Below are 70965 nucleotides of genomic sequence, written 5' to 3' on the forward strand. Positions count from 1 at the left end.
TCGTAGACTTCAACTTCAACGTCGGAATCGGTAATGGGATGGATGGGAGCTGTCGTAGTCCGTACCTGCAAGTGAGAGATACGTACTACACGGGAGCTAGAACGACATGTAGTACGTGAGTAGCCGAGTAGGAGTGCTCGACGGTATGTGAGGAATAATAATACGGAAGATGAAACAAACTAATTAACTTGGGGAGGATTAATGCATGTGAAATAAACGACAGGAAGATCGAGCAGAGTGAAATGAAGGGTGGCTTATCTGATTTGATTCTATCTTTAACGACGTCAGATGTCACAGCCTTGCAATTGGGCACAGACCACATGCACATTCTGGTGAGGGATGAACGTACGTGAAGGGTTCTGACTCGATCATATACGATAGAGTAGTTGATCGAGAAGATCGAAGGTAGGGCTAAAGGGCTAACCTTTTCTTTCTTGATAGTGATCTTGATCGATAAGCTAACATTATCCATATAGCTAGACGGCCGTACAGCCATACATTGTTGTTGTTGTTGTTGAGGGTGGTGTCGTATCACGTAGGAGAATCATGATTGTATACACATAGCAATCCTCGCAGTACGTCGTTCAAATATGTCGTCTATATGTTATATATATGTATATTTGTTTTGGCTTTGGCTTTGGCTGCTGCTTGATTAGCAAGTCAGACAGCTACGCATGTTTCTCGAGTGGCAGCTATCGTTCTTCTTTCTTAAGGAACTAATAAAGAGATACTCAAGGCTGCGCCAGGCCGCCAGCTCTATCTAGTTTGATTTTCTAAGGTGCATGAAGGTATGATTTGCGGTTGATGGCAACACAAAAACTCAATGGGGATAATCTGTTGTTCGTATGCATGTACTGTGGGTAAAATTCGGGATTGGTAAAATGTTAAGGACAGTCGTCCATACGCATGCATGTTCAAAATTTGCTCATAGAGATCGAGTTAATATACGTGTAGAGAAAATTCATGAAGGCCAGGTTTTCGAAGTTTCAAACTATTAGTCGAATAAGATGGGAAGGTACACTAAGATTTTGTTGGACATGTATTGCTTCATGCTAATTAAGAAAGGGGATTGAAATTTACACTCTCCTATTTACATTAATTCATACTTCTTCTTTCCTCTTATAGTAATTTTAATTTTGTTTTTACTCATATGTGTTTTTTCTTTTTATGAAATTTTTAACTATAAAAGGAAAATGGAAGTGTAGAGTGTAAAATGAGGAGTGTAAATTTCACTCTTTTTAAGAAAATGTCACACAAAGGAAGATGAAGAAGTGTGTACAACATTATATATATAAATAAGTTTAAGTAACCGGATAATTTACTGCTAGTTATCAGGTTATAATTTACTGCTAATTTACTCGAGCGGTAAGTAGCTACTACCAACTACAAAGACCTCTTTGAGAAAATGATAAACTTATTACCGCTCGAGCTAGGTTATTATCTCAACGTACAGTTTGTCATGCTCGGTGTCCTATCATTTTCAATGTACGTTTCTCATTGGGATAAGTTTAAATGGTGCAGCAGGTAGTGCAGAAATAGCATGTTAGCATCAGAACATGTTCAGTGTCAGGTCTCCTTCCGATTCCAGCAGCTTAACACGAGATCAATGAAAAAGAAATATGAAAAGTTGTAATGTATAATCATATAGTAATTTACTGATTTTATTTCTCTCATTCCTGTAAACTCGATCATTATAAGTGACCCTAGTGCCACTTCAGCAATGAGTCCACTGGAAATCATTTCATCAAGTGAATTACCAAAGCATTTACCAAAACATATATACATTCTAGATCATGGTCTCCAAGTGTTCCCGGAAAACCTCTAACATGCCGGTAAAAGTGACAACACCCACCAAGTTATAGTCATCCTCAATAACCCAGACATAGTTCACTCTATGAGCAATAGCCTGAATCATCACAGCCACCAACGAACTCTTTGGATGACAAACTATGGCCTCAGACCTTCTCACCATTCTAGCCGAGTAGCTATTTGACCTACTAAATCTTCCTGCAGACCTGAGTTTGCTACTACTTGAAGATACAGAGGACTCCTCATCTGATGAAGAAGAAGAAGAAGACGACGACATTGAGTTTGCAGAGGCATTAATTACTGATGAGTAATTTTCCAAAGCTCTTTTTAACTTCCTCTCCTTCAATCTCTCCGTGACAATCTTGATCAAGTGCTCTGGTGGTCCTCCACAGTCAATGTAGGACATGAGCTCTCCGCAAGACAGAGTGGCGATGGCTGCAGCCACCGACTCGTCACAGCAGGCCAGAGTGAAAGGCGAGATCTCACCGATCAACACATCATCACTGTCCACAACAGCCACTGAGGTTTGCTGCTCGAGTGACTGAGTTATCAGCTGGACGGCGGAGCTTGCCGGGGAGTGGTAGTTGATGGCCAAGATGTCTATAGTGTTGATGATGCCGAGAGAGTCGATTGAGAGAGCAGGCATGGGAGAGAAGACCCCGATCGAGCTCAGAAGGAATCGGATTACGTCTTCCTGTGTTAGCCAGCAGAATTCTTGACCGTTGTGATTGGTTGTTGTGGCCATTTGGTTTGTAGATTTTGGGAACTGTTTTCTTCTTAAAGTGCTGCTTTGCCTGGTCTGAATTGGTACTACCAGGTTCTGGTTTCCTTGGAGAATTAGATCAATGGCCTGCAATAAGCTGTGAAACAAGGTAAACAGAGTCAGTAATTTAGTTTTGGCCGGGTAATTGGTTGACCTGTGATCTGATTTGGGAATTAATTAAACAAAGTCATAAGATTGGCAGGTGGGAAAAATTCAAGAATTATGACATAGGCACATAGCTGGAATTAATTTTACGATATTGGTTTTAATTTTCAGGTAACAGAGGATGCAAATTATGCTTTGTAAACTTGAAATTACCATCAAACCTTGGATAATAAAACCCATAAATTTGAAAGAAGCATGAAAGTTTTGAATTATATGTTGGATTTAGACAAGTACCTGCAAGATGGCTCGACGTGCATAACAGTTCCCGGAATCTTTGTCAAGATTTCAGAGACGGGTGCCTTCAGCGCAGCAGATGGAGACGACAGGTTCTCATCCTTAGAAAGATAGCAAATGACGTCGACCATGCAAACCTTCCCAACACAGCGGCACTGGTCGCCGGCGAGACTCTTGGAGTGGTGGTTGCAATCCCAGACGCTGATGAAGTTATCTTCCGAGGTCCTCAAGGCTTCAACGGCATCAGCGACGGTGGCGGAGATGGAGAGAGACCTCAAAGCCGGCTTGCCCAGACAGAGGTCAGATACCTCGTGCCTTAAAAAGCTCACTGCCATGCAAGAACCGGAAGACAATGAAGAAAAGAAAAAGGACGATGATGAAGAAGAGGCAGAGAAGTTGTTGTGGTGGTGGTGGTGATGTTGTGGAGCACAGAGTAGGGTATTTATAAGAGAAGGGTACGTATGTATGGGGTGGCGAGAGATAGTTTTGGGAAGCTTTTTGAGGTAAGGAAAATTCTAGTATACGCTAGATGCCGAGATGGTAACAAAAAGTGTGGGGTCAATTGTGATATATTATGAATAAGAGAATCAAAACCACATAATTTGATTTCAGATTTTTCAAATTTACAGTTTGCATGATCATCTCAAAACAAAGACAAAAATTTGCAAAACTAGATCATCGATAAGTAGATGTGCATGTGTTTCATCCGTGAGTAGGGTCCTCTCTATATAGAAATACAGATACATAATCTGATGCAATCAGAAATTCATCAACAACAAATAATGTAAACTTAATTACGTATGATATATAGTTATTAACTAAAAAATTTGTTCTCAACAAACGCTAGATGTTTAGTCTAACTACAAAAATACAAAACAACCTTAACTCGAAAATAATTATTTCCGATCTTTCACCACTAGATATACAGTTTGTTTGTTTAATAAACTTCATTCTACATCTATAAAACAACTAGCTACGCACATTTTCTTAATTGTTAGTAACAAAAATGAGATAGGACTCGGTGTCTTCCGACTTCTACTTTCAAAGAGTGTTGTGGTCTAGTTTAGAGTTTTTGAGTTATCTAACTTAATCGTATAATCTAAACCGGTATACAAGATAAAATTTAAATTACACATAATTCATCCAAACATATATAAATTCTACAGTTAGGAGGGAAGAACATTACACAGTAGTATGTAAATAGCCGGATCAAAATCCTACGTACGGACAATCAATTTTACTAAACTTCTAACCTAAAATCTAATCCTAGCTACCACTAATATCATCATCTATCATGAGTAATCATATATAAGCTAGAACTTCTTAGAATAAACAATATATTATCAATCACAGCTAACAGAAATTATATACGTAACGAAATTGTAAATTGTAAATAGTCCACTTCATGCAACATCGATCTATTTGTTAACAAATAAGAGTGATTCATAACAAAATTAATATATTACGCAACGAGGGAACACTAAACAGTATTGTTTATATGAACTAACACAAGTATCACCAGCTAGCAGATATTTTTGTTCTTCGATCGATCTGTGTTCGCCAATTCTCCAGTTCATCATATACACGGTTTCAGCACACGTTAGATTCCTCAGACCCTTTGAAAACTTTGAATAATTACTTTTTCTTTTCTTAAATATATATATATATATATATATATATCTTTGACTATATTAAAAGAAACGTGGGCTCATTTTTTTCCAGGTAAGCAAATTGACATATAAAGCATCAGTGGAAAGGACACGTTTATGACACTTTTGTTCTTTATTGAAAATTTCTCTGGACACGAGCTCGGGACATTTGTAAAATAATTGTTGTTTGATTAGCCGGTCGTTAATTATTTTTTCATTAAGATCGGTAAGGGTTTAGTGATAGATCATGAACTGTTAAGTCATGTATAAGTTGCAGTAAATTGCTGGGTGATGGGTACAATTAGGGCAACCATGGCCGCTAATGCTTTGAATCATTTTCCAAGTGGTATTGATGGGTGCACTTAACGTGATCATAGCCACTAATATATGCTTCCAATAATTTCAGTTTTTGAATTTTGAATTTATACACTTATCCAAAAAAAAAACAAAATATCCGTAGATAAAAATTATAAGACATCTAGTGCCGCGTCTGGACCGACTTTTATTAAGTCACTCACACAAGTCATGTAAATGATTGTTTAACTTATTTTTATGGTCTCTTTGTCACGTATTGAAGCAGGCAGTTTAACGAAAATGATTTACTTTGATTCATTTCTGAACCAAGATTTTAGTGAAACAAAAAAGTATAATACCACATGAGGCTACCAAAAAAAGAAAAAAAAAGAAAAGAAATATATCTTTCCGATCCGATATTGGAAATTCGTTTGCTTTGAAATAGAGTGGAAAAGGCTGGGATAGTCGTACGTATAACGTATTAATCTTGTCTAAATATATCATCTATAAAAGACAGAGCTAGTGAAACGAATTTGTTCACGGGCGTCAATATTCAATATTGTTATGCTATAGCATCATTAATCGCAACATCTCCCTGGCTAAATTAATTAGCTAGCTGAACCTGCAGTTCTTCACTGCAAGAGGCAAATTAAAGCGAGTCACACATGCAAGATGAACGTTTAAATCGATGGATCTCTCGCAAATACATGTTTGTTTGTTCTTTCTTTTTGTTGGTTAATAACTTAATATAAAGAGAAAACTTTACTCACTTCTCAAATCTCAAAGCCATGCCAGTCATATATATTTGGTAGCTCACCATGGTACGTAGTTAGTAGCACGACAGTGAAAGGCTTCTAACAATCAATCAGTCAAGTATCGACTGTATCGTATCAATTACTTACACGTTTAATACGTAATTGTTATTTCGATAATTTGCTATATATATGGGACTTGGTTTTTCATCTATGGTTTTATGTAGTTAATTTAGATGTCCTCACCTTCAATCCTTCATTATTACTATATGATCCACTGCATGTGGGTAGTACAATGGCTCCACAAGTACGTACAGAACTGATAATATCACTAGAAATCAAGGCCGATCCAAATCATATCGATCGTACATGATTTAGCGACCCCTCAAGTTTCATTTCGTCCATTTGCAGCTTCGATCTGCATCTACTGCTTGAATGTCACTTACTGATTGAAAACGACTGGGAATGCCGGTGCTCCATCACTGCTCGTACGTACTCTGCGTTGTTCACTTATCTATATCAGGCTAACGAGTTTCATTTTGCTTACATCCAAATTAAGTTTTCACGAGTCAGTGTAAAGATTGCAATGCCCTAACAACTAGCTAGGTTTTGATTCTTCTTGATTCTTTGGCACTGGCCGTCAAAAACCGGAAGAGCGGCGGCTCACCGTCCTTGCCGCTCCAACCACGCCGTAATCCGCCATGGTCATCACCAGAAACTTAATCTTAGTACCCAATAAACAACCTTGGGAGGGAAATATCGTCTGTGTCATTCGAACCATTTTAATCCTTGGCACATTTCGATCTACTACCTGTAATCCTGTATGATTGACCGGCATGGTCACTTGGATGCTTCGTAATTTAGTATGATCAATGGAGTAGCTTATATTAGATCTGTTATATAAAACAAGAGTTGATGATAGCATATCACTTATAAATCAAAGTCCTTTTTGAATACGTATTTATATCTTTTCAGTTTTCACATGCAATATACAATGCAGACATTATAGATTGTCGAGCAAGTGGAAAAGAAGATGCATGCTAGCTGCTCTATAAGACCTGATACAGTTTAATGTGTCTATACTTAACTACTATGTTCGATCGCGATTGTCTGGCATGGAGCTAATAAGTTAATTAGCTAATTGATGACCTATTCCATGAAGTGCGTTGCGACTTGTTAATTAATCTATTTCGTTTGAATGATTTGATGCTTAATTATGAGTACGTACTTGGCTACAACTTTGTTGCTACAAATTAGAAAAGAAACACCAGCAGCCAGATCATTTTATTGAAAAATCTTTTGGCATATGCCGCCAATTAATATTATTTCACTTTCTTTTCATTAGTACATGGGCATACATATATATGTACAAATTGTGTAGGTCCAATAATATGAAAAGAACATGTCTACATATAACTTATCACCTCACGACTCACGGTTCACATGATGTTTACAACGCAAAATTGAAGATTCTTTGAATATGTGTATGAATGAATGGTATACATATATACCAGTACCACACATAACTATATAACTATAGAGAATTAGAATGATGATCGAAGAACAAACTTATAGTAGATTAATAAACGTTTGATGAAATCTTATTTTGAATCAACAAAAATCACAAGACACCTCATATTGTGTCTCCTACTGCTACGAGCTAGTTCCACATATTGAAGATTTTTATATAATGGCATATTATTTTGTATATTCCATGCAATGGCATAGTTTCATTTTCAAAGTAGGCGACTGATAATCACTGGCAGCGATCAAACACCCGGCCACTTGTTTAATTTTGTCATCTTGTTTGAAGTAATTCTGAATTGTATAATGTTTAGCAGAGTAAACTTGTTTTCCAAGTTGGTTTGTATTTTTCCATGAATCTAGCTAGATCGAGATGCATGCATATTGATGAAGAAAAAAACAAGGGCCGCCGGACCACTACTTCTGAATATATATCGACCACAATTGACGAGCATCATATATATATGCAGCTGCTAAAATTGTTATGGGTCATCATCTATCATCAAGAAGTAGAAAATGACAAAATTTACCTATTCAAAAACCAGCTGCAACCTTCAAGAAGTAGAAAATGACATAAATTACTTATTTAAAAACGAGCTGCCGACTAATTAACAAAGGTCCACAGGCAGGAAAACATTCAAAGTTCTCAACGAAGAAGGAAAAAATATGAAACTGCAAACAAAACTTCTGCGAAGTTCTGCCTAACAAAACAAGCATTATATACCAATTAAGAGCTTAAAACAAAAACCGACCGATTGACGTCCCAGTTCTGCTGCAACTGAAGGAAAAACAGAAAGAAAAGGAAGATAAATAGCAAAGTAGTACTAATACAGTAATACATGAATGCAAAACATCATGAACACGCGCGCTCTGTTAATTAGTTAAGTGATTATTCAAAACCCAATTTTAGAGATAGCAACACTTCGTTTTGAATATGATCATACTTGTTACTTTCACTCGCTGCTGGCATGTAGTGGGTTATCGATCGAGTTAGTGCTTGACAGTGTGTAAAATATATAGCTAGATTCTTGATATAAAACGACAGATCGAATTAGATCCAGCCAGGAGATCAAGTAGCTAGCTGCAGGAAGCAGGATCATAGACATAGGCTGAGAAGAGAAGTGGCTTATCTCTAATATCATCGAATAATCTATATTTCAGACTCAGATCTGACCTATTTCGACGTCAGATCACATGGATGAACATGATTCTGATAATAATAGAGTTAAAATTTGTAAGAAGGTACGTACGGCTTTCTTGATAATGATACATGTTCGTTCATCTTCAGGCAGGCAATCATGATTCAAATATTTCGTCTCTCTTTGTTTTCTCTGCTTCTTTTAATTGCTCTTTTTCTAATGGTTGTTCTTTTCGGAGTCATGAAGCGTCATTAGCCAGCCCTACATATGTTGTATGTTTTAGGATCTTGAATCTTCATGAGAGTTGCGTAAGTATGTTTTTCTCTCTTACAAAATATTCCGTCGGACTCATCATAATTAGAAACTCTGAGAAGACTTGAACATATCGGGCGGCTTAAGCTAGTACTGTTTCTGAACAGATCGACCTCTATTTCAGAAACAGTACTCCACAAGACTGGGATTGGAGATCGACGTCCTAGCTCTGCGTCTGTTAAAAGTGAGAGAATAAATGTCCCTTTGATAATATGGAGTCTGAAGAGGGCGATGACATTTTAGATGCTTTGTCCAAATTTAAATGACGAAATGATTGCTCACCTAACGTGTGTTGATTTAGCGGACCAGAATGATTGAGAAGCAAACGTTCCCTCACCTCATCCCCTAGTCTATTGTTTCCATGTTACATGTGTATAGTTAAATATTGCATGGGTCATTTTTCTTTTTTTGGCCTTGTGTTATAACCCTAAAAAGGAAAAGAAGGAAGAAGTCTCTCGTTGCATTCGTATTTAACTATTATACCGCCTGGCGCTGGTTACTGTTGGCATTCGAAACAGTGCGCAGGCGCTTAGTAATGGGCCTGGTGTTGGGCTTGTGTTTGGGGTCTGCTGCGTGGCTTTGTTTTTTTGCTCCACGATTAAATGAGAGGTCCATGAGATTTCTGAAAATCCAGAGGGGTCATTTGGTGTTGATGATGATACGATAGGTGCTGAAATGTCACACTCAGATTATGCTGGTTTTTATTATTATTATTTTTTAATTGAATGATAAAAGTTGAGTAATAGAATTGAAGGGTATCTGATTTCTGACTTTAGTATTTATTAAAATTACAGTTAACATGAGTTTTTTGCTGTCTATTTTACAGCTGATAGTGGAAATGTGCGCTCCTTTTCACGTGGCCAAGCACTTTATCAAAGAAGTAAACAATGTTTGTTCACGTTGTATGTCATTATATTTTTTATAAGAAGACATTTGTGTATTGGATCTAATTTCAGTTTTTATTGTTGTTACAGGTGTTGTTATAGAGTATAATGATGTTGGTGAGGATGAATTTCAGTGTATTTATTGTTATGCGAATTTTTGGTTGGGCAAAGCAAATAAACGAGATAGAAGAAATGCTTTTATTATTTATACAGGATGTTGTCAAAATGGACAGGTGAAACTTGAACAGTCAAAACCAACTCCTACTTTCCTTGAAGAATTGTTGAATCCAAATAATGGTCGAGAAAGTGCATTGTTCCGAAAAAATATCAAAGTTTATAACTCAATGTTTGCATATACATCAATGGGTGCAAAAATTGATCATAGTGTGAATATTGATGGATCTGCTCCTTATGTTTTTAAAATATATGGACAAATATATCATCGAATGGGTTCAATATTGCCACCAGATGGTGAATGTCCTAAATATGCACAACTATATATTTATGATACATAAAACGAAGTTTCTAATTGCATAAAGGCTATCGATCCTTCTCATACCAATACAGAAGTCAAATCTAATGTTGTTTCTGGTCTTATAGAAATGTTTAACTAAATAAGTAGCCTGACTAAAACATTTCGTGTTGTTAGAGATAAATATGAAAATAGTTCTTTGCCTTCATTTAACATGACTATGCTTGCTCCTCGATTGTCAGATAGTCAACAATATGAACGTCCAACGAGTGATGAAATAGGTGGTTTAATTGTTTGTGATATAAGAGAATTCAATTCAAATAGAGATGTCATTATTCAATCCAGCGATGGATTTTTACACCGAATTTCTAAGATACATCCGAAGTACAAGTCATTATAGTATCCTATATTATTTTCATACGGTGAAGATGGGTATCATATTAATTTATTATTAGAATCTACCATTACTAATGAGGAAGATAAGAGAGACAAGATATCAATGCGAAGTTTTGTGGCATATCATCTTTATGATAGAAATGGAAATATGAGTACATTACTAAAAGGTGGAAGACTGTTTCAACAATATTTAGTAGGTGCTTATGCTACTGTTGCTACTGTTGATGAACACCGATTGAATTATATTCAACAAAATAAAGATAAAATCATAACTGTAAGGTGTGATCAACTTTTTACCACTATTTCAACTGAAGTAGATAATAATAGTGATGTGGGGCGAATTATCCTTCCGAGTTCTCATACTGGTAGTCCTAGAGACATGATTAACAATTATCATGATGCAATGGCGATTTGTCGTCAATATGACAATCCAGATCTATTCATAACTTTACTTGCAATCCTAAATGGCCTGAAATTCTAAGATATTTTGAAAAAAAATCAAGGGTATAGACAAGAGGATAGACCTGATATAGTTTCACGAATTTTTCAAGTTAAACTAAAAGACATGATTGCATACATTAAATCTGGTGAGCCTTTTGGACAAGTTCGAGCACATGTGCATACAGTTGAATTTCAAAAAACAGGATTACCTCATTCTCACATGCTATTTTGGTTAAGGAAAGATTTTAAATGTTACACATCTAATGATATAGATTCTATTATTTCCGCCGAACTGTCAGATAAGAATGTCAATCCAATACTTTTTGATATAGTCAGTCAATCTATTATTCATGGGCCATATGGACAAGCAAATTTAAAATCTCCTTGCATTCGTGATAAAAAGTTTACTAAATTTTTCCCTAGACCATATAACAATAATACTACATTTGATGGAATTATTGCTCCTGTATATAGACGTCGAGATGATTGTACAAGATTCGTGACAAAACATGGAATTCAAATAGGAAATGAGTTTGTTGTACCTTACAGTTCTAATTTGTTGTTAAGGTACAATGCCCATATTAATGTTGAATTATGTTCACAATCCATGTTAATTAAATATTTGTTTAAATACATTAATAAAGGTCCAGACAGAGCTCAAATTTTAATATATGAAAAGAAAAATGATGAAATTCAAAATTATCTTAATTGCCGTTATCTTAACACCCCATGAATCTGTGTGGAGATTATTTGAGTATTCAATTCATTCCAGGTCTCCTGCAGTTCAACATTTGGTTGTTCATTTACCTTCAGAACAAAATATTACTTTTAAAGAAACAGATTCAATTGACTCATTGATAAATTATCGAGCAATGCAACACACTACACTTATTGGTTGGTTTGTAGCGAATAAAAAATATGTCGAAGCAAAACAATTGACTTACCTTGAATTTCCTACAAAATTTGTTTGGAACCAAATGATAAAGAATGGACGCGGAGGAAACGTTATGAAACTATTGGTAGAATGGTTTATGTTAGTCCTATGCAAACTGAGAGATATTATCTAAGGATGTTATTAAATATTCAGAAAAGTTGTTATGACTATAAATCAATAAAAACTGTTAATGGCATAACATATTCTTCTTATTATCAAGAAGTATGTCAAGCTTTAGGATTATTAGGCGATGATAAAGAGTGGATTGATGCATTGACGACCGTCTCATATGTTGCAACTGGATTTCAAATGCGGCAATTGTTTGCTACTATACTTATATTTTGTAATGTTGCTGATCCTAAAAAATTATTTGATATGTATTGGTCAAGCATGTGTGAAGATATTTTACATAAGAGTCGGTTGGAATTAAAAAATCCAAATCTAAATATACCAGAGCCTGAGTTAAAAAATAAATTATTATTCGAACTAGAAAAAATACTCAACATGTCATCTAATCTTTGAGAAATTATCAATTGCCAATGCCAAATTGAAATGAAATATCATATTTTGATAATAGGTTATTGAGAGAAGAGCTTAACTATGAAATATCATGTTATTAAAAGATCAACATGTAAATGTTGTCTCTCAATTGAATACCTGCCAACGAAGGGTATATGACCATGTTATAAGTGTAATTGAAGAAAGAAAACCTGCAACTATTTTCGTTTATGAAAGTGGAGGAACAAGAGAAACACTTTTATGGGCTACAATTATTAGTAAATTAAGATCAGAAGGAAAAATCGTGTTGCCTGTAGCTTCATCTGGTATTGCTTCATTATTACTTCTAAATGATAGAACTGCCAATTCAAGGTTCAAAATTCCACTTGATATAGAAGAACAACAAATGTTATCCATTGATAAAGGAACTAACCTCGCTAATTTTTTGATAAAAACAGAATTGATTATCTAGGATAAAGCACTCATGTGTAACAAATATTGTTTTGAGTCGTTAGATAACTCTCTTCGTGATGTACTCTCTGATTCTAATAACAGACAAATTAATGTGCCATTTGGTGGAAAACCAATTTTACTAGGCGGAGATTTTAGACAAATATTACATGTTGTTCTTGGAAAAGGTAAAGAGGCAATCATTGGAGTTTCATTAAATTGTTCCAATTTATGGCCATTATTTAAGGTCTTTCATTTGACAGAAAATATGAGATTGATGAAAAATGGTTTAATTGATAATGAAAGAAAAGATATTTTAGATTTCGCAGAATGGATATTACAAATCGGAGAAGGTTGCATGCAATCAGTGTTTGAAACAAATGATGTAGATACATCTTGGATTGAAATACCAGAAGATTTATTAATCAAATCTTACACAGACCTAGTGGAAGCATTATTTCTATCTACTTATCCTAATTTTGATACTAATTACAATAATATTAACTATTTAAGGGAGCGCGCTATATTAACTCCACGAAATACAACTGTACACGATATAAATAACTATGCGATAAATTTATTACCAGGTGATAAAACTACTTATCTTAGTTCTGACTCTAAATCAACTTGAATTTAGTGGATTACCAACACATCAACTGATTTTAAAAGTCAATATGCCAATAATGTTGTTAAGAAATATAGATCAAGCATGTGGTTTATGCAATGGCACTAGATTAATAATAACAAGATTATTCGAAAAACTAATAGAAGCATAAATATTAACGGGAAGTAATATTGGACATAAAGTTTTCATACCAAGAATTATTTTGACAGCCACTGAAAACAAATGGCCATTCACATTTAGATGATGACAATTTTTAGTTAGACCATGTTATGCAATGACTATTATTAAAAGTCAAGGACAGTCACTCAATCAAGTTGGCGTATATCTTCCTGAACCAGTTTTCAGTCATGGACAACTCTATGTTGTTTTATCAACATTTATATCAAAAAATCATCTGAAAATTATAATAAATAATAGTGAAGACATACCTAATAAGTATACAAAAAATATTGTTTTTAAAGATGTATTCCAAAACTTATAACGTAAGATCCATATAGTGTTCAAATTGAACTTCAGTTACTCGATTTGATATTCAATACTTGACTTCATACATTCACTTCATAATATCGAATTTTCAATCTAAAATGGCGATGGTATGCCAAATAAACACATTCGAAATATAATATTTAAAGATATTTCTAATACAATCTTTTATTTCATAAATAGTGAACTAAATGAATAAAATATTCATTTCATAGCTGTTTTTCTGGGGAAAACAAAATGTTTACGTGGAAAGTAAAGTGTGACCTCATAAGGGTAAAGAAAAAAAAATACTAACATTATTATTTGCAGAGAAAAAATTGAAATTCCCGTTATGTCCTCATGTCATTATTTAGGGTCTCACACCCTCTTACAAAACACCACTTTCACTCCACCATCCTTTATCAATACAAACGAGGAGCTCCTTCTTTTTCTTCGAATTCCAACTCGAAAATTGCTGGGTATGATTCTTAACCGATTCTTACTTATAAAGCATAATAACTGTTTGGGTACACGCAATTTTTTGGTAGGGTAGATGGGTTTGGGATATTCAGTTTTGTTTTTTTTTTTTGCTGGGTTTTTTTAGATGAATCGTTTCGTGATTGAACTTTAACTGAGTTTCTTATTCGACCGGTTCCTACTTTTGTTTCAATCTCTACCAAAAACTTCTATTTTAGTTGGGCATGTTTCAATCGAGGTCGAATTTCAACTTTGGAGAGATGTTTTTTGGTTTATGTATGTCTAAGTAGTTTTGATAGTTTATGCATGTTCTATTGTTCTATATTTGATGCTTCCATGCTTGGCATCCTTATCTTTCTACGTTTGTTTTTTTTTGTATGCGATTTTATGGATTATTCGTTTATTGGTATTGTTTTATTCTGAACCTATTCCTCTGTTACTGCATAATATAATATCAAAATTGATTTGGTTATAGTATGAAAATCAAACTGACATAATAACTTATTTGTTTTCTAGCACTTACGTTCAAGAAAAAAAGAGCATCACTTTTATCTCTGGTATAGAAGCATTCCGCTATCACAGAAGAATCAAAATCCGTGTCTCAAGAATATGGAGACCAAAAAAATTCCCAAGTGAGGCATATGATGGACTGCATTATGTCTTAATTGATGAGAATGTAACTATATACATTGTTGTGTACATTGTCACACTTACGCATCTGATATTAGTATTTGTTTACTGAAGTCACAAATGGCTACGTATTGAATGTAGGGAGACAATATCCATGCTATCATCGAAGAGAATAACTATAACCACACACACAAAATCCAAGAAGGATGTGTGTATGACATTTACAAGTTTCGTGCCGTCAATCATGTGAATGGATATAAAATAATGGATCGTAATGTAGAGTTGCGCTTTAACAAATCAATCAACTTTCAAAAATTTAATGAAACTCCCTGCTTGATTCCAAGATATGCCTTTCAATTTTTGCAATTCAACGAATTAGAGGCACAGATGGCAAAGCAAACCGAGATACAGAAGAAAAATGAGCATATAGTTTTGAGAGGTATGTTATAAACCATTAAAAAAACTTACACTTGCATATTCCATATCAATCTCATTATGTAACTGAAATTAACTACATATTCTCATTCTTCTATATAAGATATGTATGGTTGTATCAAAGACGTGAAATCAGAGTACAAGTATGTACAGTCAAGAAATCAATGGGAATCTATATGTGTGATTATTCTTGAGAACCTCAGGTATCATATTTAGACAGAAATAAATTTTTCCATTTGAAATCCATTTATTTTGTTTGTCAAGAATAAATATTTAAATGTTGACATTGCGGATACAAAAGAGAATCTGTGAACATCACATTGTGGGGAGAGATTGCAAGGAGTGTTGATCAAAAAAACATTGACAATCTGCCGCCACCAGTGTTTGCTGTATTCACCGGTTTGAGAATGGCTTTATATCAAGGTATGCGTTAGCAACGGTTAGCTATTTTTTACTCAATAAACATATTGTTGTTTAACAAGCAGGAAAGATCACTCCAACAGGCATAACACACACATGCATCATTTTAAACCCAGAGATCCAAGAAGCAACAGAATATCAAGCAGAGTAAGTTTTCTAATTTATATAACACTGAGACCCACATTTACCAGTTTGTAAATAAATACTGACAATAAAAAAAGTATTAAACGTTAAATCAGACAAATCAGGGGATTGGAAAACAATTTCTGATTTGAATATGTTAGACCCGGACTGTCATAAGGTATGACATTCTTCATTCAATAAATTTGATTTGAAATTCAAACAGTAACATGCAACTCCATGCTATTATATTCAACTACACCCTAATAAGACATTGTTATCACAGAATAAGACAGTAATCTGTCATGCTTCAATTGTAAGATTCCCAACACATGAAGGTTGGTGGTATCAAAAGTGTTCAAATTCTAGATGCTTCAGAGAACTCAAGGAAAGTGATGATCGTAATGTTTTCATTTGTGGACAACATGGAGTGCAAACACCTGTTTCATGGTAAAATTTCAACACCATGGAACAAATTGAAACACTAATTGGTTACTAAGTGTTCACAACCTAAATTGAAAACCGATTTTCACGTATTCTCACGTCTACATATTTTCATCGTTGTTAATTCTTTGTATTTTGAAATAGGTATCGAGTATATATCACCATAAAAGACTATGAAGATGTGACGACTCTTAAATTGACGGGAAAACTAGGTGATACCTTCTTTGGATCCACATGTGAGACCCTGCTCAACAAAAGACAATACAAGGATAAAGAAGATCTACCTAAGGAGATAAGCAATAAAATTGGTAAGTCTCATTTGTTTGAAATAAGAATTCAGCCAGATCAAAAGATCGTCAAAAACATCATCCAGCTCCACAAAATGCAGAATCAGAAAAGGAACAAGACAAAATAAGTGATGTTGATCCAGAACCAATCTTAGCTACACCAGCAAATACCACAGTAAAGAAGAGAGGAGCAAACACAATTGGGAAGCCATGTTCATCTCATAACAAGAAAAAAAATTCAAAATGTAACTGTCATAAGAAATGTCCAGTTCAATTAGTAATTCTTATACAATAAGAAATATAAAAATACATAATCAGTTACTTAAACCCATTATGGACATGAATTTGTTTATGCATAATAAAATGTTAAACAACAAAATGTTTGTTAATCCACACACAAATTTATCTATATTTTGACGATATGTTTAATTAGGTTATGAAATTTACATTTACCTACCTACATACGTTTGTTTAACTATAGAGTTAATCAGTGTTGCATTTCCGCATAACCATTGATTTTCATTGATATTCATATAATTTTCATTCTACCTTTTTTAACAAGGAGAACAAAGGAACAGAATCGTCTTCCGAAAGGAAGGACCATGATGATCAAAAAGAAAAAATAGATTGAATCACAGTGATTAATCTGTTTATGTTAATATTACTTTTGATGGACTAACCTAATCCATGTAGGTAGTAGATATAAACATGGTTGGAGTGGTATAATTTTTTAGTAAACTCCATGATGAACTGTGTATTTATAGGAGGCCTGATTGTACAACGTGTACAAAAACAGTTGTAACAAGTAATTTTTGGAACAGGCCCTAGACCAAATGATCGTGTTTTCATTTTGAATCTTGGAAACAACAGTGTTCTTCCAAATGTAGTGATCATGTAAGCTACTTTCTGAATCTTGGAAAAATGATGGTTTTCCATATGTAATGACTATGTTTTTTTTACAAAACATAATGTAACATATATGTACTATCTTTTGCATTAATATTTTTCATATATTAATTACAATACAATACATACATATATATATGTACATTGTTTATACCTTGCAAAACATAGAAATTTGTTTCCTTCATATATTGCAAAAAAAAATATATTAGCATTCCAAAAGCCATGTATTTCACTACCTTCATATATTGCGCTTTATTTTTCATTCACTTTTTACCCGCGGCAACGCACGGGCTTCCGGCCTAGTATATATATAACAGCTTGGTGAGTTGTCTGTCAAGCACAGAAACTTCATCTCACGATATTCAAATTAATTTAGTATGTTTGTTAATTAGGAGTTAGTTTAAAATCAAAGATGTATGTACTTCAGTTAATATTTCGTTGCTAAAATAGAACCAAAATTGTTTTCACCTCAATAATTAAGAAAATAGACTTACTCAACCTTGGTCTATGATAACTGTAGTCGGTTGTAGATAAAACAACCTCTCAACCCCGTAAACCAGCAGACCATCCACCATGACCGAGACAGCTGAGGCCCTCCTAAGGTCATCCACCATGAGCAGGGTGGGCCGGGCTCAACCTCGGTGGCAATAGGGGCCGGGACCAAACACAAAAAGAGAAGGAGAGGTCTGTGCGTGAAACAACAGTAAAGACGTTTGTCCCACATCGACTAGCAGATAGAAAGAGAACCCACACTGGGCCATAAATACGGTCCAGCCACCAAATTGTCAGGTAACATTAATTACGATAGTAATTACACTTCAATTACAAAAACTGACTTTACCATCGAATGAGGATAGACAAGAAGCCCCCGGTTATCCTTTTACTCGTAGGTTTCCGCAAATGAGGACTTAATACCAGCTAGATACGCCTTCAGGTTCTGCATCCCCCCTCCGGGATTATACATAAACAATAACACTACCCTATTTTAGATGATTTCGATAACACTACCCTTTGTGAGATATATGGAAAAAAAAATCCGAGTTATAGCATTTACATATATGATCACACTTCCATTTGAACAAATTAACCTTTTGACTCGACGCCAAAATAAACTTTTTCATGCCCTTAAATACACACATAGCTGGTCGTTAATTATCTAACATAATTAGTAACCAGGAATACCACACCAATCTAAAATTTCCTTAACTCTTTAATTAGTCATTGAATACGAGTCCAGATATCTAAAGCCCAGTAGGTCAGTTCAAGGCCTTCGTAATTTCCTCTGAGAGAATTCGGGCATGGCCCAGTGTACTTTTTATTAGAGCAGTTTTTGGGCCTGGCTTATATTCTCATGATTAGTTCAGTCTTCTTTTAAATCTGTGTGTTAAATTAGCGTTGTCGATATGTAAAACAACACACTAAAGCGTCACCAAAAACCAACATCGATCATAAGATTTAAGTCTAGCAACGCAAACAGACGTTAGGTTTAGGTTGTGTTTATATCAAATTAAATCATTTAATACCGACCCAATTAATTTGCCAAAAAAATACCTGATATAACTAATGCATGTGTTATATATTGAAGCTTTCAAGTTTCTAATAACTAGCTAGGAAGATTAAGACGAAATGGCTCATGCAAGAACCAATAAAGAGAAGTAGTTCCTAGCTAACTGTTGTTCTTAATATATCAAGAATCTTGCCTGGCTATTCTGCAACCTTGTAATTTTCAGTCATTATTTGCAGAAGAGGATACGTACGTACGACGTAATGCACGACGTACGTTTGAGATTCAAGTACGTATTCGATCAATTTGTACTGTTTGGCAGGGAAGAAGAATGTCCAAAACCAGAGGCTGTAGCCCATCTGTTTTAATCTGTGGTGGCTCCTCCGGAGAAGTGTCATTTTTTCCTGGATAATGTTTGTCAAGTGTCAAATCTAAAGGAAATTAAATATCCATAAGTGTTTTTATCCTAAACTCCAAAGTAATTTTCTTGGATTTTTCTGTAGTGCCTTGTGAAGAAAGAAAAGCCCCTCCAGAAATATATAATTAAATGTGGTACCTAGCTAGGAATTTACAGCTTTACATAAAAGCTGCTAGCTACTGTATAAAACGAAGAGCGTCGCGAATTCGCAAGCGAGCAAGGAATGACTTTAAAGTAGTGTTCAAGCTGGAGATATTTTAGTCAGGCAGGCCATCGATCATGAGTTGTTGTGGGTCATCCATCGCACCAAACCTGAAACGATATCATTGTCTGGTCCTTTTAATTTGTCATGCATCTCCTTTTCATTTGATTTTCATGTCAGGGTAAATCACAATTTATATGATTATTCTGAGAGTCTTGAACTAAATCGAGGATTGCTTTGTTTCGTCCTCGTTGTGTATTCACATCTTTATCGTCTCATTTTTAGATATTTATAAATAAATTATTCAATAATTTAAATTTGGGTCGATACATGTGTTTGACCTTTATAAACACCTATAACATTAAATAATAGGTACGTCATAATTGAACTTCATATCAAGTTAGTAAATTTCACTGTACAATTTAACAAGTCGATCGTGTTGTGTTAATCTTCTGTCAAAAATATACTTGTATATTAGGTATCAAGGACTGAAAAATTAAATTTATTGCCAAAATATCGACGATATTTTTGTTTTCTCCAAATGTCGAAACTTAATTGGGGCACCAGCAACATATAGTGCGACATATTCCAAATATCGGGATATTTTACGAAATCTTCAAAATTCTCCCGAAATTTTCGGTATCTTGTCTCGAAGTGGGCCCACATTCCAAACATTTTGAATAAAACATAAAGAGTTAGGGTTGGGATTCGAACTCTCGTCCCCTAGGATAAAGGGGAACGCTCTAACCATCATTGTCATGATTCATTTCTGTTAGATTTCTACATTAAAGCATATTAATACAAGTAGTAATTATAACTATTTTGCGATCAAATTTTTCAAAACTTTGATTATGATACTTTCTTAAAATTTCTACTAAAATATTTATTTTTTAAAAGTTTGATATTTTCACAATCATCAAGATTTTAGTATTTATTAAGTAGTATAGCTTAGAGACTTGACAGAGTAGAGATGGAGGATAGCCCACAGATCATAACTCTAAAGTCTAAACTACTCTCGTTGTTGCAGGTGATCTGACTCTTATCCCTGTCACTGTTACCATATCTGGATAAGTCCAATGCTCCCACCCACCAAACCATGAATATATATTTGAATTTCTTCCTTAACATCAACTTATTTATCTTAGTAACATCAACTTATGTATATCCAATCTGATAAATCAACTCTAGAAGAAAGAGATGCTGATGGTTTGTTAGTAGTTCCTTGAAAATTTATCAATCAACATTGTGAATTTAATCAAATGTACATTAAGTGCGGTTATTGAGATCTATAAATTTGCTCACTAGACCTCACTCTATTATGAATTATTAAATGACATATATATCCTCATACACAATGACTATTAAGAACAATAATTATACAAAAGAAAATATTATATTTATTCTCTCTATACTTTCCAGTTCAATAATAATATTGATCATGTGATGTAAAATTTTGTATTATCATACATGTTGAACGCATATACTTGCAAGGTGCATAAATATTTTTGTAAAACCCAATATATATATATATATATCTATTGATTATAGAAATATAGATTTATTAAAATAATTTATTATGAGGTATAAAATAGAGATCAAATTATTTAAAATAAAAAAACAAGAGAAAAAATAACACATACAAAAGAGGAAAAACAAAAGTTAAAAAGAATATATAGAATAGTTCATGATAAAACATTTCTTGCATAAAAAAAATAATCAAAAAATAAAGATAGGGATAATGAATGTTCAAAAACGAAAAGGTAAAAAAAAAAGAAAAAAGAATGAGAGGTCTATTGAGTGAATAAGAGGTAAAGTAAATAATTAATTAAAATATATGTCAATAAATAACTAAGGTTGTGTTTGGAATTTGAAATGAGATCTAGTGAGAAAATGCTTATATTGAAAAGTAAAAGGGAGGTGTAGAGAGAATGAGAGGTATATTGAGCAAATTTGGAGGTCCCAATAGCCGCATTCATGTACATTTTACAAATCCTTTTTACAAATTCATATACATGACCATACTCTGTTAATTAGCTTTAGCAAGAATATGTTTCGAAGCTAGTTCAACGATTTATCTTCAAAGAATGATGTTAGTGAATCATCTATTTATACATCTCCTGCATCAGAGTGATTCCACCATATGTAGCAAACTTAATCTATTAGGGTAAGATGCATATAGGAACGATTCACTACTAAACATTATTCTTCAAAATGTCATCGACAAAAACATTATTCTTCATAATTAGCAAGAAAATTGTGCAAAATATTACAAGTAGAGACTTAGCACATGGTCCAAAACATTACTAAACTGCATGGCATGGTCCAAAAAATTCCGTTTTAGGTTATCCCATTTACAGATTTGCATGACACAAGTCTACGATAATAACGTCAGGCAAGTAGTATAGTCCTCCCCTGGTATTAAATCTCTTAAATCTAAACCACATGGTTCTAAGTGTTGAACACAAAATCAGCTGCTGGTTTTCATTTTTGTTTTTTTTTATTACCTCTTCGATTTAGGAATTACTTTACTTTGAGCACCAAATTTTTCATTTACTTCAAAAACTAAAAATAAATTAGATTTTATATCGATCATAACATATATTTCTTGCTTTTTCTATTTCTTGTTTCACAAGTTTATCAATGAATTTTAAATTATCGATAAGGTTCTCATTCGACGTATTAAAAAGGAATAAGGGAAACACTTGTGAATTCGTGCATATCAATTAAGAAGATAACAAAAATAACGCACACACATAAATATTATCTATCAACAATCAGATATAAATGTATATACATTAACTGAAAATAATTATTTCGATCTAAAATGAAATAGTGAGCATACTCAAAGCTCAAATAGACAAGCTAAATGAAACTCCTTCCAAACAAAATGAGACAATGAAATGAATTTCTAATTATACGCTTACTTGCTACATGTAGCAAAATTGTTATCATTGCACAAAAGACGATGATCCTGCATTGTTAAGGAGAACCCTAACTAGAATTCTTAACCCCTAAATGAGTCCAAAGAACAGGAAAAGGATAAGCATACCTCGAAGTACGAGAATCTTATCCATCAACACTAAGATCCACGCCCACAATATAATAGGGGCCAGGTGACCCATTGCCACATCATAAAACCACTTCATATTAATAATGTGACCTTATAAATACAGATAGAGACCCCCCAGTCACCATTCCCTGCACTATTTCTTGCAAAACAAAAAAAGGAAAAGTAGTAAGCAAAAGATCAAAGAAGAAAACAGAGCATATCTTCAACTGCTAGCTATTTTGTTCATCTTCTTCTCAAAAAAAATGTTGGCCATTTTCCACAAGGCTTTTGCTCACCCACCGGAGGAGCTCAACAGCCCTGCTTCTCACCATGGTTCCAAGAAGCCTAAGCTGCCAGAAGAAACCCTCGAGGAGTTTCTCTCCCACCATCCTCACAACAACTTCTCAATGGGGTTTGGAGATGCTGCCGTTCTTGCTTATGTCAAACCAGACCAACCCTATTCCCTAAAACAGAGGTACTCATCAACTCAATCATTTCCTTGCTTTCATTTATATTCCAGATCTCAAGTAATTTGATTTTCACTTCAGGCTGTTCTGTGGTTTCGATGATATATACTGTCTGTTTCTGGGGAGCTTGAACAATCTGTGTATGCTGAATAAGCAGTATGGTCTGACAAAGAATACCAATGAGGCCATGTTTGTGATTGAAGCTTATCGGACCCTCCGAGACAGGGGTCCGTACCCGGCTGACCAAGTTGTTAAGGATCTCGATGGAAGCTTTGCCTTTGTTGTCTATGACAGCAAGGTTGGCAGTGTCTTCACTGCACTGGTAAGAAACTGGCATCATCCAGTTGCTTCATTCTAGAGTTATTTCAACTTGTTCTTTAGAGCACCGAATTAAGTTATCCCCAACTTATGTTTACCGAACAAAGCACAGAAATATTATGTTTACCGACAACTTAAATTTATATCTTGGAAACTAGGATTTAGGATGAAAAATTCACCATATAATATCTATTAGTTATCTAATATCTAAGATTGCCGGTCTAAGATCTTGCCAAACTTACTATTAGTTACAATAGAACAACATATCATGACAAATATAGTATATGAAGAAACAACATATTAGATTAGGTGATCACCAAAATGCACAACCATTCAAAGCACTAAATTGGGTTCCAAATATGGAGATTACAAGCTTCAAAAATCTTGTGTTTTTGACTGCAGGGTTCTGATGGGGGAGTACAATTGTATTGGGGTATTGCAGCTGATGGTTCTGTGGTGATTTCTGATGAATTACATGTCATAAAAGAAGGATGTGCTAAATCATATGCTCCGTTCCCAAAAGGTATCCTAAATAAGTTAATAACTTTGCTCAAGTGTAGCTAGTGATTAAATCATATCAAAGGCTAATGGGTGTGATCATATTGCTGTTGCAGGTTGCTTCTTTCATAGTGAGGGAGGATTGATGAGCTTTGAGCATCCGATGAATAAGATGAAGGCAATGCCCAGAATTGATAGTGAAGGTGCCATGTGTGGAGCTAACTTCAACGTGGACAAATTCACTAGGATCAACAGTATTCCACGAGTCGGCAGCGAAGCAAACTGGAGTGCTGAGTGGACATCACACTAAGACGACAAGTGACATTGTGCCTACAGCGTGTCACTGTGACACCGCCTGAACTAATTACTTGCCTGAACTTTTCTCTTAGTCCGTTCTGCTTAATTTTCAGTTTGTAACATTTGGACAAGTATAAATAATGAAATGATTTTCAACATCCGAATGTTACATGGTTGTGCGTTTTATACTCGTTTCTTTTTTTCGGTAATGGTTTTATACTCATCTAAAATGTGCACAAAACAATTCAGCAAATCTAGTATTTATATATGTTGTTTTAAAACTATCAAGAGAAACAACCAATTCACCCCCAAACAAAAAAAAGAACGCAAACCAATGGCAAATGCCTCCTAGAGTGCAGCAAAGCAAACACCCAACCCCATCCATCTTTGCAAAGTAGAAGGACCCATTTAACATTTCAGTATTCATCCTAGTATTCTCACTAGACAAAGCAATTTTAAAAAGTATAGCAAATGAAAAGCAAATAATAAAATCAATCTTGCATATATAAGCTTAATCCAAGGATATAGATAATATTCGAAACAGCATAGGCAGTAAATGAAAATCTGCCATTTCAATACGCATACAACAGGACGTACATCGTAAGTCTGTTTTCTTATAGAAGAATAGGAGATTAACATTTCATTCCTTCCACAGATCAGCAAACTCATCCTGCTCCAGTGGATTTTCAAGCTCATGCATCTTTCTCCTTGTCTTTGCTTTGACTTTCTTAACAAAAGTCCCAGCCTTCTTCTTTTTCTGCATTGATCGAATCTGGAAGCAGAGAAAATATTGCATCAATAGAAGTGAACTACTGAAATAGAGTGCGAACAAAAAAGTCAATAAAAACAATTTTTCTTGAAACTATGTCCTTAAAATAAGATCTCATGCTATATTGGCTTCCTGAATTGTAACACACCAGTTAATATGATTCTCAATTTTAAGATTGATAATCATTTGCAGATACAAACCATCTCTTATTAGCTCTTAGTCATCACCTATACTTGAAAACTGAACTATTAGATAACAGAACCAGGACTCAAACTATAGAAGGGAAGATATTTTGACCTGATTTGGTGAAATGTAAAATGGATTCTCATATAGTGTTGGGCCTCCAAAGCTGCCAGCAAATATCTTGATTGGATTCAAACAAAATCGAGGACCAACCTACATACAACGCATCTGAGTTACATTGTCACCAAAGACACCCTGACAACAAGCATAATTTAGAAAAGTGTAGCAATACAAACCTCGATCAAAGTCATTTTATCCAGCCCCCCTCGAGCTATTTTATCTGATTCATTATGAGGAACCGATATCTGCAATTTAAGATGGCAAACAGGTCAAGGCTAATGGTGGTGCTATTGTGAGCAACAATTTAGTTAAAAGATAACAATAACTACATTAGGATAGTCACAAGCATAATGTGGTATTAGGCAAAGTCCAGAAATTAATCAAAAATCTGCACTACCACACTGTTTGCAACCATAAATGTCTGACATGTATAATCTCTTTCAGACTCTGATCTATTATTGACATGCCTTTTTGAAAACCAGGTGCATTCACGTATAATTTTAAAGACATGTCATAATTTCATTAGGATACACGTGCCATCACCAGTCAAACTTTGGGTTCATTGGTCAACCAACAAAAACATTGTAGTGCCACTATCTGCTAAATTATCCTAGTGTTACATTCAATCCTTTCTTCTTAAATTGGTAACTTAGCATTTCAAACTATTTCAGATTGCTACTGGATAACAGTTACGTAGCTAACAATGCAGGAAGAAACCAATTTTGATAAATGACTTTCTGAACTGAAAGATAATAGTTCATACCCACTCTTCATATACTCACAAATTGAGTTCTTATTGATAAAACATCTAAAGTGGAGAATAACAATATTTTCGTGTTGCAAACATGTAGAAAGATGTCACACATAAAAGGCATTAAATCTAGACAGCAACACTGGCACACAACTATCAAAAGCCTTCAAAATCAATACTGAATGTAACAGTAGAATTCAAACGACAATCAAAAGCCTTACCTGATAGTTTCGGAACCATATGTGGTCATCAACGATAGAGAAAACAAAGACATGATCATGATAGGGCTTAGATTTCCTGTGCTCCTTCGGGGTGCCAAATATCTAAGAAACAATAATAACAGAATGTATAAGATCGACCATGACACATCTCAAAAATATCCTAAGCATGATACAAAATTATCATTACCAAGCAGTACAATCAAGATAAGGTTCACTGTTATACCTGCGTAATCATCTCTTTCAAAAGTTTCCAGTGAGGATCCTTATCAAAATTGGATGAAAAAGTTAATAAAGGACGCGACCCTTTTAGATGATTTCCAGTAAGCTTCAACTCCTCCATTGTGTGCACTGAAAATGCACAAAACAATTTCATTTATCAGAAAATTTCCAAGAAAAGCATCTAACCTGAGATAAGTCAATCTTTCAGAAAATATATACACAATGCAAAAAAAGAAATATTACCAGCATTCACTAGGAATTTCACAGAAGGTCCACTGGGAGATTTCGCCATCCACATATAAAGATCCTTTCCTTTCCTACACTGTAATTCAGAGAACCCCAATAAAAATACAAACATTGATAACTCAACATAACCAATAATCTTGTTATTCCAACAACCTATCAGTTCAACAGCTAAAGGGTCAACCTAACATTGAGCAAGTATCGAATAACAAGCACTCACAAGTTCCCCAGAAGTAAATAACATCAATTTACCTCGAAAAACAGACAGGAAGAGCAACTCTTGAGCTCAACCAGCTCATTAAGGGTAGCACCTTTGCTGGACTTAGACTCGACCTTGTTGTCCTTCTTACAATGAGGCAACAGGTCCACCACATTCAACATCAAATGTCGATACCTACAAATTTTCAACCACAAGAACATAATTAGACATCACCAATTATACACATATATGCAATTCAAACGCCTAAATACATCATTTATCAAAAGAACACATCTATAAAACATGAGGCCATTCTCACCTGTAATTAATCCGGCGGGAACAAGTAACCAAGACCTTCTCTTTGTTCCTGAAGACAGGTGAGGACTCAGTGGGTGTGGCTTGATCATCGTTCTTCTTGTCCTTCCAACCCAGAAGGGTTCGTTTGGGTCTCTCAGGAGCGACCACCTCCTTCTTCTGCGGCGCAGCCTCTGTCTCGCTGTGCTTTCTCTTCTTCGCCATTACTCACTTTGCTTCTGTTGGAAACCAAAGACCTCAGTTTGATCACAGAACCAGTTATATAGCAAACATTTTTGGGAATCGAAAACCTAGTTAGGGTTTTGGGGGAACGAAGTACTGACCTGAGAGAGAGTAGGGGCTTTGTCGTGGGAAGAAGGCGCGAGTGATAACTGAGGGTTTAGGGTTTACAATAGATGAGTTTCAATTCTTCTTTTGACCCGGCCCGTTCATTATTTGGCCACTTTCCTTATTTAGGTCATTTGACTTACCTACTTTTAAATGGTCTTCTCAATGTTCTCAAAGATGAACAAAAATGCCACTTTCACGGGATGTTGCGAAAGTTCATGGAACACCGGAATCGTTATGATATCCTATGCAGAAGACTAGAAGGAGTTCCGTTATGAATCTCTTAGAAAACGTTGCGATAGATTCATAACATTGTCCTTTTAATTTTAAGTGGAATGGATGTCCCTCTTGGTCTTGTTTTGTAGTTCATGTTTGTTTTTACATCTTTCGAAGAAAAAAACAATATACTATGAAAGACACGAACTATGTTATCCATGCAATTTTACAAGGGTGCTCAACCGCATACCAAACATTGATAAATGATAGAGTTAGTTCATTGATGGAGAACCTTGCTTTCTCACATCGTAAACCTAACTGTCTCTGTTGAAACACAATGCAGGTCAATGGACCAAATGCACCAAGCTTCAAGCAGTTGCCACAAAAATAACACCACCTACTTCCTGATCGCATACCTCCAACCATACCTTTAGTGATATGAAATTCAACCGGCAAGTAGAATGAATTAAAGCAGAAAATCATAAACTCCCAGTGCTGCCACTTTCCTTGAATCCTTGCGTAAGCCAATTCTGTTTTATTGCCTGCAAGTACCATAACCATATTTGAATTGCCTTGTCACAATGTCAAGTAGCATATAGAGAAGTTGATATGCCCTACCACTACGAACAGAATGTAAGCAATGATGAATTATGTCCAAGACAGCCAACAATGAGACATACATACATATTAGATGTGAAGAGACTGATGTCTACAAATAGCAAGATTTTGCAGAACCCAATTGTTTGCTCTCATTTGAGAGGTCTACAAAAACAGATAAAGTTGGTCATTTGACATATACAAAACTCAAACATTTCCACATTGACTGGTAACTACTTAGTATAGATGCTAAAATATTAAACACATGAAACCCAAAAATGCCCAGGAGAAATCTCTTCAACTAGGACTAACTATAAAAAGGACTAACTATAGGAACCCTTTACTGCACATTGTAGTGAAATTTCATTATCTTAATCCTCAAAGTGCATACATGGAGTATGTACTACCTATAAGCCTATAAGTCTATAAGATGATGCATTCTGTAATATAACTTTGATTCAACTGGCAAGTGGGGAAGGCATCATGTTAAGCCTCAGACCTTGGAAAATTGCACTACCTAAGAAGAAGATCCGATGCCTTACTCACTACTTCCTCAACAATAGGATAAAGAAAAAACAAATACTAAAGTGAAAACTAGATAAAAAGTCATTCTTAGTACTCTTGCTTCAACTGTCATATATGTATTGCTGTAGCAGGTTCTCTATAATACACTGAATTGAACAAACCTGAAATTCAAGAACTATCCTAATACAAAGACCAACCCAAGAGAAGACTTCCGAACTCCAACATCCCCAAAAGAAAGCACCTGAACCAAAATATCTAACATCACTCTGACAGATAACAAAATGCAAATATGAAAGAAGAAAAAAAAACAAAAAACCAATAAATGAATAGAAGAGAACTTTCATCACAAACTAATAAATAACATATGGAGACATATGAAAAAAAAAAAAAAAGAACCAGAAAATTAAGAAAAAACAAAAAATAAATATATGACCACCTTTAGACCAAACAACTTCTGAACAGCTTAATTAATATACTTGTATCATAGATTTCCCAGTAAAGTGAGATTTTGAGACAAGTATAAGACTTTACCCAATCACAGTTGTGTCTATCATTTACCAGAGACATTACTGTTCAAAAATCACAGGCAGACCAACATTAACAAGAACATAGCAAAGTGAGTGCTTTTGTCCTAAAAACCATACCTTATCAGCACTTCAGCAGTACAGAAAACAAGGTAATTTAAACAAGAAACCTATCTTGTCTCGAACCCTGGAACATAATAAATCAACCGTATTGGATACCATGCTATTACAACCAAGAAAACAAATCTTAAATACAAAAACGAGAATTCAACGTCAAAAGATGTGGTATATGTGCTAATGAATCAGACACAATGTTGACCCATAGCACTAAGTTAGTGAAACTTACCATAGTCCGTAAACATTAAATAGAAACCCAAAACTCACACAATAAAAAGCAAGCATCTGACTAATGTGCATAATCATGCAGACCAACTTTAGAGACAAGAAAGCTGACCACTGGATTTGGGGCAAAAAATACCTATTGAGTTTTTGGTTTGCTTTACTTCTCCGCGTCTGTTAATCCCGTTGAACCTAGAATACTATAATAATCAGTACAATGTAATCCACAAATTCTTTGAAACAATTACACAGCTTCAGTTGTTGACGAGTTTAACTTGCTGAGAAATGGTAATTCAAGCGGATACAGTTCTCTTGTCAGAGAAGATCCTATCAGGCATTTTATTAGTAAGTGGGCTGCTCTTGTTATTGGCATTAGCAGCCTTCCGTGGGACGTTCCTCTGCATGATCCTGATTGGAATTCCACCCAAATCAAAGTCTTCCTTCAAAGACCTTTTTAAGAACCTAACCTCTGTATCTGGGAGCTGTTTCTTCCCACTTACAAAGGCAACAAAAGTGGGTGGTCGTGCTTTCACTTGTGTAAAGTACTTAACTTTGGGTTGAGCAGACTGATCTTTCCAAGAATGCCTGCTCATAACCTTGCGCAACCAACGATTCAGACGAGCTGTGGATAACCTTGTACACCATTTTTCATATGTATCAATAACCTGGTGCATGACAGCTGCCTGACCCCTTCCCTCTAATGCTGATATGAAGACAACTGGTATTCCAGTAACCTGGGGTATAACTGTCTGAATTTCTTGAGGTACAGCTTCCATAACCTTGTCACAAATTTCTTGTTCTTTCAATAGATCCATCTTGTTCACAATCACCACTAGACCACGCCCTTCTTCAATAGCCTGTCTAGCTATAACTACTTCATCATGCTTCAAACTTCTTCTGGCCTTTGAGATCTCTTCGGCATCCAGGACCAGAGCAACTACATGAGCTCTCATGAGACTCTTTCTTGACTGCACGATGCTCAAGGATGATGGTCCTTTCTCCATCTTTGTTCTCTGCAACCAGCCTGCAGTGTCAACCAGGTATATAGTTCTTCCTTGAAATTCAAACTCGGCTCTAATTGAATCTCTTGTCAGACCAGCTTCGGGACCTACCAGCACACGTTCTTCTTGTAACAATGTATTCAGCAAGGTTGACTTCCCAACATTGGGTTTCCCTACAATTGCTAACTGTAAGGGCAGCTTACTATCCTCAACCTCACAGGAGCTGTCGTCACTGAAATTGCCCTCATCAGTGTTTTGCTCATTGTTTAAGACATTCAGCATATAATCCTCAAGCATAGGCTTTAGACTCCCATAAAGGTCTTGCATACCAAGTCCAGTTTCAGCTGAAATGGCAATAGGGTCACCCCATCCCAGCTTATAAGCTTCAGCAGCAGCCGCAGCAAGTGACCCACTACCATCAAAAAGAGATTCCGACTTATTCATGGCAACTACAATATTGATTCCGGGTGCATTCTTACGCAACCACCTTCCAACCTCCAGATCGAGTGGGTGTAGTCCAGCTCTCACATCTATAAGGAAAACCGCAAACTGAGACCTTGCCAAAATACTCGCAGTCATCCCTGCTGTTCTGTCAAGAATAGAACCTGAAGAAGCTGCTGTTTCTAAGCCAGCCGAGTCCAATACTCTGAATCGTAGATCACCCAATTTAGCAATGCCATCTCTGAAGTCCCGAGTAACGTGATCATCTGGTGTGTTGTATACAAGGGCCTCCCGCCTGCAGATCAAACGATTGAACAAAGCTGACTTGCCCACATTTGGGCGCCCAACAAGAATTACAGTTGGTAGAAGATTCTTTTTTACTTTGGTGAAATCTATAGGCTTTTCATACCTGACTCTAGCTTTCGTTGTTGCCACATTACCATCAGAATCAACATCGGACCCCTCCAAATAAGCACTTGCATCGTTGCAAGAATCAGTACCAGAAGGTTCAACATCATGTAGCGTGCAAAATTCCCTTGCAGCCTGAAGGATACAAGGGTGCAAGACTGAGATTGACCTGCCATGAATCCAACTCAAAGACAGTATTCCAATACGACAGAACAAGGAAGTGGTGAAAAACGATCGAATGCTAGTCAAATCTCCATGTCTCCGTATGCAGAACTGGGGGACGACGCTACTGGAACTCTTAAGTGAATTATGAAGAAGACCATAGCCAAACTTCCTCTTCTGAGCTGAAAGTGAGCGAATCCACAAAGAAGACATACCAAATGGTTATGTCTGTATACCTGAGTCTTTGGTAAGTGCTGCAGTTCAGGAAAAGTACTCAAGTCTGCGGAAGAGGGTAAAGACTGGAGCTCTCTAATGCACTCATTGACATAGGCAAAACATATCAAATACTCAATTCTTATATCAGCTATCGTGCTTGTTTGATTTTTCTGTAGACTGCAAAAAACCGGTGACGGATAACTGACAACCGAAGCGGAGTGTTAACTCGACTAGATTCTGTGCAACTGTGCAAGGTTATCACAGCAAAACCCTATGGATTCTCAGCACTTCAGTTCCTGTAAAATTGAACTCTTAACAAATGCACCAAATTCCAGAGACAAATCATAAAATTATGAACTTTGATCATTTAGGTTCACTTTTATAGTCCTGGTACGAACCCAATCTCAGAATCACAAAATGACATAGCCAATTCAAAGTAGCAACGAAAATTCCAATCAATAAGCAAACGCAACAAATTGTTCAGAAAAAAGCATAAACGAAAACTCCACACTGCTCTCCTCAGATATAAATCAAATACATAACAAGGTCCAAACTTCATTACCTCTCAATCAAAAGGCGCTAGCTTTCTTATCTGGGTTGCTTCATATCTCTGTGAAGAACATCAAAATCGAATTAGCCTCAACTAATGGCGGCAGTGTTTCCAAACTGGAAACCTACGAAACTAAAGAGAGCAGAAAGAACCTGAAAATTCTTCCCTCCACAGGGTGAAGAATCACCAGCTGACGTGGCGCCATGAGAGCCACATATATCCAGTCAAAAATTATGTTTGACTAACCCCTTATCTTCCGTGATCGTTAGGACCCCTTATCTTCCGTGATCGTTAGGTTGCGGAAGAAAAATAAAAAAGTAAAAAGAGGTAGAAAGGGGTAGTAGAAGCTTGTACGGTTACACAAGAGTGGCGGAATGGTTTGTGATGCCGGCCTGCTCGGCCTCGCCGTCGTCCTCAATCCCGAAGGCGATTGATGATCTTGTCGAAGACGAGGAGGAGGAGAGATGAGTTAAACGTGCATCGAATATCCAGAAAGGGATCGGAGGTGGTTGAGAGATCGAAGGATGGGTGGTGAGATTGGCTTTGCAGAAAGGGAAAGAGAAGGGGTTTTGGGTGGTGACGGTGGTGGTTGAGAATGAGAGATCGGACTGCAAGCTTCCTCTCAAACATTCTGTTAGGGCGTGGGCTGCACGCGCCGTTAAGAATCAGTTTGTGAATCTTCACTCAGTGGAGCGAAAAACCTTCGGAAAGAACCGACATATCAATTTTGCACACGTGTAACCTTTTTATATATTTTGTTATAAAGCCTCCACCGCTCCACGTGTAGAGCTGCAGCTGCTTTAAAAGAGGCGAGAGTGAGTTGAGGAAGAGAAATGGCGGACCGATACTTGGAGAACGACATGCCGGATTTCGTTGAAGAGGAGGCACCGGCGGAAGAGGCTGAAGTGGGCTCTTTAGCAAGGCTACTCTCTCTTCCTTATGCAACTCTCTCTGACATGCTCAAAAGCTCGGCTTTGGACCTCAAACAAACGGTACTAAACTCCCAAAATATGACTTGATCTTTTTGGGTCTTGGGTTTTGGAGTTGTTTAGAGATGAGTTGAAGTGATGTGGGTTTATGTGTTGTGGGATTTAGGTGGTCATGCAGACATGGGGGAAGCGTGTGGGAGATTATAGTTTGTATACAGGGGCTCTTGGGACTGCTTGTTTGGCTTTCAAGGCTTACCAAGTCACCAAGAACCTCAGTGATCTTAAATTGTGTTGTGACATTGTTAAAGCCTGTGATATTGCTTCTAGAGATTCTGGGTAATCTCTCTTTCTCTCTTTACATGCAGCTATGAATTGCTTGTTTGTGAATTGTGATATAAACATATCATGGTGGAAACTCTATTCTTTCATTTATAAGAAAGCCTGCTTCTCCTCTCTGATTTTCTTCTCTAGTTTGGTGTTTTAAATGGTAGTTCTTCAATTGAATGTAATGCTGAGATCAATGTTTGCTTTGTTGATTTTACTTCGAGATAAGCACCTTCTCTTAGTGAGCATTTTCAACATTATGTATGCTCAAGTATGCCGGGATCATTCACCTACTTTCAGAGTTCAATGTCATTTCTATGGATCCATATCTGTACTCAAATGCTGCTGGTTGCATTTTAACACTAATTGCTTACTGACCAAAAGTTCAGGTCTAAACACTTGCCTTCGGATTGAGTAGGCTTTTTTTTTCTCTTCAAAAAATTGGATTGAGTAGTTTAACTGCACAATGTGTTGCACGGGCTTACAGGCATGTTTCATTCATATGTGGGCGGGCTGGCGTTTGTGCCTTTGGTGCTGTGGCGGCAAAGCATGCTGGTGATGGAATGCTACTTGACCACTACTTATCACAATTTAAAGAGGTGGTTGATAGTAATGCTTGTTCCTTATATGCTTAAGACATTGTACTTCTTGATTGTTGGCCTTTCTTGTGTGTCTTATTTAATACTCGGTTTTGGTCTTAAGAGCAGATCAAGCTCTATAGTGATCTCCCAAATGAGCTATTATATGGGAGAGCTGGGTACCTGTGGGCCTGTTCATTCTTAAACAAGAATATCGGAAATGGAACTGTTTCTACTACTCGCATAGTAAGACAATTTCTATTTTAAAAACCTTCTTCAGATTGATTTAGACTCAATTGTTATCCTTATGATTGCCAATTAATCTGGTCAGAGATCAGTTGTGGATGAAATTATAAAGTCTGGTAGACAATTGGCCAAGAAGGGACGGAGCTCGTTGATGTACGAATGGCATGGGAAGAAATACTGGGGTGCTGCCCATGGTCTTGCCGGAATAATGTATGTTTTGATGACTGTGCAACTGAAACCTGAGGAGGTCGAGGATGTCAAGGGTACTCTACGTTACATGATTAAGAACTGCTTTCCCAGCGGTAACTATCTTTCAAGTGAAGGAAGTGAATCAGACCGTCTTGTGCACTGGTGCCATGGTGCTCCTGGAGTTGCTCTTACACTTGTTAAAGCAGCTGAGGTAAATTTACTTAAGGCATATTTTGTGGCAAATAGAAGTGAAAAACTAGATCTACAAGTTCTATTATTTTCATCCTGTTGTGTTTTTCAAATATTTTTACCCGGGGTACTGAACTGTCACTCCTCAATTTTGGATCCATATAGGCTTGCCATTTTGTTGTTGCTGCTATTATAAACTGAACTAATACAACATAAGATGAAAATGAAGGGTCCAACTGATAGTGACAATTCTGAGATATGGCTTTCTTGTAGTGGATAAGAGAATATTTTACCTTCTTTTCCATAGATTTATTATGTGCAGTTCATTTATGGGAACTCTTTTATTAACTGTGCGTTCAGATGCCTCTTGAACTTTATGATATTCTGTACATGTATTTTCCATATAGCTTACTCATTTGTCTATGCATTTGATTTCTTCAGGTTTTTGGAGATGAAGAATTTGTGCAGGCTGCTATAGATGCAGGGGAAGTGGTGTGGAGGCGGGGTCTGCTAAAGCGAGTTGGCCTATGTCATGGGATCAGTGGGAACACTTATGTGTTTCTTTCACTCTACCGATTCACGGGTAAGGTGGAATATTTGTACAGGGCCAAAGCATTCGCTTGCTTTTTATATGATAGAGCACCCAGACTCATATCAGAAGGAAGGATGCATGGAGGTGATCGCCCCTATTCCTTATTTGAAGGTGTTGGAGGAATGGCTCATCTCTTTCTGGACATGACTGACCCATCTGAAGCTCGGTTTCCTGGTTATGAACTTTAAACTACTTCCCATGTAATAAATTAGTACATGCCTGAACCTTGTTCTGTCTTGTAAATATTGAACAAGAAGTAGATAAATAAAGATATTTGACAGGTTGATCTGCACTTTGCAAAAGAGGCGAGTGATTTTATTGATTTTTTAACTAACACTAGTCAACCACACGAGAAAAACTGCTTACAACAGCAGAGCATTCTAACTCTGCACTCTACAAATAGAACTGATCAATTCTCTGGTGACATCATCCTCCAAAGAAAATGTTGCTTGACAAGAGCATCAGACTTCTTATTTAAGCCAAACCGACAAGCTTCTCACTGACTTCCCACAGCTTGCGAGCCTTGTCTGCATCACTGGCTTCTTCAGACAGTTGGTTCTCAAATGAAGCAGAGGTCTTGTTCCAGCTCCAGTAGACTCCTGACTTTGTCAAGCTTGGGTCGCTTACAACCTAAATCAGCAAACAAACAAAGTGAGTTCATGAACAATGAGAAATTTGAAAATAGATGCACAATAAATAAGCTCTTACGTATCTTGTTCCTACCTGAGCAAGTCTCTTTCCGGATTCTTCTTCAGAGACATAACCCTTGGTGATGTACTTCTGGAATGGAGGGAACAGGAGCCTGAACAAGGGAATGTGCTCCCTGAACAAGCCAGTTGTGGCAATGCAACCGGGGTAAAGGGAAGCGAATGTGATCCCAGTCTCCTCGTGATAGCGCCTGTGGAACTCTTGCATTGTGAGCATGTTGCAGACTTTGCTGTCCTTGTAAGCCTTGGCACCGTCAAAGTCTCCACCATCAATCATGGCCGAGCTGTTGACCCCATTTACACCCCCTGCAAGTCCCCTCAAATCCCCAAGGTTGGCCTTTGGAGGTACATTTCCAGCCAAAGTGTTTGTGTTCCCTGAACCATTATACAAATAAACACCAATTAGCACATCATAGGAACACACATTGCAGAACTAGTGTCTTGGTTTAGAAGTTTGAACTAGTACCTGTAATTGAGCCAACAATGATGAGTCTCTTTGAAGGGTAATCGGATTTGTTCAAATCCTCAAGCATCAACCGCGCAAGAAGGAAATGTCCAAGATGGTTAGTTCCAACACTAAGTTCAAATCCATCAGCAGTGTAAGTAGGCTCCTTAGCAGTCGGTAAATACACAGCAGCATTGCAGACCAGAACATCAAGGGGGCGTTCCGATCTTCTGAAGTTGTCAACAAATTGCCGAACGCTGTCTAGAGAAGCAAGGTCTAGATGCATGATAGTGTAGTTCTCTTTCGGCATCCCAGCTGCCTTGGCAGCTCTTTCAGCCTTAAGGAAATCCCTGCATGCCATAATCACATGCCATTTCCCGGTTTCGGCCAATGCCTTGGCTGTGGCTAGACCAAGTCCAGAGGAGGCACCAGTGATCACTACACTGCCTTTTCTCAGAGTCTTCTTCCCATCTGAAGTGGACTTGTTGATTGCTGGGGATGCTGTGGCTGCTGTTTGAGCCCTCACTGGCTTGAACTCTCTCTGTAACCATAAACCAATTGTCAACCCACAAATTTCATTAAGAATAGTTCACACCAATAATGAAAACAAAGAAAAGAAAGCAGATTTAATCTTCTAGTTACCTTGCAGCTTAGTGCAACAGAGCTGAAATCAGCCTTGAGATTTTCAGAGAATGAGACTCCAAACAGGGTTGAATCCTTGAAAGAAGCACACGGCTTTCCCTGAAAAACACAATTCCCAGAACATGAAAACCAAAACAACATTAGCTTCTGAGGCGTTAACAACAAAGCAGCCAAAAAAAGAAGAGTAATTTGAGAAGACAAACCTCCTTGGGAGCAGAGAAAGCAGAGGAAACCACAGAAGCAGCACGAAGAGCCATTATCACTAACCAAAACAAGCTCCTTTGACCACACTGGAACTGGGTTCTCTTATCTCACAAGTGAAGAAGATATCAAGTGAAGCTGAGTTCAAGTACCTTGAAAAGGAAACACAGAGGTTGTATTTATACTATGGTTTTGGGAGTTTACCAATTTGAGAGTAGAGAGTGAGTGAACTTGTATTTTTGGGATAGGAGTGGTGGGGGAGAGAGGATAAGATAATTAGTAGCATGTGAAGTCTGCCACATCAATCTGAAGCAACCAATGAGGTTTTGAGGTTGTGATTTCTCTCGATATTTTCTTTGAAATCTTATTCTGGGTTGAGTGAACCTAAGAAGGGAGATAATTTGGTGCCCCATTCTGTTGCGTTATGGGGTGTACCTGCAACACTAGCAAGTCCTCTAATTTTGGGTCTGTACAGGGTAAGTGAAGTAGATGACAGCGAATTGTGGGCAGGAAGTGACCCAGAATATCCAGGTCTGGAATTTACCAAAAAGGAATAGTGTTACCGTTACATTTGCAAATTAGTATTAACAAAAAGCTAGTGTTATTAACACACTCTTTTGTGTAATTAACACACCTCGTCTATTTTCTTATCTATGTATTTCAATTTTATTTACAAACTTGTCATTTGAATTTGTTTTATTATTGGTTCTCATTATAGATGGGGTGTGTTAATAACACAAAAATGTGTGTTAATAACACTAGCCTTAACAAAATCCTGTGTCTAGGCTCATCACACAATACAACTTATTTCGACATTACTAGCTAGCAAAAACATCTTCGATGAATGTTCTAAATTTCAGTTGAAATATTATTTCCTAAACACACAAGTAATCTAACCGTTGATTATCAATTTGGAGGAGGTTGCTCCAGAGAGTTTTCTTTGTAATGTTTTTCTTCTTAATTGAAAAAATCTAACCGTCGATCTGAAAGTTCTCTTGGAGTCTTCATTTCAAAGGTCCTTACGTCTCACCTATACAGACACTTACAATCCTGATCCACCACTTTGTTACACGGCCGAGAAAGCCAGTGATGGCAATAGTATTCCGGGTGGTTGTTGCAGGCATACATGGCAATCACCGTCAGCACCGGATTTTAACAAGATGCTTTACATGAAAAGAGAGGGTTTATGGCTCTAACTTCATTGTTAGGATACTAATTAGTTTTTCATGATTTCATGGATATGTAATTTGCACATAGATTAAACTGAAACACTAAGAGATTGCACAGGGTTTCCCGGGCTTTAGACAGAAAGAAAAATGAAGACCAGTCCTGCACATCAACTACAAAAGAATTTTCATTTCTAAATTTAATAAGCTTTTCCCATCTCAGAACTTAGAATTCCCGATTACAGCAAATTCTTCGGTTTCTAAATTCAAGGTGTAATTTTTTTTTGTTTCTTTTCTTTTTCCTTGTTCAACAAATCTATTTTCTTTCTCGATGCCCAGTCGGACTGGGACTGCCTCACCTACAGGCACCAACCACATCGAAACAAATGGAACTCTCTCTAATATTACAAATCTCACCAAATCTCTCTGTACATATTTGCCAATAGGGGAAATGGACCGGCTCTATGTGGTAGTATTAACTCGTCCTCCCCAGGGATCAGGGAGCCTATTTCTTTGGGCCTTATATCCGAATCGGCAACCCAAAATTTTGGAAAGTTCTAATTTCACCACCCAAGCCAGCGGTTACAATCACCATACCCCAGGCTGGAATGTTCTGGCTTACACCGTTGCTAAAATCAAAACTTACACGAGGGCTTCGTTTCTTAGTAGCTAGAAGAAGTTTTTCCTCTGGGTACGTTGCTGAAATCCTATCAAAGAAGTAACTGTTGGATGCACTGGTAATTGTTCCATGAAGGGGGCTATTGGTGCAACCGGATGCTGATCGCGAACCATCCTTGCCGTTGGCCTCCTCAACTGGAGTAGGCGGATGATTGGCTGTCGAAACCTCATCAAGATTGGTGTCAAGTCCAAGTCCATTTTGTTCTCCATCTTGTAGTCCCCATGAATCACCAACACCAGGCCAAGAGACAGCCACTGATACGTTGTGACTATGGAAATGCTCATACGAGCGCGTGACAGTAACACTTTTGCTTCTACTAGGTCGGGAATCAGCTTCATGTTTCCATATATATACATGAGAATCCTCGCTGGCTGATACCACATATTTGCCATTTGCTGTGAGGGTGGCTGAGATTTGGCTATTTGTGTTGCGAAATCCTGTCAAAAATGCAGACCAATTTCAGCCATTGCAAAATGCAAACTTTATAGTCCATATTAGCACATTCCAGATTTTATGTTCATGGATCTCTAGCATAAAAAGCATAATCATAACAACTACTAGTACAAACATATCTTCATTTTTATAGATTGTTGACAAAAGCAGAAAGAAGTTCTAAATTGACATGTTGTAAATAGACTAAGAAGTGACATATGAAAAGCTATTAGCAGAATCAATGAAAGAAAAGACATGCAACTCAAGCTTAAAGCTTTACAAACAATGTAAATTCATCTTTCAGAAACATAAACTCAGATCCCCCATAGTTTTAGACAATTCAAATCACTGTAGTCGACATTTTTTTTTGGAAGTTATATAACTAAAACCTAAAAAGGAACATAAATTGCTAGGCTTCATAAATTAAGCATGGCTTCTAGGACAGCTGGCTAATGGTAATAGTGAAATGGTGTAGGCCGCAGCAGACTATCTAGGTCGAACTAGAACCTATATATCAGACTGCCTCAAAGGTTGGTCTGTATTTTTTATTTTTTTTTACCAAAGCAAGCTAAACAAGAGTAAGAGCAAGGATTCACAGGCCCATTATAGTGCTTTGATCCATGTTCTTTCTAAGAGATTGACATTCTTGTCATACAGCCATGCAACATTAATTAAGAGAAGAAAAAGAGAATATCCAACACTAATATGAAGTAAACACAAATTATCAAACACCAATATGACAACTACCAGTAAACTGGAGAGAGGGTATCATATCATTCAAGTTGAAACAATATTTTTCATCTTTGGAGAAGGTATCGAAATTTAGTCTCAGAAATCTTTGTACGATAGCTAACCCAACAGAAGTTATGGAAAGAGAGAAACATGAGCATAAATTGATAACCTTTATGGAATTTTTATTTAAAATAGACAACATAACAACTGACCCAACAAAAATATAAAATGTATACTTACCCTTGAACTTGTGAACCAGATCAACACCATCAACAACCCTGATTCGTGAATCTGCAGATGTAACTAGTACTTCTGAGGAACTTCCTGGTGCAAACTGTCAAACAAAATTCATCAGGAGTTGATGAATCAACTGCTTGCAGATGAAAGTAACATACAAAATATACTCTACAAGATGGGATGCAAAGTTGGAACGGTAATAGTCCCAGGTTTCATCACTACATATTTTCACAAGTGTATCACCTAACCATATAAACAAAGGGACCAAATGCAATATATTACCTGGAAACCGGTAATTTTCTTGTGATGAGATTTCTTTTTCTTGTTCTGCAGATTTATTTGGTTTTTCTCTTGCAACTTGTTATCTGAAAAAAAAATTGGGAACTATTATTAATACTAATAGTTAGTAGTGCGAGGAACATACGAACGCCAGCTTTCACACATAAACACGCAAACAGAGAGAGAGAGAGAGAGCTGTACCAGATGTGTTATACAACCGGCAGCTCCCTTTGTATGTTCCTACCAGAGCACCCTGCAGAAATCCACAAAAATTATTTCCTTGACCAATGAGTTGTAATAGATTGTATTGATGGAGGCATTAATGACCGCAGCCCAACCTGACCATCAGGAGTGTAGCAAGCAGCAGTGACCATCTCATGCGTATCATTCCAATCAACCACTTGGTGATCAAGGATGCTCCATATACGAACCTTAGCATCAAGTGATCCACTAATGAAGTAGTTATCATCAACGGGATTAAACTGGATGCAAGTTACTGCATCAGACAAATGCATAATATAGTCATCAGAAACAAATGAAAGGAGATGGGAAGAAAAAGATTAACTTCCCTTGGTAATTCATAACATTCTCTTTCAGTATAAACCATCATATAAAAACAATCAGATGTTCATTTCAAGAAACCAATAAGCAAAAACATAGGGTCAGACAAATCCCCTTCCCACCCCTCTACCCCCAGAGACAAAAATGGTCATGCTTATTTTACTTTTTGCCTTTCTACCCTTACATATTCCAAGTCCTAGCCTTTTGTAAGTAAATCCTGATTTAGTGCCTTGATGACCCTTAAAGTAATGATTTACACTAGCATACTTTTATGTACTGTAGTTGTTAGACTGGAAGCCAACTAAACAGTGAAGCATTTGATAAAATGCCCATAGATACTTACCATAGTCAATGTGTGAAAATTTTCGCAAACAAGACTTGCTAGACAGATGCCAGAGGCGCACCGTTTTATCCATAGAAGATGACAGCAGGTGCTGGCGAAAAATGAAAAAAAGAAACAAGGAGTTAGTGATAATTCTGCTAGAGAAAAATAAAAACCAAAAACAATGTATTTAAAAAAACAACATCATTTTAGTCAAAAAAAAAAAAAAAAAAAAAAACAATCATAAAGATGAGTAAAGTCAACATAAGGTAGGAAACATAGAGAGACAATCAATAATTAGTTATTATGAGAACAACTGAGCAACTCCCATTCTTTGTCTAATTTCACAGATAACTGGAAGGACTTGACACATATGTGATACCATGGCTCTCTTCCTAGGAAAAAGTTTAAGGCACCTTCAATCCAAGGTGCATACAACTGATAATCTATAACATAAATCTGCTTCTCTAAATTTTCCTAAATTTGTTTATTTTTATTTTTTCTTGTTTCAAAAGTCAATGAAATAGAGAGTATCCACAGTATTCCGATGGAAAAGTCTCAATGATCTATGCCACCATCAGAAAAAACCAATCTTGTTCGACCTTATTCAAAGGTTCCTATCCATGTGAATCTACTACCTCTTAATGAAAAGAAACACAGAAACCGTAGCCACAAAGGCACAAGCAATTCAGATCACATCACTAGGCATATCCAAAGCTAATGGTGACAATAGAAATGTGCATTAAAATTCAACAAACATTTGGCATCAAGCAGCAAAAAAGGAACTGAAATCTAGGGAGCAGAAAATCAGAACAGTAATATACCTGAGATTTGGACCAAGAGAGGTCAAGCACATCATCTACATGACCTTGGAATGAAGAAATGGGCTTTTCTGAAAGCGCAAACATTGTCTCTGGAATCACGTAATGTTCCAAACTCAATGATTTCCGACTTATAGAAGTCCTCCCTCTCCTCTTCTTTTCTAGATGGCTGTAACTATTGGGCGAGACTGAAGATGGTTCTGAAGATCCATTGGCAATAAACAACAAATCCAAATTGTTATCTTCTGATTTCTGCATCAACAAATCACCCTTCCTCTCGGTCTCCATCACCTGCCATATATGAATCACACAATCCTCACCGGCACTTGCCAGATACTTCCCATCCAAGCTAAACTTAATACTCCATATAGACCCATTATGGGCCTGAATCTCCTGCGTCTTGTACACAGCCGTAAGCTCCTTACAAGACTTCCCATACTGCCTCACCCTCACTCTCTCCGGTCCATGAAACGACACATCCTGGCTATCATCAGTCGCAGAGCTCGACCTCCGGCCCCCCTTCTCCGACGACGTGTCCCTCTCATCACTACTCCTCCTCTCCTTATGACCAGTCACGCTACTGGCAACACTCTTAATGCTCTTAAACCAGCCCCTCTTCTTCATCTTGGGAACCCCTCCACCGCCCCCATTGGCATTCGAATCCGAACCACCACCACCACCCTTATGACTCTCCTCCACATTCTGCCGCCGCATCAGTTCTTGAACAATGGGGGAATGTCCCACACTCATCTCGAACTCCTCCATAGTCAACTGCTTCCCGGTCCCCACTTCCTTGAGCTTGTTCCACATCCCGTCTTCCCTGATCTCATTCACCACAAACTCCTTCCCATTATCAAGATTCCGAATAGTACACACTTCACTTGCACTGCCGCCATTACATTCCAACTCCTCCTCCTCCTCCGGCTCCTCAACCTCAATCCGAATCTCGTCGCAGCGCCGGCTGTTCCTGCCGGACGGCGGCTTATTCAGCGGCGGAGGAGACGCGGCAGAAGATCCATTGCTCTTGCCGCTCGCCGATTTACAAACGCAATCTTGTTTCTGTGTATTTACAAACGAATTGGTCTCGGCCGCCGGAGCAGCCTCAGTCTCGGAACAAAGAATAGGAGGAGAAGAAGAACCGCCGTTACACTGTTCGACGCCGTCGGATTTGGACCGGACGATTTGCGAAACGGCGGGAGCGCAGTGTCGTTTAATCAAATGATCCGACGACACCGAGCGCCCCACCGTCTCGGGCTTGGCCCGAGACAGCGCCGGGTCGCCGCTGAGGCGCATTTCGCGGAGGAGCCTTGACCGGCGGTCGGAGACGGAGGCCGGCTCGGAGATCCAGACGTCGTACTTGTACGCCTCCATGGGGAACCTCGGCGTCGGAAACCTCCTGCGGGAGGCATAATTGGCGCTGGCGGCGTCGGAATCGGAGATGTCGTCGGTGTCGTCGTCGGAGTTGGAGGTGGAGCAAGAACAGGATGAGGAGGTGAGAATGCGATCGAGGGACTCGTAGAAGCACTCGTCTTCGTCTTCTTCCTCCGCGGCGGCGGCTTTGCTCATCGTTTGGTGTGCGGCGGCAGTCCCATTCGGGTCGGCGATCGGAGCCGCGACCCGGGTCGGGTTGTCGGGTCGCGAGTGGGGTTTCGATCTGGGTGGAATTTGATGGGATTGGACTAGCGAATCAGATCCGATGACGGAGAAGAGAGAGAAAGGGAGCGAGGCCCTATGCTGCTTGGCTTTGGGGGGTTTTGTTTGCAGGAAAATGTGTAGAGAGACGAGTTAGTTTGTTGATGTTGTTGTTTGGTGCTGTTGTTGTGTGAGTGTGTGTATCTTCTAGATTGTAGAGAGGGGGGAGAGTAAAAAGAGGGATTTTTTAAAGATTCCTTTTTTCTTTTCTTACTTTTTCTTGTTTTGGTCTTTTGATTTAGGGTGAGTGGGAAACAAATTCTCTCTTTTTTTGGGTAAATCAAGATCATTTGGATTTGGTTCTTTTTTTGGGCCATTTAAGGTAGGAACTTTAAGGTAATGAGATTTTACAATGTGTTACCTTGCGGGGTTTGGATTGAATACTTTTGAATCTTTGAGTTTTATTATTTACCTGATATAAGAATTTTCGTTCACGCATAAGAAAAACTTATTAATAGCAACGCCTAATAAGTTGGTATTGGACAGGAAATGAAAGAGTAGAAGATATCAAAAACGATGGATATATGGATTCGTGTTGAGTCGAGTGCGATGGTATCTTGGATGATGTTGGAACACCTTGTGGGAGTTGCAAAGAGAGATATTTGTTCAATACTTCATTTCAAGTGTGGACTCTTAGAATCGTAAGATTATCCATTCGAGTTGGCCAAATCAAAAATGGTTATGTCTCTTAGCAAAAAATCAATCATTTTGAAGATGTAGAAATCTTGCTACTAACAATGGACGTCGTTGGCCATAATCGCATAGTCTTTTTGTAAACGGGTCACTTGTGTGGAGGCGGAATGGTGATTTAATTCTTTGGAAGCTTAGGATCAAGGCCACCCTATGGATCTATGTTCTAGACATTGTGGTTACCGGTCATCTGTGTGGGGTATGTGGCGGAGGCCGAGATTAGACGGCTCGGCTATCACCTCCAAGTTTCATTTACCTGCAAGAAAAGAAACGGAATGTTATTATTCGATTCTAATTGAGTTTGTTGTGTCATGACTTAAGGGCTTTGTTGTGCTTAGAATTTTTGTTCATCTGTTTTGTGATGTTGTCTAATAGTAATGATTCTCGTTTGTTTCCTATGAGGTCTTTAAAAAATTATTCTCTAATTGGAATCGTAGTGTTTTGATGAGCAAGACGATCATACTTATGGATGATATTTTTAGTAGTTTTTGTACATTTAGACTTGTTTATTAATTTTTTATTGTTATGAATTGATCGTCCTTATATTGCTAAAATTAGGCTAATTTAAAGGCCCCCATCTTAAAATAGGGATAGAAGTGTGTTAACGAAAAGCTTTCCGAAAAGCTTTACTCAGTGTTGGAATTAGTTACTATTGAAGTAATTTTTTTTTTAACAAAGGACATTAGGCGCCTATTTATTGATCACAATTTGAGAGTAGATACAACAACATGAACATAATCCATCCACATTGTGAGTTACGAAATAATTGAATCAAGCAAAACTACCTAGTAGACACTAAGCAATCTCTATGTTGCAGACCATGTGATGACGCACTATGACCAGTCTTTTGTAGTAGCAAACGAGACAAATAACCAGCCACTAAGACACAAGGAGGAAGGGACAAGTTCTCAACCTATCATTATTGACTACTTCTAGGACCACCCTACGCAGAGGGGGCAACCCTAGAGCATCAAAAAGCTAAACCTAATTAAAGACCGAAATCAATAACTAAGAAAATGCTCTAGACCCATAATCAACCTAGTCTAAATACTGAAAACATAAAGAAAAGCAGAAAGAAAAACCAGGACCCAATAAAAGAGCCATAGCCCAGCCTCCAGCAGCCAATAAGCTGCACCCAGGCCCAAAAGATAGAGTGAGCCCAAATCCATCCAACATAGCCCAAAGAGACAGCCCCCCAGACCAAACCCTCCAGCCACCACAATCGTCGTCTCGTCACCGAACCCAAACCAGCACCATTGACTCGTCACTCCGCCATCAAAGCCGCACTCGACTAGAAGAGGTTCCACCCCGAACTAGCTACCGAATTGCAATATAGTAACCAAATCCGAAAAAGAAACCTGCTAGCGCCTCCGTCAAACCAACGCACACCACCACTCACCCATGCCGCCAATCTGACTCTGATCCGAACTGAATTCGCCATCAATCCTTCTATCCACTCACCACAACCCATCCTCTCCTCTAGCAGTGAAAGAAGGACGGAGCTCGAGCCCTGCCTCCCTACTTAAGATGAGCCAAGCATCACAACATCTCATCCGGCCACATACGACGCTTGTTGACGAGGTCAGAAGCCTACATCAAAGCGAAGGTGCAGCCGGACGAGATTGAAGGAGAAGAAAAAAAGGTTCTCTAGGGTTTGGCTCAGTTACTATTGAAGTATTGATGCAAAACAAACTTGGATCAAATGCGAATATTCATGTATACATGTATCCATCACATGATAAATTCATATAACTCTTATGAGAAACTCTTTTTCTCATGATCATTTTGTTTAATTACACGCGGCGTCTTTCATTTGTAATTTGGCTATTATGAGTAAGATTCAATATGAAACCTTTCTTTTTAGTTGCACGGATGATTAGTTGTTGAGATGTTGTTATAATAATAATAATAATAATCTATAGAGTTCACCTCTAGAGCAAGGCTTAGGGTATCCGGGCCTATAGTACGCTTATGAACAATAAAGAAATAAATATCACCAGGCCCAGTAAATGAATATTAGTTTGTGTTACAGCTTGACAATATTCACCTCGATCACCCTCCTTGGCTAGGTTGCACATGCTGTCCAGCCCATTACTGTTAAGTAAAGGTGACACCTACACTTACACCCAAAGGCAATGCCTTCGCTTCAACTTCAACTGCATTTGGGGGACCAACTAGTTTACTCGTCCATAAATTTTTGGCACATATATGCATGCACACAAGGGACCATTATATTTATGTCTTCCCATTTGTTTATGGACAATTGACATCCTGTGTATCTCCCTCCCCTCTATCTCTCAATCCCTCTGAACTGGAATGGTCTTTTCATTCTGCTGTTGGTGGGTGGCTATCAGTACCATAGATAGAGCACAGGGCTTGATACAGAAATCCGGTTACCGATCACATGTTAATCGTTAGCAACCTTAGTACGTATGCGTGCTTCATGATCTCACCTCCGCGGTATTGATAGTTGTTAGTTGTTGATTATCGATTGATGGGCGTCACTCAATGTGAATCCCCCCGCGTTCATTATTTATTTAGTATTTATCATGTTATATCACTTGTATGTGTGACTGGTACACGTCACAAAATTAATATCAGACAGTATTAATTGATTGTTGAAAATTAATTAAACACTTAAACTAAATATGACCTTAACAGACTTCAAATTAACCGACATATCGATCATTTATGTGACAGTTACAAATCATATTATAATGTACCGGCTGGTACACAAGAGGATGACTTTGGCAAACAGCAAACCTATGGAAAATCTCTGGTGCATTACATCTTCCATACATTACAAAGATTAGAGAAACAATGAATGCTAATGAGGAAGGAATTAAGTTTCATAGCCGTTGCAGTTTTAGCCGAAAGTGAGTGGTGATTGAGGTGTCAATTTGAGAGCAATGAAAACAAATAAACATGAAAAGGAGCAAACAAAAGTATGATAGGGAAGGCATTTGAAGCTAGAAATCGAAGAAAATGCAAAGCAAGAGGCCAAGCCTATGGAGTAGGCTGGGGCTGAGAATGGAAACAAAGAAGAAAATGGAAACAATTCAAGAAAGTGGTACATTTGGTCGACCAGTTACAAATCCTCAATCACATGTTGGGTTGCAGATCTCCTAACATTTTTTTCAAGATGTTACCATGAATATATGAGCTCGTCAACATACAAGAAAGAGGAAAATATGTATTCAAGTCAGAACAACATAGTTCTAATTTCTTGCCTAGTTCCCATAAATCTTCCTGCCAATTCCCCATCCTTGGTCACATGTTGGGTTATAGATGATCTATATATAGTGCCTAACTTGTACACATTGGTGCTGAACAGATGGAAGGAAAAAGTTTCATAGTAGGTAAAAGAAAAAAAAAAGAGAAGAAAATATTTGAACATGCATAAGAGTATTTCAACAAGTTACAAATTATTTATTGCAACAATTGCTTCTACAAAAATAGATGAATTACATTATGTAGAAAAACAGTAATATTCACCTGGTCAGTTTCTGACCAAGAGAATCATGATCAATCACCCTTAGATGTAAATCCAATGACAGGAAGTATTATTTTAAAGTTAAGTTGTTTTGTTTTCAATGCTTAGATTTACATCTAACGATAGTTGACTATGAATCCTTATGTCAGTAACTGATCAGGTAAACATTACTGTGTAGAAAAAACCTCTCGTGCAGTCTGGAAAAACTTTCAAATGGTGTGTGATCTCCTCCATTACAAAACTCTCCATTGGTACAAATTATTGTGTGGGGACTAGAGAGAGATAACCATCTAAATTAAAGTTTAACACCAAGTCCTATATTAATAAGGAAAATTGTTGTATGCACGACGTGTAAATACACGGTGCAATCTTAACCGTTTATAACAATTCATATATTTATTTTTATATTATGTACTATAATCTTATATATATATATATATATAGACACACATCATGTACCGAAGAAACTCTGAATTAATAGTTATATCCATTATCCACAACCATTTGGAAATCTCAAATTTTCTTTCGACTCCTAGTGATGGTTTTGAAGGGGTCAAATTGACACCTAGCCCAGTGATTGCAACTTGAAAGTTAAGGACACTTTGACCTTTTCTTGTTGAGAAAACAAAAGTGCAGTCTAAATCAAATTAGTCAAAGTCTATAAGAACAAAGGTGTGTACCTACATTTTTCCGATATTCACATTCAAACATGGAGATGGTTTCCTACTTAAGGCTAAGTTTGTAACTAATTAGCATTAGAATACTTGTAAAGAAACTTGACCACGCTGTATCCAGCTAAAATGACATTCACAAGTTCCAAAAATGCATTACAACTCATCCTTTCTTGCATTCTAAGCTCGGTGAGCTCGTGTGAAGTTTAAAATAAGGGGAAAGGGAGGGGCGGTGGCCGGCCGAGACTACCTCACAGATTATGAACCAGACCAGATCGACATACGTGCTCAATGGGGAAATGCTTAATTTGAGACAGACAATTGGCTTTGCTTGTACTTGGTACATGAATGGGTGATGGGGTAAAGACGTAAGACGAATGAGAAACGAGCCCACCTCCGCCTCACAATCCTAACAATCCTGGTTTCGTTGGAAATCAGGATAGGAAATTGGCCGGAGAGTGGTCGGCTAAGGAAACTAGGTCTTCGGAAAACATTTCTACACATTATATGTAGTACTTGATCTCGTCATCCACGTGACACTATCATACGTATACACTCACAATGTTAACAAAATTGAAATAAAAAAAAAATAGTCCAAGTGTTTCAATTCCAACACCCGTAGCATTCGTGATTGGCCTACTCAGCTGTGTATCGATCGAAAGACAGGGCGGTACAACCCCCAACCAAAGGAGTGGTTACGTGCGTCCAGTATGTAGGAGGTGAGAACCCGATGTTGAAGAAGATATTCTCTTATCATGAACGCTTAATTTAATCGGATCAAAAATGAAAAAAAGAGGAATGAATTGAGGATGTCCAATTTTCATTCTATCTTTGCAGGTCTAATCACCGCGACTTGCATATTAATAGTGCAAGTGTCCCTTAATGCGTAAAATGACTCTACTCTCGGTTTAGAAATACTTCATTTTTTTTTTCTTTTGGTCAGCTAGTCATAAATTAGCAGAGCCGCGTTAGCAATGCAGGTACCATTTAAACATATATAGGTACTTAATTCATCCAGAGAGTTTTACACACAGATCCAGACTATGTTCAGATAATGATAGATAGCTAGAATCATAAGAATCAAATCCCCAACCTCCTCTTGAAAAAGGAATGAGCATCAAGTCAACAAAGAGATCATATCATTGACTCAACATGCATGGCTGGGAAGTAATTAAACTAGCTGCTATATAATTCATAATAATCATGTTTGTGTAACGACCCCTCGGACAGTAGGACAAGTCTTGTCGATGGATCCCCATAGGCCATAGCTAAGCTTGCTAAAAGTGGGGTTTGGTACTTGTTAGTTCAAAGCTAAAAGGTTTTTGATGTTTTATCATCAAAAGCTAGCGAGGGCCAAGCAAAATCAGAACCACGCAGATATATAAATATATAGCCCCAGTGTACCAACTCCTTGTATAATCATGAAGCAATTTTTAATATATGTTGATTCGGGTAAGTGTATGAACTGCTTGATCAGTTCTTAAAATGGCATCTCTATATCATTTAGAAGAGGAAACACAAGAAATAAATGAACAAAAATAGAGGAGTCTGCTACTTAAACCCTTTCTTCTTTTTTTTTCTTCAAAAATGAGTAAAATCCTTCGTTGAAACCCTTCAAACAACAGAAATTAAAATTCACCACTAATTAGCCTTGTTAATGTTATTAGATATCACTTGGTCATTGGAGTTGTCGATTTTATTTTCATAACCATGTAATCTGCAGCTAGCTAGGGTTTGTGATATGGCCGGGAAGTGACAAGTGAATTTTCACATTTCCAAATAATTAAGCATATGCATATGGGCATGAGATCATGAATTTATTCCCTTAACATTCTCATTGTCATTAAAATTCTTTGAAATTAAGTAATATTGATATATAATAGCTAGCTAATCATGCATAACCCAGTATCTTGTTCCTCCTGCTTTACCACAGAGGCAAAATGGCATCCAATGCATATAAATTGATCATGATTATATATCAGATTATTTTTTTATCAAATGGACCTTAATTTATAAGGGCTTCACTTGATCATGACCTGGAAATTATTCACTTTTGCAAACTCAAAATAATAATCCAGGTCAAGCACAGTTAGTACTAGCTAGTAGCATAATGCCCCCATTACTTCTAATCCAAAATATTAATCAAATCTTGGTGTTAGGTACTATATTGATCTCATTGACATTACTACATATATATGTGTTCCTGAAATGAAAGGGAACCCTCCTGCTCATTACCTAATAATTAAGCATAAAGCTTTGCTGACTGCTGAGCTTGTATAAGGTTTCCACCATAATGAACAAATTGATAAATAATGACTTAAATTAAATATTAATTAACCCACATTAGTGACAAATAGTATCAGAGATAATTTATAAACACACCACGTGTCTTGATTCCCAACAGCCTGTGTGTGCGTAAACAGGTTCTTCGATATGATTGTATATTTCATTGAGCAGAAGTGATGAGAAAATTCATCAAATGCCATCAGTTATAATTAAGCTTAGCTTCTATATAACATGCTTCTGGGTTTAATTTCGATACTAATTATTCTCATGTCATGGACATGAGGGACGTCACTCAGCAATAATAATCTAGCTAGGTATGAGAAGGCCGGCTGTTATTGATCAACTGGCATGGTGATTAGTTTAATTACTCAATTAATCATCTATTCATGTGATTAAAAGACAGAAGATCGTAACAAAACTACAAAGAGTTAACAGTTTAACCACTGTTTCAGAAGCATGAAGAGGCTATCTGCAAAGACTGCAGGACAGAAAATAGGTAATATATAATTAAGAAGTAGATATATGGTTCTGAGAAGCTAATTATTGTCTGTGGTGACAGATCTATGAACTGTATAAACTAATCAGTAAGGCTTTCTCTTCTTAATTAGTTTGATTCTTTTTAATCCCGACTTATGAGGTGCCTGAAAGGACAGGTCTCCAAAGGAAAACAGATTATGAAACATACTGCATTTGGCAGAGCCATTTTAGACAAGGGAAAGTTTTGTTTTTGTTTTGTATTAATTGTCTTACAATGCATAAATTAACTACATGTTGCTCCTAAATCCTAACTAACTTTACCTTTTCATTTTGCAATTGGTCTTTATTAATCTGATTTGGTATTTAGACTATAGCAGGTTTATAATTAAGACTCAGTTTCTTCGAAAATGTTTCTCAGATCAAAGTGTCAAATATATTGATCAGAAAACACACATCTGCCCGAAAGAACATTACGCATTATCGATCATATGTAACTGTCTCAATAAATTAAGAGAGTGCTAATATTGATCAAAAACTCTGAGCATGTGGCAGCTGCAATCGGGCAATCTAAAGGGGACATGACAATGTAACATATTCGAGCATGTTTAAAGCTTAGCATGTGCACTGTGTACTATGCCCTAATTATATATAGACATCCGAAAAGAAGCAGCACGTCAAAAATATAAATCCTAGGCTAGCAGAAGACTCCCAAATTTTCTGCTTAATGTTAAAGATCCTCCTCCCCTCTTTGACACATGAAGAAAAGTAGCCGAGTATCAATAGTAATTGATACAATATATGAGGCTGAATGATTTACCGACTCCCTTATTTGCATGTAATGTTTTGCTGAACCAGCTGAATGATCAGGCTGTTCTTTCCTAGTTTGATCGAGTAGTTTCTCACCTGGTGTTCTAGCTAGAACCTTAAGGGGTGCTGTGCATGGTAGTTGGAACTTTACTAGCTAGTTCGCACGATTATCAATCATATATTTTCAGCATCTTAATTCTTTATCTTTCCCAAACCTAAATCCCAGCAACAATAGAACCTTGTAATATCTTCTGGGTTTAAGCTTCCACTCTTTTTGGCACTTTCCACTCACTGAGTCTAAGGTGGTGTCAACGTCATGATGATCAAAGAAATAGGGCATTCATGATTTCGAGCCTATACGTACTGACACTCATAAACACGGTTACATGAGTTGCAGGCATTGAGATCATGAATCTGAATATCTGATCGATATCGATGATATAAATTGATAGCAGAGAATCCGTACTGATCGATTCCACGAGCTAGCTAGAAGCCAAAGGAGGCGCTGTTTAGCTGACTATAGGTTTCACACAACCTAGCTCGTAGTTCCATTATTCGACTATCTTCTCAGGAATGGACACTGCTGCTGAACTGAAATAAACGATGGCAAGTAGTTGTGGAAAAGCCCATGCCAGGTAGTTTGATATTGTAGCCTATAGTATTAGTCATTGGGGCTCTTTGGTTATGGACTACTGCCTTATTATTACGACTTGTTTGAACTGTTTCACTTGTGAAAAAACTTCAACTTTCTGATGATTCGATAAAGCAGTCTCTAGCTCACAGATTTCGGCCACATTCTTATCGAATCCCGGCCACTTCATTGCATGCAAGAGGCTGCTATATGATAGAATTTTTCTTGATCATGATCTGTGTATATCGTTTGATGGTTTTGTGGTAGAGTCGGGCTCTTACGAATCTGATCGACGATACATTAGCCACACATATATATGGTTCTAATGGGTATTTAGAATTATAGAGATTAACCAAAAGCCAATCACATTACTGTTTTGGTTCCCAGCCACCATTCTTACATACAGGACTGGTAACTCTTTACTGCGTGAGCTGTGATTTTTCAATTGACATTTGATCATAGATATACGCATTATTTCGATTATGATTGACAATCAGTATCGACATATATTGATTGAACTGTACGTAACTGGACGAGTGATTACGCATCTTTGTGAGAAGAATGAAATATTTTTACTTGTATACAGTGGCGTAGCCAGAAAACTAAACTAGGAGGGTCAGAATTTAATATCAATTATACTAAACAAAAATAAATTTTTTAATCTTCTTTTATTTTTCTCCCTTGTACTTGGGGGCACATAATTGTTCATTCTTTTTTGCATTAGAGAAGCTAGTATCGCACTATTGCCTAAAGCCTTACCTGTTTGAATAAAAATATATATTATATCCACGACAATTGCTTATATTGTGAGACATTTTCTTAGATCGTATAGAAGTAATATGTAACATAATTAGTGTGAGGGTCAAATTTTAAACTAATTTGTAATATAAGCATGAAAGTGGTAATTGCATCAACCAATGATGGATAGAATTGAAAAGTGAGAAGGGTCATTTGAACCCTCTCACTCTCATGTGGCTACGCCACTGCTTGTATACTTGGGTGAAATCAAGATTCATAAATCATGATTGGCTTCTGGAGTTACGAAATTTTTGTTTTGAAATATTCACTTGACATTTACTATATATCTATTGCTTGAGTACTGTTCCTTTTCACTGTTCATCTACAGTAAAAACAGTCTCGGGCTTGGGCTGCATCTTGCTCGGGCTTAGGCTTTTGATGGGCCTGGGTGTTGGGCGGAGTGCTGGGCCTCGCCATATCTTAGCCCTCTCTCACCACCTCCTGAAGTTTCTAGAGATCTCGACGCCATCTCTTTTTTCCTTTCTGCTCTTTTTCTCTGTGTTGCCCGTTCTCTCGCTTCTCACTCTTGAAACCTTCTAGAGCAGCTCTTTTTCCTTCCTGAAGAATCAAGACTAAATTAGACTGATTGATTGAAGATCAAGTTCGTTGACGTGTAAGCCTCCAGATCTTCTTTCTTCTTCTTCGTTAATTTTGTAACTGAATTCACTCCTCTCCTTCAACGCCGTTCCACTGCCAACCCATCTATATCTATTGCTACTGCTCTCCTTAGACCCCATCATGGACTTATCATTATCCTCCACCCTCTCCTTGGGATTTTCATCCCACGCGCCGCCGTCGTCTCTCGAATCCGCCACCCACCCCGTACCTTTATCACTCCCTACTGATCTCAATCTCCCACTACTCTCTAAATTTTGCAGGTCCATCAGAATCTTCAACAATCAGGTAATATATTCTTTGTTTTATGTATAAACTTGGGTAAATTCTCAATGTGTAAGAGAGAAACAGAACCCCGCAATTCTGTTTTTCTATGTTATATACTTATATATGTGTGTTAATAGATTGGAGTATTTGAGAGTTATCAAGGAGCTGTAGGTAGGTTTTTGATTTGCTTCATTTGTTGTTGTTTTTAGTATCGGTGCATTCAGTTTTCTGTGGTGCATATGGCTTGGTTTCATGGGTGTTTTGAGCATTGTTCTCAAAATTTGCAGCTTTGGGTATTAGTTCGTTAAAATTGTAGACAGAGATTGATTGATTTAGTTAAGGATTGACATAAACATATATGATGTATGCGTCGTCCTTTATTTATTTATTTAATTTTTTTTTCCAGAATGCTATGGTTGTAGTATACAATACTAATATGGTTCTGTACGATAATGATATGGTTTAGTATGGGAGAATTTTCTTTAATATAGGATTTCTGAGAGTAAGACCTCTCCTCAAATGTTTAGAGTTTTTTTTATGTTGTTTTCTTTCAGGTGTTTCTTGACAAATTCATCTTTCATTCGGGAAGTCAGGCCTTGCTTAGAGTTCATATAAATAGGTAAGTGATTTCTGGAGCTAGCAATTAATTGTTGTCTCTATGCTCAAAGGAGAATCATACTGTGTGGATTCAATATTTGATTTTGTGACAACATATTGACCCTTCTCTTCTTCCATTGCTTTAACAACATGTAAAGATGGCTAAAGTCTTTAGCTGATTTCGACGAATTTTGTGCAAAAACCCAAACACTTTGATCACTACATTTTCGCACAGGTGAGCCAAAGATCGTTGAAGGAGGACGAAACAAGTTGATTTATATTTTGCAACCATATAGCTTATATAGCAGTTGCAGCTTATGAATTAAATGAATACTCTATCTTTTAAATGAACCTATGATCAAGTTGTTTTGCCGTTCATCGTTTGAAAATAAATTCTTTTTTTCACCCTCATGAACTCTAGCCCGCAGTAACGCGCGGGTAGTAACTAGTCTAGACTAGAGCAGAAAGAAGAAGCCATATAAAGGTGTGGAGTACTGCGCACTGGGCCAGTAGAGACCAACTTTGAACACCAATACAATGCAGTAGAAATTCTCAATGGACAAGTTATATGAGTCCTCAATCTATTGCAGTCCTTGGAGGCATAAGATTTCACCGATATTAGTTGCCAAAAAAAATTAAAATAAATCCAACATTCGACCTCACGGCGGCTCATGTGGTGGCAGGTTTTGTAGCTCTCCTAGTAAGAGGTGACATGTTCATGTTACTGTTGGCGAATGACCCGTAACTGGTTCGGTTAGCAAGGGGGAGATTCCGCACTTTAAAAAATTTCTTGCGATCCTAATGCAGGCTCATGGTTGAGACTTGAAATCCAGGAGTTGATCAATGCAATCACTTACAGAGGGGGAAATCATGACATAGTTGTAAGAATCTTGTAATAAAATCTAGCATCAAATTATTGATAAACCATCAGTCCTTGCAGCTGGATTGTTAGGACATGGATCATCATGACCCATATAAAATTTTCGCGCCCCAGTTCCATTATGTGGTATAGGATCACAAGCAATGGTTTTCTATTATTAATAATGTGTATAAACAAGCAGAGAAAAATTCACAGTAATGTGAAACAATTCAAACTATAATACAGACTGACACCAACTACACAGATATGCAACTCAAAACATGCAATGGGGAGTCCAGAAACAGTCGATGCATTACAAAACGATATTCACGACAATCATCAATCGCATCCATGCATCTATTTAAAGGTGCCGAGACCAACAGCGGCCTCTCCAGTTCCGTATGACTGAAAGCTTGCCCTGGCTCTGGAATAGTTAGTGTGGTAGAACGAGGACACGATTGTGTTCAAGAAAATGAAAGCTGCCCCTGCCCCGAAAACTCCCTTTCTCAAGGTCTGGCAATCTGGAGGGTCTTCGCTGAAAATGGTCCTGTACTTGGTGTGGTAGGCGTTAGTCACAGAACCAGCCAGCAAGCATGCCTCAGCAATGAAGAAAAAGATCCTGAAAATGTATAAGGAAATCATATCTATTATGCACTATTTCACAGATTCAAGATGTGAGCCTAAAACATTGTATTGCAAAAGTTAAAACCAAAACTCAGTCTGCAACTATTAAAATTAAAATAAATCTTCAAACTATATATTTGACAAACTTAGTATTAATTAATGATGAAAAATCATACCAGCAGGTTATGAAAAGGACGACTGCCAAGGCTCTTGCTCCTCCAGGGCTCAATGGCTTTCCACAACAAAAGCATCGGCTTACCAACATTACGATGACCTGAGAAACCAAGAGGAACAAAAATGCACCAACACCATAGCCTGTTGCAATGTCCGAGTCATAGACACAATAGTTGTAGTCCACTTCACTATCTTGCACGATCTTTGCCTGTCATTGAAGAAATAGTTGGCTTATTACTTTGTATCTAAGCAAGCACCATTTCTCTTTTTCGTTAAAGATGCAAACAACGAGAGAGTTAAACCAATCAATGTTTATGGTGAACTGGATCTGTTATCTCGATACCAATACCACAAGAATCTTGAACTAGTACTAAATTTTAACCATCACACGCAAAGGAAATCCCCTAAGAAAAACAGTTATACGTAATCATCTGCACAAGAAAACCATTTATACAATTAGATCTGTAACCCCTCTTTGTTTTTTGTCCAAATTGATCCAACAACCCAGCTAAACATATTGAATCCATCCAATACTCACTGAAATTCATTTCATTCTTCATAAATTCCTAGCTATCCCTAAGCAAAATTCAGTGACTTCCCTTTTCTTTATACATTTTCATAGCAACCAAACCCGACATATCAGCAGGACATAAATTTCCCAGAACCCAATAAAAGAACAACAATTTATACACATATCAGTCCAGCAAAGACATTCACAGCCTAAAAAGACGAGCTACAACAATGGAGAAAGATTTTGTGTGAAAACAAAAAGAGAGACAAACTTACAGAGCTTCTCCTTTGCTCAGCTGCAACAGCAAGCCCAAAAGCGATGACATTAACGATGAGGATTGTGATCAACAACAGCTTTGAAGCCATGGTGAAGCAGACCCAGTTCCCAGATCTCCCAGTTTAGGCTTTTGGGGCTCCAAACTCTACTCCTTTATGTGTTTGGAACCACTAAATACTGGGAACAACTGTAAAAAAGTATAGAATAAGCAAAGGGTAGAAGCTAGAATACAATATAAAGTGACCTACAGAAAACTACATCCCACCGCTTCACTTGAGAGTCGAAAATGGCTACCTCACCTGTAATGACGAAATTCCGAAATTGGCCACTGCTGGCCTAGAAGCCCTTTCGAGCATTAGCAACCAAAGAGAAAGCATTACTGACTAAATGTTTTGGCATTCATTTCACTAATCATAGCCTAATGTTAGGGCAGGTCAAGGAAGGTTTAAGACTTGAAGTCATCTACTAATACTACTATGTTTTTTTCTTGCTCTGTTTTGATCAGATAACTCATAGTTAGTCGGATATTACCCCTGTAATTATGCAATAATTCGATAGATTGATTATCATGTTTACGAAAAATTTTAAAAGTCGCCACTTGGCAAATTTTATAAAACTTGTTATTCTTAGTTGATAACACTCCATAACAAAATTATATTATAATTCTGTGAGTCATTATTCGGTGAAAATATATTAGTATGTTGTTCTTTATACTTCGTTCGAAAACAAATAAGAGCATGTTGTTAAAATCAAATATGTGTTTTCTTTATCCTTACTTTACATACACCACAACACCACATCTCATTTCGTTTATCTCTGGATAACAGTGAAACTTAAACAACTAACACGTCTCAACCTACCGATAAACAAAGGTAAAAAAAAAAATTTATTTTACCACAAATAAAGTTTGAAATGTCAATTCATTCCTTATAACGTGTCGAGATAAACCATGTCGAATTTCGGTTGATTGAAAACTTTTGTAATTTCCTTTGAACCAAAATTCGTTTACAATTGCTATCAACAATTAAAGTTGGAAAATGAATTTTGCACACGCCAGAAAGACCATACAGGCATGTGTCTCATATCATAGTCTTGGACATGATGTCTAATTTCACAGAGCTCTTTTGCTAAAGAATGTAGGGCAATTGTGTCATTACAGACCTTACAATCCCCATACCTCACCAACTGTAGTGCTACAGATCGCAACCGATTGTCGGTGGGGGTATGAAGTCTGGGTACGAATCAAAGGGAATGCTTCACAGGGCATTAAAGTGGAGCTGCTCTTTTTCATCAACAAGACACCGATCAGATCCGACGGTGGATCCATTGGTTGTTACTGTAAGCGTGAAGCAGACGAAAGTAAACTCCAGAACCTTCGTTTTCGTTGTTGGTTCCCTTTCACCGTCTCAGTGGCCTCATCATTTGGTCTTTCGGCCCTAACCCGTTATAAAACCCGCCCTACCTGGCCCTCTGTTAAGGCGGTCCGGCCTTAACCCTTTTCAATTAGGGTAGGGCAAGAGTCAAGCAAATGAAACCCGATCCTACCCTACGAGCCATTTAAGGCCAAGTCCGGTCCGACCCTAAAAGCCCTCATTTTAGGCCTTAATAATTACTTAGTTTCTATTGTTTTTAATATGTTTATTATTTTTTATACAATACAACTAATCTTGTAAATTTTATTTCTTTAATTTGTATTTTTCTTTGTTAAATAACGATTAATTTTTGGTGATTTAGAGATAGTTAATGAAATATATGAATATAACTACTTAGATTAATAATTCTAAATGTCTTAAGTTAAATATAATGTATATGTATGTTAAATATGACTAAAAATAGGGTCTTATATCACATATATCCTTTGAGGTAATATTTGAGAAAATAAAATTAAAACTCATGAATTTATTTCGTTAAAAATAAATAACGTCATATTTGGCCTTTTCGGCCCTCTTTAGCCCTATTCAAAGGGCCGGCCCTACCCAGCCCTATTAGCCCTAACGAAATGGGTTTTAAGGGCGAGTAAGGACTTGCATATTTGAGCCCCGGCCCGACCCTACCCGACCCTAAATTTTGTTGACCAAATCAAGCTCTACCCGACCCTACCCTAAGCCCTAAAATTTAGGGTAAGGCTGGCCCTAGCCCGGCCCCTGATGAGGCCTATCTCACTGTCTCTCTTCTTCTAATCCTTTGCAGCTGCAGCACAACTTGTGCCACTCAATCATTTACGCATCGTTCTGGGACCATGTGATTCGACTGCCGCAGCGATTTCCTGGGGCCCACTACATCTAGGGCTACAACATTTACACCCTAAAAAAATAAGGCTCTCGAAGTCTAACGAGAAACCCTATAATTCTAATGTAAAGGTGAAACACAAGAATGTCCAAGAGTAGTTATGGAATTGGCAACAAAGTTAACTTCCCTAAAAACACGTCTAAAAGTAATATAATCAAAACTAATAGCTAGTGTTCTAATGTCTTGCATTAGTTTGATCGATCTCTAAGATGATTCAAATAGGTCATTCACTGCATCTATCACAAGCTTAGAATCTCCTTCAACTTCAATATTGGTGAAGCCCTTCTCTTTTGCTTTGATTAAACTGTCTCTTAATGTCACAACTTCATCAGCAATCGGGACTGAGGCTCTTCCGATGCGACAAGAGGCTGCAAAAATTGGTCTTGCATTGGCGTCTTGAATTATAAAGCCACAAGTTGCTGAGGTATTTGTAGCTGATCTATCAAGGTTAATTTTAACAAAAGAGTTAGGAGGTGTTTGCCGCTTAATAATGGTTCAACGGTTTTGAGAATGCATCCCAGTAACTCTTTTGCTAAGAATCCAAAGATTAGAATGACATGCACTTCATTCGGTAGTTGCGCGAAGACATGAAGAAAGAATGGAGATGCCTTAGTCTTTTTCCCCTTTACCAATTTTTTATATTTCCAAGTGGAAAATAAGGAGGTCTAGAGCGATTAAAGCTAAATTGATTTGTAGCATCTACATTGTTTATCTTGATCGAAGAACAAAAAGCTAAAGTAACCTCCAAATTGAAAGATGAAAACGCATGTTTGAACCAAACCTAGGGATTTGCCATATTGACAAGGAGATTTTTTTTTTATTTTTAGATAATAAGAAATGTAGTTGCATCAATCACAAACTTAGATTTAAAAAACAGAAAAGAAATTGTCTTAAAACCTGGTACGAATGGACTATGTAATGCAGGACTATGCTTGAAGATGAACCAAGGGCAAAAGGGAATGCACATGCGCTAGAGTATCTTAACGATTATGTTTATTGGTCCAAACGATGATTCCTTATATGAGTTATATCTATGCTTTGATTATTTATCTTATGAATTTGTGAGGCAATGTTATGATGTGTTAATGCATGACATGTATCAACTTTGTTCTAAAGTTGTAAATTGAGTCGTAAAAATAGTAATATTAGTTTTCGAAGTGATAATATGAATCCTTAAAGTTGTAAATATTATTAGTTATCACATGAGTCCTTAAAGTAGTAATATTAGTCTTCAAAGTGGTGATACAAGTCTTTAAGTTGCATCAATTTTTATTTATTTATTATTACTTTAAGGACTAAATTACCACTTTAAGCATACATTTTACCACTTGAGGACTAATGTTGTAACTAAAAGGTTACAACTTTAAGGACTCATGTTTCAACTTTGACGATTAATATTATTACTTTGAAGACTCGTTTTACTACTTTACGACAAAGTTGATGCATGTCATGCATTAACACATTGTAGAATTTTCCGAATTTGTGGTAGTTTTAACGTTGTTGTTTGCTTCGATTCCTTTTAAGGACTAGGTTTTATGCTCTATTAAAAGGATTGTATTGACTCATTTTAGGGTCTTTTGTCATTCATATACTACAAGTTATTGGCAGCCTCCATAACAATGTTATCTTCTTCTCCAGTCTTGTGTGTATGTCCAGAGAGGTTTTGAATTGTTGTGGATTGTTGATCTGCATCAGTTGGTATTAGAGCCGATGACTCATATCAGGCGTGTTGGTTTCCCGGTGAGGTGTCTTAACAACCGCAACAACGACATGTAAGAAATTAGAAGATTGATGCCCAATTAACTCAATAATCGCATTGCTTGCGTCGAACCCGAGGCCGAGATGGTGGGGGCTCTAATGAAGAGGAAGACGCGAACCCTCTTCATGAACTCGCTCTATTGAGGGAGCCACGTGGGGAGGGACAAGGTAACCGATATTTTGACATGAAGGTTGAGATTCCTGAGTTTGAAGGTACAAAGCGATCGGATGAGTTTGTTGATTGGCAAAATTCAATTGAGCATATATTTGATTTTAAAGAGGTACCAGAGAACAAGAAAGTCAATGTTGTGGTTGTCAAATTACCAAAATTTGCATCAACCTGGTGGGAAAAATTAAAAGTTCGATAGGAGCGTTTGGAAAAACCAAAGATTACTTCTTGGGAGAAAATGAAGAAATAAATGAGGAAGAGATTCTTACCATAGAATTACATACAAAACAATTATGTGAAGTTGCATAGCCTACGATAAGGATCTCGATCAGTTGATGAATTTACTAAGGAATTTGACCTCCTACCTCTTAGAAGTGGCTTGACTGAAGATGATGAACACACAATAGCCTGCTACCTCGAGGGACTACGACGTGAAATTCATGATGTGGTTGTATTGTAGCCTTAGTATAGCTATAATGATGTGTATAAGCTAGCTATCCATTAAGTCGAGAAGCAACAGAGACATTCCCAAAGGCGACCTGTCAATGAGAAGTTGGGAAGTAAAATGGGTACGTAGTAAGTTTACGATTGATGTAGAGAAGCAAAAATCACAACCTCATGAACCTCAAAAGCACCCCAATGCAAGCGGAAGACAAATTGTTGTGAAGTGTTTCAAGTGCTCAGATATTTGCCATATTTCATCCAAGTGTCCTAACCGAAAGGTTGTTAATCTTATTGAAGATTTTGGAGAGTCCTCTGATTTAAATTTAGAAAAATAATAGTGAGTCTCATATGAGTCATCTTGTTTTTAAAATATAGAGAGAGCGAGATACCTAAAAATGAAAATAGAGGGATCACTTAACAGTCAGGTGCATATGTCTGTGAGCCGTGATTTGATTGGTTAGGTAGTTTACCGACAACGATGAGGTCACGGGTTCACATCTCACTTACATATGTAAAAGGTGTGTGAGTTATTTAATATATATATATATATATATATGAAATAGTTATAAAAAAAAAAGTCAAGTGCAATTGCTTTTTTTTTTTTTTTGTAAAAAGTTAAATATAATCAATGAAATAGTTAAGAAGTTAACATATAGATTCTGCTAAAAATGTTCTTAGTGTTGTAAATAGTTATTACTTAGTGGACATTCTTGTAATTAGCCAACTAGGGTTGTTATTGTAATTTACATCATGGTCTCATCTCTATATAAGAGATGGTTCCATACTCAATAATACATACATATTCTTTTATTCTCTTGGTTGTTTATCTCCTTTTTCAATCTTGTAGTTTGTGTTTTACAACACGTTATCAGCACGAATAGTTCTAACATTATCTTGTTTTCTATTGCATGTGAAACTCTAAAAGCAAACGATGATCTTTCAATTTGATTCATCGAATTCGCTCTACATTGACATGGAAAGCTCTGAAATTGATGATCAACCATATGAGAATCATTATCTAACCAAGTTCTTGGATTGGCTGAGTAGCTCCACAAACGGCATTCTCAGTGCTACACATAAAAGATGGAGATTATCCGTTCTGCAATGAGTAACGTTTTCTTATCTTAATTCCAATTCATATTTGCTAGCCTTGATTATATGATGAACAAATCACCATGAAGCATGAACCCATTGTCTTTGGTTGCGTTTTGAAATCTATATACGATGCATGAAGACCTAAATTTATATTCTTAATTTATTCGGATGATAAATACGTATGTGGTATATAAATTTGCGCATGTTTTGTGATTGAAATAGAAGACATAAAAATCTTCAGAGAGGCCAGTAGCCACCAAAATAAGCCCAATCGCATGCCTAGTAGTGCATACCAAAAGGCGCATGGATGAACGAACTTCAGATCCACTATCATTCTCTGACATTCGAACACAAGAGCGTGAATGCATTCTGGAAGTAATGCATGTAACCGGTAATGTAGGACCATTAATTTTGTCATTTATATCAACGGTTACATATATGGAATATTTATGCCTGAAACATTTAGTGAAACAAATTAACATTGCTCATAATGAGGTTTGAATAAAATCCATTTAAAAATGTAACGTCATTTGTATAATGACGCGTAGCACTGATTATGTTACTTAATTGTGACTTAATATATACGTTTTAATATATACGTTTTGTCAGTTACAGATTTGAATTGTGTCAAATTCAATGTCATTTAAGGGCATATAATGCCGGAAGCATTTAAGGGCATGTATAAAAACGTTATAACCGAAAGCATTTAAGGGCATGTAATGCCGGAAGCATTTACCAAGTTATAACCCATATATTATGGCACAAGCATTATGGGTCAAATTATTGTGCAAATTACGATAAAGACGTTATGAATTTAATCTTCGGTTATACCAATTTAAATTATGTCATTATAATCCATTATGCTAGAAGCATGAATTTTAGTATAATACATTATGCTAGAAACATGAATTTTATTATAATCCATTATGCCAGAAGCATTTATCCAATTTAATACCGATGTGTAATGCTAGAAGCATTAATGAGATTTGTACTCATTGTCTTTGGTATATACTTAACCACTGCATAAATGATATTTATTTAGTAATTTATGCCATATATTAAATATCGGTTAATTACCAAATTCAAATTGCGTCAGTTTTATTTAATCAATTCTCAATTATGTTATCATTTATATGAATTGTTATGGGGATGTAATGACGCATTTTGCCGGAAGCAATTAATGATGCAAATGAATTTATTTTGCACGTAACCGCTACGGTGTTTACATTTATTGGTTCAGTAATTACCAATGTTAATGCATATACTTTATGTCAATTAAATTGTTTCCGTTATGTTTAGTTTATTTTGATTTAATTGAAAATTACTTTCACTTTAAGTTGTAAGTAATGAATTAATAGCATATGTTGATTTGTCTTATTAATGATGAATATTAAATAAGGCTGAGTCAGAAGCTCAAATCAAGCCTATGTGACAACAGTAAGTCCGAGCCAGGAGCTCAACCTAAGCTGCAAGGCTAGCATAAAATCTCACCACATGTCGCCTTGAGTCCATGACAATGATTCTAACTCTTCTCAAACTAGGCTCACCCAGTTGGATGCGATGTCTAGGCAAGTTTTTTTGAGGATGTGTACTTAAGTGAGCCTCGCTCCACCACCTCATCATGTCTTACCTGGTAGTATACAATTGGAGTTACCGAAAGGGTTGACTAATAACATTGCATTTCTTGGCAGACCATTCTGAGCCCAGTCGGCCACTCTCCCTCTACGGGGCCTAAGAGCCCGGCCAACATACCTCTCAGATTGTGCCCTGTAGACTTGTAAAGTATGTAGAGGTTTATCTCTTTCACTTTAATTAAAGTCAATTCTTTTGGTCCAGCAGAATCAAACAAAAGAAAAATAATCTAATGACACTGGTTTTTCGTACCTAGTCATTATGCATGTCTATAAGGCACTCCAAATATTTTCTCATAATAGCTGTTGTTAATACATTCACCATATGTAATGTGTAGTTAATTGCCAAAAGCATTTACACATAATTACATGACATATTCACTATGCTAAATTAGTAGCGTGGAATTAATATTATCAATTGTTACATGATTATGATTATAATTTGAAAACATATGTACCTAATGAACATGTAGTTCAAAAGTGAACCTGTAGTTCATGTATAAATCAAACTTGTAGTTTCGATAATAACCCCCTTAAGAAACTTAAAGTTTCATTCCAAAATTCATCAGACATGATAAAATCGGTAGCTTTTATCATGTTAATTGGTAGTCTCCAGAAGAAACTATTTGAAGTAGACATCTTCCTTGCCTGAAGCAAAACAAAATTAGAGAATATTGAAATGAAAAGGCTTGATGCCCTAGAATCTCAATCAAAATTGATATGTGTTATCAATATAATTAAGAAACTGAGCATTCTCGTCTGACTGATGAGGCAAAATACCTCTATGTTTCAGAAGAACGTTATCAAAAGGTAAGTTCATTGAAACCAATGTTTAAAACATTGAAACCACTAGAAAAATGGTTTAATATCTTTGCATAACCTTTGAATGTGCGGCCAGAAGCGTACATTGAATACATTCAAATTTATTAGCTAGAAGCTAAATGATTCGAGCAAATAGTAGCTATAGTATTGGTGTTTGATGCACTCGGGAAAAACATATGATGTACTGTATCCTCAACTCAATTATCACATAGGCATCCCCTTCAGAATAAAGGTCTTGTCTTTGATGACACATTATGTTAAGCTGCTCGTTAAGAATATTGAATACTAGACCATCATATGCAAAGACTAGGATACACACTATCTATTTATGCACAGAATGCAAGGGAAAATACGTGGACCTATCCAACCACCATACGGACTAGTTAAATATTAATGGTTTTGGTTGATGCATCGACAAAAGTGATCAGATGTCATATCACTGTCCACAAGAAAATGCTGCGTTTGCTAAACTCTCACCCATGAAATTTATGGTACACCACTCAGATTATCTTATAAAGTCTATAAGATATGATAATGCCGGAGAGTTTACATCGATGACTTACGATGATTATTGCATATCCCTTGGGATATGTTGAACATATAGTTTCCTATGTTCACACCCAAGATGGTCTCGCAGGTAGAACTTTGGTAATGCGCACCAAGCTTCTAGTGTTTGCGTCGGGCTATGCAATCTTGCATGCAGCCATGTCGGTCCAGTTGAGGCCCACTGCTACCCATCTTATTTTGTGTTACAGTTGGTGACTGGGTGTGAACCTGATGTTTTTGCACTTACACGCATTGGGTTTGTAGTCTTCGTGCCAATTGTGCCGCCACAACGTACACAATCGGGTCCTCAACAAATGATGGGCATATATGTCGATTATGAACCCTATCCATTTATGTGCTCCTTAGAGCCCTTGACAGGAGATCTCTATACCACTAGATTTGCGGTCGTCACTTTGATGAGATAGTCTTCTCGCCGTTAGGGCGAGATAACAACGTCACCGTTCCTGATGAACGACGTGTAGAATGTCTCATCTTGATACCCAAACCGCACATGTTATATTGAAGTGCGAAGAATTTTACTTCTAGTTGAAGTGCGAAGAATTCTACTACTAGTTGAAGTGCGAAAAATTCTACTTCTAGTTGAAGTGCAAAGAATCCTAGATCTACGTAGTGTAGCCCATAATATGCTACACACTTCACTAGATTTAGTTAAAGTTGATCCCCAAACCGCACATGTTATATTGAAGTGCGAAGAATTCTACTTTTAGTTGAAGTGCGAAAAATTCTACTTCTAGTTGAAGTGCAAAGAATCCTAGATCTACGTAGTGTAGCCCATAATATGCTACACACTTCATTAGATTTAGTTAAAGTGACGAGATCATATATACCTGCTGCAAACCTACAAGGATAAATGTCCTCGTAGGACGTATCGTCCTAGTTGGATGAGGTACGGCCATGGCAGCTAACCAGTCATAGTCTCTGTCCAGAAGTGAGGTAGACCATTAGGTTCGAACGATTCTTATCCCTAGAAGAAGGTAAACTTGGCACAAATGAATCTTCTTGCCATCGCAATCTCAAACCAATTCAACTCACGAGATAAATCCGGATTATGGGTTCGTCCTAGTAGAGACGAAGTTGGGGGACGCTCCAACATTTAAACCCACTCCCGAGAATAGAAAATCTCGGTAAATTTTGTGAGATATTGAATCGGAATGAGAGTTCATCGATGATATGTTTGTATTTACGGTGGCCACCGAATTTATAATAAGCGATGATGTCGAACCTTGCTTCGTTGATAGATCTTAATGAAGAGACGACTGGCTAAAAAGGAAAGAAACAATCCAGGTCAAATCAGATTTCTTAACTAAGAGAAAGGTGTTATGGGCCTGTTGTTCCCACACCTACCCATGTTAAACCTATATTGTTTAGATGGGCATTTGTAAAGAAGCGTAATGAGAAAAACGAGATTGTGATATAAGTCTTGTTTAGTGGCGCAATGATTTTCTCAATGCCCTGCGATTGATTACGAGGAGACGTACTTTCCCGTAATGGACGTCATAACGTTCCACTACCTTATCAGTTTGGTAGTTTCCAAATAACTGAATAAACAGCCTATGAATGTGGTAACAACTTATCTCTATGGGGATCTGAATATAGAGATATACATGAAGTTTCCTGAAGGACTTTTGTTACCCAATGCAAATAGTTCTAGACCACAAAACATGCTCTCCATTTGCTAGAGTAGTTCACTTTAGAGTTCAAACAATCCAGACGGAGTTGGTATAACTGTCTAACTGAATATTTGCTTGGGGTAGGATATATGAACAAATGGACTATGCCCATGCGTGTTTTAATTAAGGAAACAAATTCCGGGTTTGTAATTTGTGGTAATTTATGTCAATGACATGAATTTGACTGATACTCTTGAAGAGATTAAGGAAACTGCAAAACACCTGAATTCGGAGTTTGAGATGAATGACTTTAGGAGACCAAATATTATTTTGTCGATCTGAAGTCGTACAAAGTGCAGATGAAATTTTTGTCCATCAATCAAATTAAATCTAGAAGATGTTAAGATACTTTGATGAGGATAAAACAAAGTATTTAAGCACACCTATAGTCGTCCGAGGTCTAAAGACACTCGTATTATCGTGCAGATAATAACGAAGAGATATTGAGGCCAGAAGACTCATATCTAAGTACAATAGGCACATTATTGTACTTGGTTAAATGCCCTTGACTGGACATCTCATCTGATGTGAATTTGTTAGCTGGATATAGCTCTGCACCAACACGCTGCCTCAATAAATGGCATAAAAGACAATTTTCCATTACTTTAAATGTATGACGGAAAAGGGCTCGTTCTATCCCTAGGCATCATGGAATAGATCAACCGCCTATGATCCTTAGAATGATGTTTGCCTTGTTAAATATGCTGACACGGGTTATGTAAACCCACACAAGGCTTATTCCCAACTAGTTATGTCTTTACTATAGGGAATACAATAATCTTAGAGGTATATGAAACAAAAACCTCTTTAAATCATGCTGACTATTAAGTTATTCAAGAAGCATGATCAATGTAATAGTTTTACCTAGTGTGTAGTTTTCAGGGGGAGTATCTTGAAGCATACTTTTGACCATTGTGTACTCTTTTTGTCCTTTGTTTAGGGTTATTTTGTCCCATTGGGTTTTGTTACCTGGCAAGGTTTTAATGAGGCACACGATGTAATTGGTCACCTTACTCATGCTACATCTTGAAGATGCCTTTATTTGAAATATATGCATTTGCTCATCTTTTCCCTTCGACCACGGGTTTGTCCCACTGGGTTTACCGGGCAAGGTTTTGGTGTAGCAACTAATATGCATCTATCTCCCACAGACTCACATCTTATGATCCAGACTGAACCGCTTCACCGAAATCAATGGTTCTGACTATCAGTGCTACTTGTGCGTTGTACTCTTTTCTCCTTCGACCAAGATTGTTTTTGTCCCATAGGGTTTTTATTACCTGGCAAGGTTTTGACGAGGCAACACCGAAACACATATTAGGGGAAGCTAATGACAGAGAATACCCAAAGGGAGTGTTGTAAATAGTTATTACTTAGTGGGTATTCTTGTAATTAGCCAACTAGGGTTGTTATTGTAATTCACATTATGGTCTCATCTCTATATAAGAGATGGTTCCCTACTCAATAATACATACATATTCTCTTATTTCTCTCATTTTTCAATCTTGTAGTTTGTGTTTTACAACACTTAGTGAAATATGTAGTAAGTGACTAAGTGCTTCGACAAATTTTATTGCAATGAAGGAAAAAAGAAATTGGGAACTTCTTTGAAACAAAAAAAGAAAATGAAAAAACCCCGGCTAAATGTGAATCTTTCCCTAAAGATTGCAACTGATTCCCATATTGTTTACCGATTGTTTATTGATCTACGCATATATCTTACAATAGGAAGGATATAAGTTTGAAGAAGGAATATAATCTTCTCAAATAATTTTGACAAAGTATAATACTCGATCATTCGTCGATTGTAATAAAGTAACCCTTCCTAATGCGAAATAGATATGATTTTTTGCTTAATTCCGTGAGGCAAGATAGTGTCCATGTCTTAATAACATCATCTTCTTCGTCTTCTTTATTCAACTAGCTATAAATTAAGGTGCATTCAACTAGCTATAAATTAAGGTGCAACCTGTACAAGAAAAGCAGAACCCAGAAGATGGTCCAAATTTTGTCAAAACAACCAAGCAAATCACTGTGGTTTAAGGTACTCCAGGATGCATTTACATGGACTAAAGCTTCTAAGTGGAGAAAAGTGGCCAAACGGTAAGCATACTCCTAACCAAAAACTCGATCACCCGGAGAGACTAGTCGTTCAACTTGGTATGGTTCAACATGTTAAC

At 37.0% G+C, this 70965-nt stretch overlaps 8 protein-coding genes across 9 annotated transcripts; 2 read left to right on the forward strand and 6 right to left on the reverse strand.

The window, feature by feature from the left end:
• Positions 1-1659: 1659 nt before the first annotated feature.
• On the reverse strand, positions 1660-3380 carry LOC101303583 (CBS domain-containing protein CBSX5-like). 2 transcript variants are annotated; one of them, XM_004291610.1, is made up of 2 exons: positions 3020-3380; positions 1660-2681 (listed from the first exon to the last, which is right to left on the reverse strand). In XM_004291610.1, exons 1-2 carry the CDS (start codon positions 3304-3306, stop codon positions 1787-1789), a joined length of 1182 nt encoding a protein of 393 aa, XP_004291658.1. In that variant the 5' UTR covers positions 3307-3380; the 3' UTR covers positions 1660-1786. The 2 variants fall into 2 exon arrangements, with proteins under 2 accessions (XP_004291658.1, XP_004291657.1); XM_004291609.1 differs by having other exon boundaries at positions 1660-2669; positions 2972-3380.
• Positions 3381-22849: 19469 nt separating this feature from the next.
• LOC101304064 (stem-specific protein TSJT1-like) lies at positions 22850-24438 on the forward strand. Its single transcript, XM_004291611.1, has 4 exons — positions 22850-23170; positions 23244-23484; positions 23883-24003; positions 24095-24438. Exons 1-4 carry the CDS (start codon positions 22959-22961, stop codon positions 24286-24288), a joined length of 768 nt encoding a protein of 255 aa, XP_004291659.1. The 5' UTR covers positions 22850-22958; the 3' UTR covers positions 24289-24438.
• Positions 24439-24733: 295 nt separating this feature from the next.
• Positions 24734-27667, reverse strand: LOC101304354 (ribosome biogenesis protein BRX1 homolog). The gene is made up of 9 exons (XM_004291612.1): positions 27619-27667; positions 27300-27513; positions 27034-27175; positions 26782-26860; positions 26543-26667; positions 26320-26421; positions 25524-25592; positions 25342-25440; positions 24734-25047 (listed from the first exon to the last, which is right to left on the reverse strand). The coding sequence occupies exons 2-9, from the start codon at positions 27497-27499 to the stop codon at positions 24916-24918; spliced, it is 948 nt and encodes a 315-aa protein (XP_004291660.1). The 5' UTR covers positions 27500-27513; positions 27619-27667; the 3' UTR covers positions 24734-24915.
• Positions 27668-30013: 2346 nt separating this feature from the next.
• Positions 30014-32696, reverse strand: LOC101304646 (GTPase Der-like). Its single transcript, XM_004291613.1, has 2 exons — positions 32614-32696; positions 30014-32347 (listed from the first exon to the last, which is right to left on the reverse strand). Exon 2 carries the CDS (start codon positions 32046-32048, stop codon positions 30117-30119), a length of 1932 nt encoding a protein of 643 aa, XP_004291661.1. The 5' UTR covers positions 32049-32347; positions 32614-32696; the 3' UTR covers positions 30014-30116.
• A 713-nt stretch (positions 32697-33409) lies between these two features.
• Positions 33410-35946, forward strand: LOC101305237 (lanC-like protein 2-like). Its single transcript, XM_004291615.1, has 6 exons — positions 33410-33593; positions 33697-33866; positions 34342-34453; positions 34562-34678; positions 34764-35078; positions 35498-35946. Exons 1-6 carry the CDS (start codon positions 33435-33437, stop codon positions 35834-35836), a joined length of 1212 nt encoding a protein of 403 aa, XP_004291663.1. The 5' UTR covers positions 33410-33434; the 3' UTR covers positions 35837-35946.
• On the reverse strand, positions 35938-37796 carry LOC101304937 (protochlorophyllide reductase, chloroplastic-like). The gene is made up of 5 exons (XM_004291614.1): positions 37646-37796; positions 37443-37541; positions 36822-37341; positions 36372-36730; positions 35938-36278 (listed from the first exon to the last, which is right to left on the reverse strand). Exons 1-5 carry the CDS (start codon positions 37697-37699, stop codon positions 36123-36125), a joined length of 1188 nt encoding a protein of 395 aa, XP_004291662.1. The 5' UTR covers positions 37700-37796; the 3' UTR covers positions 35938-36122.
• A 1390-nt stretch (positions 37797-39186) lies between these two features.
• On the reverse strand, positions 39187-44438 carry LOC101294437 (WD repeat-containing protein 44-like). Its single transcript, XM_004293053.1, has 7 exons — positions 42876-44438; positions 42073-42163; positions 41507-41664; positions 41370-41421; positions 41172-41254; positions 40893-40986; positions 39187-39925 (listed from the first exon to the last, which is right to left on the reverse strand). The coding sequence occupies exons 1-7, from the start codon at positions 44436-44438 to the stop codon at positions 39330-39332; spliced, it is 2637 nt and encodes an 878-aa protein (XP_004293101.1). The 3' UTR covers positions 39187-39329.
• Positions 44439-56894: 12456 nt separating this feature from the next.
• LOC101305532 lies at positions 56895-58546 on the reverse strand. Its single transcript, XM_004291616.1, has 3 exons — positions 58340-58546; positions 57556-57761; positions 56895-57374 (listed from the first exon to the last, which is right to left on the reverse strand). Exons 1-3 carry the CDS (start codon positions 58427-58429, stop codon positions 57113-57115), a joined length of 558 nt encoding a protein of 185 aa, XP_004291664.1. The 5' UTR covers positions 58430-58546; the 3' UTR covers positions 56895-57112.
• Positions 58547-70965: the final 12419 nt, after the last annotated feature.

Source organism: Fragaria vesca, linkage group LG2 (genome assembly GCF_000184155.1).
Source record: "Fragaria vesca subsp. vesca linkage group LG2, FraVesHawaii_1.0, whole genome shotgun sequence".
Lineage (NCBI taxonomy): Eukaryota > Viridiplantae > Streptophyta > Magnoliopsida > Rosales > Rosaceae > Fragaria > Fragaria vesca.

Excerpts from the sequence above, each read along its gene's own strand:
- LOC101303583 (XM_004291609.1), bottom strand. The coding sequence starts at position 3,306 with ATGGCAGTGAGCTTTTTAAGGCACGAGGTATCTGACCTCTGTCTGGGC. Across the intron at positions 2,670-2,971 it reads CACGTCGAGCCATCTTGCAG|CTTATTGCAGGCCATTGATC; the intron begins GTACTTGTCTAA and ends CTTGTTTCACAG.
- LOC101304064 (XM_004291611.1), top strand. The coding sequence starts at position 22,959 with ATGTTGGCCATTTTCCACAAGGCTTTTGCTCACCCACCGGAGGAGCTC. Across the intron at positions 23,485-23,882 it reads GCAGTGTCTTCACTGCACTG|GGTTCTGATGGGGGAGTACA; the intron begins GTAAGAAACTGG and ends TTTTGACTGCAG. Across the intron at positions 24,004-24,094 it reads ATATGCTCCGTTCCCAAAAG|GTTGCTTCTTTCATAGTGAG; the intron begins GTATCCTAAATA and ends TTGCTGTTGCAG.
- LOC101304354 (XM_004291612.1), bottom strand. The coding sequence starts at position 27,499 with ATGGCGAAGAAGAGAAAGCACAGCGAGACAGAGGCTGCGCCGCAGAAG. Across the intron at positions 26,668-26,781 it reads GAAATTCCTAGTGAATGCTG|TGCACACAATGGAGGAGTTG; the intron begins GTAATATTTCTT and ends GTGCATTTTCAG. Across the intron at positions 25,593-26,319 it reads TATGGTTCCGAAACTATCAG|ATATCGGTTCCTCATAATGA; the intron begins GTAAGGCTTTTG and ends CTTAAATTGCAG.
- LOC101304646 (XM_004291613.1), bottom strand. The coding sequence starts at position 32,048 with ATGTCTTCTTTGTGGATTCGCTCACTTTCAGCTCAGAAGAGGAAGTTT.
- LOC101305237 (XM_004291615.1), top strand. The coding sequence starts at position 33,435 with ATGGCGGACCGATACTTGGAGAACGACATGCCGGATTTCGTTGAAGAG. Across the intron at positions 33,867-34,341 it reads ATTGCTTCTAGAGATTCTGG|GCATGTTTCATTCATATGTG; the intron begins GTAATCTCTCTT and ends ACGGGCTTACAG. Across the intron at positions 35,079-35,497 it reads CACTTGTTAAAGCAGCTGAG|GTTTTTGGAGATGAAGAATT; the intron begins GTAAATTTACTT and ends TGATTTCTTCAG.
- LOC101304937 (XM_004291614.1), bottom strand. The coding sequence starts at position 37,699 with ATGGCTCTTCGTGCTGCTTCTGTGGTTTCCTCTGCTTTCTCTGCTCCC. Across the intron at positions 36,731-36,821 it reads CATTGTTGGCTCAATTACAG|GGAACACAAACACTTTGGCT; the intron begins GTACTAGTTCAA and ends ATAATGGTTCAG. Across the intron at positions 36,279-36,371 it reads CCGGAAAGAGACTTGCTCAG|GTTGTAAGCGACCCAAGCTT; the intron begins GTAGGAACAAGA and ends TTGCTGATTTAG.
- LOC101294437 (XM_004293053.1), bottom strand. The coding sequence starts at position 44,438 with ATGAGCAAAGCCGCCGCCGCGGAGGAAGAAGACGAAGACGAGTGCTTC. Across the intron at positions 42,164-42,875 it reads TCTCTTGGTCCAAATCTCAG|CACCTGCTGTCATCTTCTAT; the intron begins GTATATTACTGT and ends ATTTTTCGCCAG. Across the intron at positions 41,255-41,369 it reads CCGGTTGTATAACACATCTG|ATAACAAGTTGCAAGAGAAA; the intron begins GTACAGCTCTCT and ends TTTTTTTTTCAG.
- LOC101305532 (XM_004291616.1), bottom strand. The coding sequence starts at position 58,429 with ATGGCTTCAAAGCTGTTGTTGATCACAATCCTCATCGTTAATGTCATC. Across the intron at positions 57,762-58,339 it reads CTGAGCAAAGGAGAAGCTCT|GCAAAGATCGTGCAAGATAG; the intron begins GTAAGTTTGTCT and ends CTTCAATGACAG. Across the intron at positions 57,375-57,555 it reads GTCCTTTTCATAACCTGCTG|GATCTTTTTCTTCATTGCTG; the intron begins GTATGATTTTTC and ends ATACATTTTCAG.